We start from the raw sequence: 72089 nt of genomic DNA, 5'->3' as shown, positions 1-72089 counted from the left end.
AGAAAGAAAGAGAAGAAAAAGACATAGCATTCTTCTTAGGATACATTCACCTGAGTGCACCAGAGGGCATGCTCTCTTAATGGAAGGCAAGGAGTTTCCCATTGTACATACAAGTTCAACATTGTAAGAACCTTCTCCATTGGCAATTTCCTTCTTGCAAGGCGCTCTGTGTTTTCCTGCTAAGTGTTGTAGAAAAATGAGCTGTACCTCTCCCACAATGTGACCCAAGGAAGCTAATGTGCAAAACAGGTCCATTTTTTTTAAAGCAACCGAGCTTCTAATGGCAGGCAATTTCATTCTTAGAGACTGAATGATTAAAAAAAGAAAAACAGGCACAGGTAAGTACTATTTCTACTTGATTCAATTACTGAATTTAGTGATGGATCACCTATTTTGTTTGCTGATAGGTTAGTAGAAAAATGCAAACCCCCAAAGCCTACCTTTACAGTCCTTTCTGTCACCACGATTTCTCCCTTTCTGCCCTTATTGTGACTCACTTTAGCACTCCCTGGAAGAGATCCTGGAAATGTCTATTGAACATTTCATCGTGGAAGCTCCGTGGTGGACGCGGCACATCATAAGGAGGGTGGGGAAGACAGATCCTAGATAAACACAAACCTGAACAAATTGAGTAGATGTTAGGGAAGGGAAGTTTATGAACAAATAACCACTGGGCATAATGTAAAGAGACTCAAAGTTAGAAATAAGCTACCTTTGAATTATATCCTTTCATGTGCTGCTTTCTGGTGCCTCTTGAGTGAAATGCTTTGCCTCCATAGAAACCAGGCCACTGGTGGTACACAGTCCACTGCTGGCTATGGAAAGCAAATAATTAACCTAATATCCAGTGTTGTTTCTTTGCTATGGCTCAGAGCCATGTTTAGTGTGGTTTTGAATAGTCACATTTCTTTTTAAAAATATTTATTTTGGTTTTTAAAGCATGTATGAGTGTGTGTGTGTGTGTGTGTGTGTGTGTGTGTGTGTGTGTGTGTGTGTGTGTGTGTGTGGTGTCTGTGGAGGCCAGCAGAGGGTTTCAGATGCCCTGGAGTGGGAGTTACAGGCTGTTGTCAGCTGCATGACTTGGATACTGAGAACCAAATTTGGATCTTCTGTAAGAGCAGCATGTGTTCTTACTGCTGAAACACCTCTCCTCAGGTCTAGGCACATTCTTAAAGTGGGTTCATGCTTCCAGCAACAGCCACAGGGATGCTTCCAAAATGTCATATTCAGCATTCATTTTGGCTTACTACCAAACTATTGCATTAAAATTCAGGCTCTTCACTACCCATGGAAGTAACACTGAAGAAGGATTAAAAAAAGTTTGGTTCCTGCAACATTTGTACAGGGATCATGGAAATTGTTCCCAATGATGGTGGAGCTAAATGTTTTCTACTGCATCCACATTGACAACATCATCTTGTTGGTGTAGGTATCTAGAAGGACATTTCATAGAATCCAAGGTGAAAAGGATACTGCTATCCATCACCCTGTTTCCTCCACTTACGCTGTCAATATAGACATGTGATGAGAAATGATGGCAATGATTGTAGAGAAGTATAATCAATTTTGGTAAACTCTACCTTTCTTCACTCTGGATTTAACCAACAGGTCCTTCCACTTCATCACTCATTCCTATCCTCCTTGAGTCATTGGCAACACTGAGGTGCAGTATGGCTATAACTAGCCCCAGATTCCACTGAACACCAATTATAGAAGAGATAGTGGGTCTCCAATGAGAGAACTTGCTCTACATGTTATCCAAATGGCCATGCTTATCTATTTCTTCTCTGATTGGCCTTGTTATCAGGTTCTCCATCTGTTATCTGCCTTTTATCCATAAAAGGAAGCCTTGTGGCCCACTTCATTCATTCTTCCTGTACCTCCTCACAGTCAAATTTCATTTCTAATTGTTGTTCACAGAACATCCTAATACCAAATACATGCCATAGGTTAGAAATGAACTGTGTGTTCTATATCTCTCTTTTCAGAAGTCTTTCCTTTTCACTAAGTAAGTGGACCTTGACAAGGAATATAGTTACTGGATTTCCTCACATGACCAATAAAATTCTGGGAAAGAAAATGATCAGTGATGGAAAGATAAACTGCTACTTATGATGGGCAGTATAGAAACAAATTACTCATATGCTGAGATTTTCGGAGACTCAGAGTGTGGACATGGACGTATGAGGTGACTGGCTGCATGGAGTACTCAGCTAGTAAAACCATAAACCCTAAAACAACAAGGGATTTCTGTGGGCCTCTCTAGCACTTTGCTTCTTCCTATTCTCATGTGGTCTTCATTTACCATGGTCTCCTATTCCTTGTTCTCCCTCTCTGTTGTTGATCCAGCTGGGATCTCCCGCTCCCCCAAGCTCTCTTTCCCTCGACCCTCGCCTTTCACTACCCCCACTCATGTCCAGGCTGTTCATGTAGATCTCATTCCATTTCTCTGATCCCCGTGTCTTTCTTGGGGTCTCAACCACACCATAAGAGCACTTGTTCAGCTATGTTCATATCAGCATTGTTTGTAATAGCCAGAACATGGAAACAACCTAGATGCCCTTCAACTGAAGAATGGATAAACAAAATGTGGTACATATACACAGTGGAATACTACTCAGCAGAGAAAAACAATGACATCATGAGGTTTGCAGACAAATGGATGGATCTAGAAAAAATCATCCTGAGTGAGGTAACCCAGACTCAGAAAGACAAACATGGTATGTACTCACTCATAGCAGGATACTAGACATGAAACAAGGATGACTTCTCTGCTACTCACATCACCAGGGAGGCTACCTGGAAAACAGGACCCCAAGAAAGACACAGAAATCCACAAAGATACCCACACAACAGACTGCTGGCAATGGTCGAGAGACAGCCCGAACTGACCTACTCTGGTAATGGGATGGCCAAACACCCTAATTGTTGTGCTAGAAACCTCATCCAACTACTGAGGGATCTGGATGCAGAGATCCATGACTAGGCCCTGGGTGGAGCTCTGGGAGTCCAATTAGCGAGAATGAGGAGGGTTTATATGAGCGAGAATTGTTGAGACCAAGGTTGGATAAAGCACAGGGACAAATAGCCAAACGAATGGAAACACATGAACTATGAACCAATGGCTGAGGGGTCACCAACTGGATCAGGCCCTCTGAATGGGTGAGACAGTTGATTGGCTTGATCTGTTTGGGAGGCATCCAGGCAGTGGGACCGGGTCCTGTGCTCATTGCATGAGTTGGCTGTTTGAAACCTGGGGCCTATGCAGGATTGTTTGGCTCGGCCTGGGAGGAGGGGACTAGACCTACCTGGACCGAGTCTACCAGGTTGACCTCAGTCTGTGGGGAAGGTTTTGCCCTGGAGGAGATGTGAATGGGGGGGGGTTGGGGGGAAGGTGAGAGGGATGGGAGCGGGGAGAACAAGGGAATCCGTGGCTGATATGTAGAACTGAATTGTATTGCAAAATAAATTAAATAAAAAAAATAACAAGGGAAATTTGAAGTGTAATTACTATTTTATTGACCTTATGTAAAATGTCCTGAGGCCCTTGTCACTGTAATAGACTAACTACATTCTACTGAATGCACGGTAATATTTTCAAACACTTAAACAGTACCTTCTGAATCTTCCTATTGGAAGGGAAACTTTAATCCTGATTACAACACTGATTCTTCTCTGCTGATTTATCACAGTCAGATGTGGAAATATATTAACTGTGTGTCTCACAGTGAACATTTGGATAGGACCACTGGATTTCTTAACTCACTGGCCAAGCTCATAACTCCTTTGGGAGACGCAGTTAGGTATAAAGTAGAAGTAACTAAACATAAAAAATTAGCATGTTTTCCCTCATATGCACACACATAAATGAAAGCAAAAGGACTATTTGGAGGGTGTAAAGGGAAAAACAGGAGGAAGAAAGGAAGATGAGGAAGAGTAATGAAAATGAGCAAAGCATCAACAATGCAAATGTCACAGTGGAACCCATTGTTTGGCACACAATACAAAAATAACTAGCCATGCTGCTGCCAGGGGACAGATTGATGTGAGTGGCCTGTATAGCCACCTGAGGCCATGCTGATGTCTGTGGTCTGTGCTACCGCCAAGGGCCATGTCTGGGTCCATGACTCTTCCTCAGCAAGGGGCTGTGATGATGTCTGTGACCCTTGTTACCACTGAAGGCCGTGCACCTGCCCATGGTCTGTGCTGCCGTCTGAATCTGTGTTGAGGTTCATGGGCTGAGCTGCTGCCGGGGACCGCATTGGAGTTTGAGGCCTGTGTTGACCCAGAGGCCTTGTTGATGTCCTTGGCCTATGCTGCCACCGGGTTCATGGCTTGTGCTGTGGCAGAGGGTTGTGTTAATGTCTATGATCTGTACTGCCACTGGAGACCATGCTGAGGTCTATGACACATGCTGATGCTGGAGACCATGTGGATATTTGTGGTTCATGCTCCTGCTGACTGCAAAGAGTAAGGGAGCTACTTTTGCAGTGGTATTGATGACTCCAGACTCACAGTTGAGAAAGAAGGACATAGAAGGCTTCTGGGACACTCCCTACCCCCCCCCCAAAAAAAAAAAAACAGCCTAGAAAGTCATCAAAGAGAACTCCTAAAAATTGTGATAAGGGTGCTGAACTGTAGCTCTCCATAATTGATGGCTTCCGGCAGGGGTGCTGTGGGGAAGGACTCAATTTTCTTTAAGGGGCTGGTCACTGGGAGTTTGACCATACTCCAGTGAGTATATGAGCCACACAAATTGGACTTTTTTATTTCTTCTTTTTTTTTTTAGGGAAGAGGTCATAAAGGTGAGGGGCAGACCTGGGAGGACTGAGATGTGAGTGTGACCAGGGTGCGTGATGTGAAATTTCCAAATAATCAATAAAAATATTATGTTAGGGGAAAAAAAGAAAAGAAAATATTAGATACAGTCATGAAAATAGCTTATAGACCAGTGGTTCTCAACCTATGGGTTGTGGCCACGTTTGGGGGGGCTTCGAATTACCCTTTCACAGGGGTCATCTAAGAGCATGGGAAAACACAAATATTTACATTATGATTCATAAAAGCAAAATTATAATTATGAAGTAGCAATGAAAATAATTTTATGGTTGGGGGTCACCACAACATGAGGAACTGTATTAAAGGGTCACAGCATTAGGAAGGTTGAGAATCACTGATAGGCACACTATTCCTTTACCTGTAGGGAAAAGTGAATACCTTAAAATACCATTTCATTTTTTTGTTTGTTTTGTTTTTCAAGAGAGAGTTTCTCTGTGTAGTCCTGAGTGTCCCAGAACTTGCTGTGTAGACCAGACCTTAAACTCACAAAGATCCTCCTGTCTCTGCCTCCTAAGTGCTGAGATTAAAAGCATGCACTACTATTACCCAGCTAAAATTTTCTTTAAAATGTCTTTATTTTTCTTAGAAAATATTTACAGTATGTTTGGAACAGAAGATTTATCTATTATCTTTTTAAATAGTGTTCAAGAGATATGTTTTTATTTCTTACACACAAATTATTCATATCACAGATGGATATAATAAAGTTTTTGTTATGCAATCCTATAATCACAATGTTTGCCTGTGTTTTTTTTAAAAAAATCCACTGATAATTGTATTTGAAAGTACTTAAATATTTATGATGAAATAAATCTTACATGACATACAGCAGAAATAGTATATAGTTATGATTTAAAGTATACAGAAGAATGTGCATGGATTATATTCAAACTCATTTTACATAAGGGTTTTCAACATAGGGAATTTTATTCTGGAGGAAGTTAGGTGCACAAGTCCGCAATAGAAGACAAGCAGTGACTGCAATTGCTGGTCACCACTCCTTAGGATGCCTCCAGGTTCCTTAGACCAGGCAACTAGGCTCCAGACTGGGGGCCTTTCCCATCCATTAATGTAGTCAGCATCTCAGCTAGCCAGCCCTCCAAGAACCATATTAAGACCAAGTAGAAGGAATAGGGGGCCAGTCCTTGTAATTCGCAGAGTTGAAAGGTATTTGTCTTGCCTTCAAGTGATACCCAGGCCTCAGGGATTTAAAGAAATCTGTCCACTTCCCATCCCTAGGGACTAACAAGGATATGTTATCTTCTCACTCTGTGTGCCAACGTCTATTATGATTCAGGATAGCCACTTTTGAAGATGCTAGCAAACTAAAGAATTCCTTAGTTATGCCTTCAATTCTGGAGAAAAAGGAACTGGGGAGACACTTACAGGTGCAAAGACTAGAAAGACTAGGCTTTCCTCTACAGAATTTTATATTAAAGGGCCCCTTTTTTAAAAAAATAAGACTTAATAAATAGTGAAGAATATTTTAAGAAGTAATATGATACTAAAACACAAATTAGTTGAAAACTATTAAAAGGTTTCACTGGGGTCCCTCAATCTTCCCATGAAGAAAACACTGTCCAGCAGTTTGAGATACAGAATGGCCAGTTTTGACTTCTTGTTGACCCCACTAGCCCAGTCTTGTTTATTGGACGTTCACGAGGTCTCTTTCACCCCTGGTCCAGAAAGTCGGCTTCTTAAGAGCATGCGCAAAAGTTGCCTCTTGAAGGTAGGCTTCGCCTGAGGGGTCCCTCTCAGCTACAAAAGGCAAGAAAAGCTGAAGAAGCCACCTGGAATCCCGGCCAGCGCAGCTGTGACAGTCAGTCACCTACAAGTGAGTACAAGGTAGAGAGATAGGGGTGGTGGAAAGAGGGACTCGGTATCCCTGAGGTGCTGGATCACTATCTGAGGAGGCTGAAGTGATAGTCTCTGCTGTACTCCGACCCTCAGCAGGCTCAGACCTGTGTAAAAGAAAGAACCGTAAGTCTGTGTGACTTGCCAAAGGCGGCAAACGGCCAGAGCTTTCTTAGCTCTGGAACTCGGACCTTTTTACCAGTGGGAAGGGGAGATGTTTCTTTCTTAGAGGAGTTTTAAAAACCTAGCTACGTTGCCTCAGGGTTAGCTGAGTCCAGGTTGTGCATGCCCGGTGTGAAGAGCTGTGGTGCTCCAGGGCGAAGGTGACGTAAGAGGACCAGTCAGATCCAGGGACAATTAAGAGTAGCGGTAGCGCCCCCCTGGTTCTCTCAGTTCCTGAGGTGCCTGAGGAGATAGGCGTGAGGAGCGCGCCACACCAGTCCCTGTCCGAGCCTAGGAAGAGGAAGAAGGCTGTGGAGGGTGGCTGCTCGCACGCTGAGGACTGTGTATGGTAGGTACAGTTGATCCTGGGGATCGGAACAAGGACACAGAGCAGGGAAGCGTTCTTTGGGGTGGCACTGAGAGTATGGTCTTGTTTTTGGTCAATGACTGAGCTTTGAAGCTGGCGGGTGGTGTGGCGTTAAAGTAAAAGCAGACTGTGACTCAAACCAAGTGTGTGACTTACGGACATTAGGATTCATACTCCGAGGTCTTGGTAGGATGAGGTAGTCTGGTAGCCCAAAGGTGTCCTAGAGGGTAAAGGCAGCTGCTAGGAGGGCCTGACATGATGGGTTCTGTCTCCGGAACACACGGCAGGAGGAAAGACTCAACTGACTTTTGCAAGTTGTCCTCGGATCTCCACAGGCACAAGGCTCGCCATGGCCAAGTGTGGACACACATAACAGGAAACAAAAATAAAATACACGAGTAGATCGGTAACATAAGGGGATGGAAAATAAGATCTGGGTACGAGATAACCAAGCTGACCGAATAAGAGTAAGGACTTGCCAATTAATGTGAGACTGTAATTTAAGGAAGAAGGAAGGAAGGATCTGGATTTATGTCTCTTAACATGAGGATCTCACCAGGCGGTGGTGGTACACGCCTATTAATCCCAGCACTCGGGAGGCAGAGCCAGGCCGATCTCTGTGAGTTCGAGGTCAGCCTGGGCTACAGAGGGAGATCCAGGAAAGGCGCAAAGCTACACAGAGAAACCCTGTCTCAAAAAACCAAAACCAAACAAACGAACAAAAAACCCAAAAAACGAAAAACAATAAAACATGAGGATCTCTGGTTCCATCTAGTTTACTAAAAACTTTATTTTATTTTTTATTTTTCATTCCACTGTGTGTGTATATATATCACCCTTTCTTTATCCATTCATCTGTACATGGGCATTTACTATGATTTCATATTTTGTTTATTGAGAACAGTGCTGGAATAAATAAGAACAAGAGAACATTTCTGTTGGTAGACTGCCTTATGCTCCTTGTGAAATACATATAAATAATGAAGAAAATTTATATATAAATCCACTGGTATACCTGTTCCACATGGTAGTTCTACAGTTTTATCTTTTATTATTATTAACTTTTGGTTTCCATTTTTTAAAAAGTTTAGCCTCCAAAAGAGCAATTTCTGTAGTGGCCATATAGTTCTTTCTTGCTTTCTTTTTAAATTTTATTTATTTTTGTTTTTTTTGGGGACAGACTTTCTCCATGTAGCTCGTAGAGCAGTCTGGCCTCAGCTTAAACTCACAGAGATCTGCCTCTCGAGTGCTGGGATTAAAGTCGTGTGCCACCACAGCCTGACAACTAGTTTAGCTTTCCCGATCATCCACACTGGTATCTGTTGTTATTTGTTTAATCTTAACCGTTCGGACTGACTGGGTTAGACAGAATCTCAGTGTAGCTTCAATATTCTCCCCCCTGATGGCTAAGGATGTTGAACCTTTTTCATGTATTTGTTGGTGATTTGTATGCCTTATTTTGGGTATTATCTATTCAATTCATTAATCCATTCATTGACTGCATCATTGTCCTTATGTTTTGGGATTCTTTATAGAGTCTACATATTAATATCTTGTCATAAATGCAGTTGGCAAAGTTTTTTATTTATATTTCTTTTTCTGTTACACAGGCTGTCTTTTCATGCTACCCTGCCACTCATTTCCTTTGGTGTGAAGAAGCCTTTTAATATACATTTGTACAGTATTTTCTGAACTATTTGTGACTGTAATTCAAGTTCCCTCAGACTGGAGACAGTAAGGAATTGCACTTATTTCTCTGAACACTATGACCTCCAGTTCCATCTGGTTTACTGAATTTTTTATTCTTTATAGCTGAATAAAAATAAAATAGGATGCTATTTGGGGTCCTTTTCAGCAATTCCTTGCTTGTGCTTATATTGGGATATTTCAATTTCATTTTCCACTACAGTTTGAGGTTCAAGTGTCATCCATTTTGAATTGAATTTTGGGCAGAGTGAGAGACACAATTCTAGTTTTGTTCTTCTAAATATAAACACCCATCCTCACCCCCACCCCTGCACCATTTATTTTTCCATTTTGATTTGTTTGTTTACTTTTCTGTTTTCAGTTTTGTTTTATTTTGGGACAGGCTATGTAGCCAAGGATAACCTTGAACCCCTGATTCTCCTCCTTCCACCTCCCAAAGTACTGGGATTACATGCATCAACTTTCCCAGTTTTATTTTCATATCTTGAAGAGCTTGTCTTTTTCTCCAATGTGTATTTTTTACTGCTTCGTCAAAACTCGGCTGGCTGTAGCTGTGTGGGTTCATCTCTGTATCCTCTATTCTGTTCCATAGGTTCTGTGTGTGTGTGTGTGTGTGTGTGTGTGTGTGTGTGTGTGTGTGTGCTAGCACCATGCTACATTGTTTACTGAAGCTCTTCAGTGGAATTTTTTTCCCCTGGAACAGGGTTGTGTAACAGCCCTGGCTGTCCTGGAACTCACTCTGTAGAGCAGGCTAGCTTTGAACCCACAGAGATCTGCCTGTGTGCACCGCCACCACCTGGCTGTTTAGTGGAATTTTAAATTGTATATTGCTTTTCTGTTTAGGACTGCTTTGGCAAGTCAGAGATCTTTTGTATTTACATATGAATTTTATTTAGCCTTGGCTGGCCTAGAATTCACAAGATATCCAGGCTAGTCTCCAACTCATCAAGTTCTGCCTGTCTCTGCCTCCTGAGTGCTGAGATTATTCTATCTTAATACCATATTAAGATAGAATAACCTTATATTAATAATAATAATAACCATATTACTGGTTCAATCTCCAGTCTTTGTGCTTCCTACATCATATTCAAATACAAAGGAAGCCATCTGCACTCCGTGCAGTATTGTGTGGGTGACCTGGCCTTCTTGACCTCACTACCCCTGACCTGATCATGAGACATAGACTAGGATCTCTCCATTCTGACCCTTAAAAGTCTGCTTCTCAAGCTGTGTGTGCCAAAGGTACCTCCTAAAGGTGAGATTTGCTTGCTTGGAGCTTCAAAAGGTTAGTGTGACTAGGTGATGGTGGCACAAGCCTTTAATCCCAGCACTTGGGAGGCAGAGGCAGGCAGATCTCTGTGAGTTCATGGCCAGCGTGGTCTACAGAGCGAGTTCCACGGCTACACAGGGAACATTGTCCTGAAAAACCAGGAAAGAGGGGCAGATGTGGCTGAGGAATGTGAAGCCTGCATTGGAGACTGAGTGAGGAAAAGTGGAAAGCAACTCCTCTGTGAGTCAACAGGAGAACACTGAAGAGTGAGTCCCAGACTCTCAAGTGGAGACAGGGATTCCAGAGAGAGAGAGAGAAATCTGACTACTTTCATAGTTACCCAAAGAGAGCACAAAGTGGAGAAGCAGATGTAGTGTGTGTGTGTGTGTGAGGGGGGTTTCTCCTCTTTATCTCCATGGTGCTAGACACTCACCTGACTCTTGCAGGCTAAGGTGATATTTGTTGGCCAGCCTGGGCCCTGAATAGGCTTTCTTGTGGAAAACAACTGTTAGTCTGTGGGACTTGCCAAAGGCAACATTCTGGCAGAGTCTATGCAGCCCTGGGTATACACTGAGCTTTTGCTAGTGGGGAAAGAGGAGGCTCCTTTCTGAAAAGGGCCTATGAACCTAGCTTCTTTGTCGGTGGTCTAGAAGGCCAGCACCATGGGGCAGTGGTGGGTGGAGAGATGTGACAGATGGAGACAGCTGATCAGTCAGATCTAGGAGCCAGTGAGGGAAGGTAGTAACCCTTGGTGGTCCCAGTTCATGAAGTGCCCAAGTACAAGATGAGGAGAATGATTCACAAGAGCTCCCCGACAGTCCCTAGGAAGGAGGGAAGGAGCAGGAAGGACCTGCAGCAGAGAGTACCAGTTGGTATCACTGAAGCGTGGCTATCCACCAGAAAGTTGGAGGCCAGGTGGATGATACACTTAGCCCTGGGAGCTGGAGACAGGATGGAACAGGGACTGGGAAGCCATTGTTTGTTGTGGGGTTAGGGTGGGAGGGTTAATTTTAGTCAGTCAATAAGACTTGAAGTCAGACAGTGTCCTGGTTCAAACAATTGATGTGAATTAAAATGAACATTAGGTCATGGTAAGACTAGATGGCTCAAGAGGAAAAAGCACTGGCTGTGCAAGCCTGATGTGCCTTGTTCCATTCCTAGAACCCACAGTAAAGGGGCATAATCTTAAAGACTCTTGGAAGTCCTCCTCTGGCCTCCCCATGCAACACACCCACATGTCACTCATACTTCACATATACATCACACACAATTAAAAATAATAATAATATCAATAACAATAAGTGAGTATATTGGGAACACTAGAGATGAGAAGTAAGGTTTTTCAGTTTGGTATGGGATGGTCATGTTGACCAGAGAAGGGGAAAGATAGCACCGATTAACGTGTGACTATGATTGCTCAAGTTACCTTGGACGGAGGATCACAGGGAGCTGGGCTTATTCCTGTTGGCCACTGCAGAGCTAGGGGCGGGGCTTCCTTACAGCATTCTCTGCTCAGTGTCTAAGGGATCTGGAGTTTTTTCTAGCATCTCTCTTATATAGAGTAATAAAATGTGTTTTAAAACACAACACAACCCACTAGTCTGTTTCCCCTGGCTGTTGGAGCACTTCACCCCAGTCTCTGTCTGCAAAGCTTTGCTTAGCCTTACTAAGTAAACTATTGATGTGCTAAATAAGCTTGTAGATTTAGGGGCTCCAGACCCATCCATTTTCCTGATTTCATTTTCTTTATAGTTGAATAAAATTCCAACGGGTATTTTGGGTGACCCAAGCCCAAAGGGTTCCATTCTGAAGCCTAGATGCCTAGGTCAAGGAAACTAGAAGCTTCTTAGGGTTCCATGGAGGATTTTTCTTATCCATGCTCTGGGATACTGTAATTCTTTCAGACTAAATCAATACCCTCAGGTAAAATGACCTAGAGTTTGAATACAAGTTATACACATCATCATATTTCCTTTAAATTATGTCTAGATTTTCATTACTCATCTATTTGTTGATAGGCATCTAGTCTGGTTCTATTTCCTTGCTTTAGTGACTAAAGAAGCAATATGAAAATGTGGTACATATACATGATGGAATTTTGTTCAACTGTAAGGAAAATGAAATCATGAAAATTTCAGGAAAATGGATGGATCTGGAAAGTGATATTAATTGAGGTAACCAGACTTAGACAGAAACTGCATTTTTTTCCTCAAATGGGGATTATAGTGTATTTATATATATACACTATATTTATATACATAATATACTATATATAAACAGATTCAAATGTAGGAAAAGCCCAAAAATCTATGAAGGAGACCAAGAGAGGTTAATAATAGATGATGAGGAAAGATGCACAGGACATGAAAGAGGACTGTAAAGGGAGAGGCTATAAGGGGAGAGACTATTAGGGGGAGCAGTGAGGTGGGGATTTGGGGGTAAAGAGAATCACTAAAACAGACTTTGTCTGAAAATGACATAATATCTAATATCTTGTATGCTATTTTTAAAAACTAAAAATAGTAAATAGTGTCTAGATGACTTATAATCTTTAATACAAGGTAAATGCAGTAGAAATGCTCATTATAACTTATACTGGCAATCTATGATGATTTGGAAAATACTCTGTCCAAGTTCAATAGACATGCAATTTTCTCTGCAATAGATTCAGTCTGAGGTTGGTGTGGTCCACAATGGCAGAAGCTCAAGGTGACCGGTGGCCTCATTGTTAATTTGTGAGAACCTTTCACTGGACAGTCACATTGCTGTTTATGAGTCACCTACACAAGGGCTGGGTGTCTCTTCACCTTTGTACAGAGGTGTTGTGAGAAGATGGAGTGGAGGTAATGGTTTGGGGGTGGGGAGAGAGGCCTGAGCATTTTTGGATGAGCAGCCTTCTGGAGAAGAGGTCAGGGACAGAAACTGTTTCAGTAAGAGGAAGGGAAGCAGTAGGGAAGAAGGGAGGAAGGGAGGAACAGAGGGCCTGAGGGCCAGAGGGCAATTGGGAGGGGAGAGCTTGAAATCCAGCCAGAGAAAGAAGTTCTACATCATAATAGTAGGTCCAGTTCCTGGGAGCTAGGTAGACTGTCTGTGAGCACTTCTGTGAGCCCACAGATCACCAGAAGACTGTTTCCATGCAGCCCAGGGTAATTATATGCAGGTATGCAGAAGACTGGGCGGGCCTTCTTCAGCCCTCATCACCATTGCCCTCTGGCAATTTCCTTGTGGCCTGGGACAGTTTAATTCAGTGGCTTTAAGATTCACACTTCACTCTCCACCACCACAAAGGAAAAAATATTATTGTCTGGCTCCTAAGTTCTAATGGGGATTAACCACACTTTGAAGGATGTTTAGACAGTACCTGGTACAGGAAGTGGTGTGAACTCAGTCTATATCCCTCAATAGGAAGTCCCGAGATATTCTTTATGGGATCACTTTTCACAGTGTGATTTTTTTTCCTCTAGAAAAGCCACTAGAAAGGCTACTGCAGAGAAAACTTGCTAGAGGAGGGCATGAGGTCATTAATGCAATTACACTTAGTCTGTGATGACAAGATCAAGGGAGTGAAGATCGGCTACTCTGGTATAGCCCAGCTCCAGCACAGGTTACTGTTTGAAGGTTCCTAAAGGGGGACCTAAAGCCAGAGGGATTTTTCATGGAAATTGTAGGTGTCCTCTCATTCTTTTGGCGACATCCTTGTATTCAGAAACACATGATTACCATTATCATGTGAGGAATGGAGCTACAGACCTGTACCTTTTTAAAAGTGTTGTTATTAATATCTTACTTTATGCATACAGATTTTTTCTATATGTATGTTTACATACCACATGTATGCCTGTTGTTTGCAGAGGCTAGAAGAGTATGCCACACTCCCTAGAACCACATTCTGGATGACTGTGAGCACTGGGTGGGTACTAAGCCTCCAACCCAGGCCCTCTGCAAGAGCAGACAGTACTCTTAGCGCATGAGCCATTTCTCTAGTCCTGAACCTCTTCAGGAGGCTTGTTAGGAGTAGATGTTCCCGGCCAGTGGTCCAGGGGAACACTCCAGCTGAGCTGTCCAATAGCTTTTCACTGATGCCCATGGGAGAATGTGGCTAGGAACAGAGCCTCCAACTTCCACTAATGCCCACTTCAGTAGCCACATGGGGCCAGTGCCTGACCTATGGAAAGGACAGGCCCAGGGAGTCTGTGGAGGGCGGCACTCTGTAACGCTTTTGGCAGCTGGGTGCAGAGCTGGACGTGGACGTTTATGTTTCTGAGAAGAGTGCGCACCTTTGGTTAGATTCTGAAAAGCTGAAGGGCAGCGATGACACCCTCTTGTCACCAGTGCTGTCTCCTTTCTCATGGAGTCCTCTCCTCGCTGCAGGTGGCTTCCCTGTTGAAGGCCCAGCCAAACAGCGGAGACCTGAGACCTCAGGCCCAAGAGCAGCTGTGAGCAGCCAGCCAAGGGGCACAATGGCTGCACCCAGGAAATCTGCCATGGAGGCCCCCTCCTTGTGCCCCCAGGACCCTCAGCCGCAAGAGTACAACACACGGTGGAAAGCCTCCCACCAGCGCTTCATGCAGTTCCAGTACGAAGAAGCAGCTGGGCCTCGAGAAGCCTTCTGCCAACTCTGGGAGCTTTGCTCTCAATGGCTGAGGCCACAGACACGGTCTGTGGAACAGATCCTGGCGGTGTTCGTGTTGGAGAAATTCCTGAAAATTCTCCCCGCAGACACAGAGACCGGCAGGAGCATGCTCAGCCTGGAGACTAAAGAACGACTTTTCACCCTGGTAGAAAACCTGCCAAAAGACAACGGGGAACCAGAGAACAAGGTGAGAACCGTGCTGGGGTTCGTTGTTCTCAGCCCGGAAGAAGTGCCCAGGCAGCTGGGTCAAGATGAGACATTCTGTCCCTGCGTCGATCCACAGCCCCTAGCCTTTCCCAGCGTCCTTTTCAACATTCTTCTTTTGTGGGAGTCAGCTGGAGTCGGCATAGGGGTCATAGGTTAGGGGTCATAGGCTCCCCGCTGTCCCTGACCCCGTGCCCTCTCTCTAACACACAAATGACAACGCCTAGTTTATTATCAGTAAACGAAATTCCCTGGCAGCGTGAGTTACCAAAAGCATCTCTATGGTGTTGCATGGCCTATGTATTGTGAGGGTCTTTATAGAATAGTTTGAAAACCCAAAGTCAAGTAGAGTCTAGAAAGGATAGAAAAACGGGCACATAGTTTATTATGAAGCATTACTAACTTTTGCATACATGTGCTTGGGCTTTCCTTTATCGCTAAGTGGTTCCATGCCTGTGTCTCTGCTTACTATCACTGTGGTAGGACAGTCAGGAATTAACATCAAATTTCCAATGCTGAGACCATTTTGCCTTTGGTCATGTGATATCCCTAAGTGGATAGCTGCTTTTACCTCACTGCAAACCACACCAATGCCATGCAAGGAGCTTTGGTTTGGGTAAATAGGAACAATAAATACTATGCTACCCCTATGATTATGCATCTCTAGAACATCTAAGTTACAGAGAAATGTGTAACAATATACGGATTCTTGCTAGGGTTTCTCATCTATACGAATGTTTGAGGGAGGAAGTTCTGAATTTGAGAAAGCCTAGGAAGAGCTCTGCCTTGTGAGTGATTTGCCCATCTCTGGCCCATTAAATTCCAGTAGCAGCTCCTGCCAGCATATCCAAAAGACCAATATTGCCTTCTGTGTGGAGCCACTTCTTGAAGCCTCTGTTCAGGGAAGGCATGGCTGAGCACAGGGCAGTGTCCGTGGGAGGAAGCAGCAGGAGCAGCCAGCTGAGATTCATGATCTCGGCTTGGGACAGGGGCTGCTTTGCAGAAGCTTCAGCTCCAGGGCAGTTGGCTGCAGGGACAGGGCTCTGCCAAAGGTTTCTGGCTCCTGAAGGCAGCACAAGTGAGTGGTTTTGCTTTCTTTCTCTGTCTTCGTGATTTTCTTGACAAGGTAAGGTATTATCTTCAAGGGTCTATACATGCCCTGCTCAGCACAGGAGCCATGTGCCTCTCCTGGCTTTTGAGTAACTGAAATGTGGCCAGTTAGGCTATAAATCAGTTGTGTGAATGTATTTGACCCCACCTCTTCCTTTAAATGTGTTGTTTCCAGTGGTTGCTGGAAATCTTTTTTTTTCCTGGTTTTCCAAGATGACACGGTTTCTTGTGTAGACCAGGGTGGCCTGGAACTCACAGAGATCCACCCGTCTCTGCCTCCTGAGTCCTGGGATTAAAGGCATGTGCCATCACTGCCCAGTGAGTGGTTACTGGAAATCTTAAAACTCCTTGCATTGCTGGTGGTAATGATACATTTCCAGTGAGGTAAAAGTAGCTGTATTTCCAGTGGGATGATGGGTTCTAATATTTCCTCAGATCAACATCCGTGATATGCTCTTAGAAGAACTGGGGCCGATGGGTACATTACTCACACAGTCAAACATGAATGTGAGGCCACCTGCACTCCAGCTAATGGAACCTGCCCAGGAGCTCCATGAAATGCCACCAGCAGAGCCACAGGAAATGAACATTGATGATGAGGAGGAGGAGGAGGAAAAATGTGGGCCCTTTCTGAATATTGGTAAGGCAAAGGAACCCCTACCCCCTGCTCTTGGTTTTTTTTTGAGAGTTCGAGTTCTCTCATGGCTTTGGGTCAGGTTTGAGTTATTAGTTCCCTTAACATAATAGACACGGTCAAGTGCCCTCCCGAATTACCTTACTGTTGTACCTTCCAACCATAACTTATGCTGGCACTAGCTAACGCTCACTCCACCATCTACCTTGGTTCTCCACAAACAGTTTGATCTCAGCCTTATGACAAGAGATCTGGATGTCCTCACTACCTTGGTAGGCAGGCAGAAGGAAGCAGTGTGGAGATCCATGAAAATACCCTCACTAAGTATCAAGTTCATTTAGCATCAGTTGATGGTGTTTTATTCAATGTGCAGGAATAGAGGGTGAGAACTGAGGATGGGGATAGGATTGGCCAATGGCTTAAGCTAGCATGGGCTATGAGCAGAGAAGCTGAAGAGAAGATCGGGTGAGAACCTAGGAACAGGGCTTTGGTTGCCCAGGATGTGGAGGGTATGTGCATCTGGGTCACATGCTGCTGAACCACTGGGGATGACATTAGAATGGACAAGGTTGTTTAGGGTATACATTGGATTAAAATCCATTGCAACTCATGTCATGTGGAGCAGTACTTAAGAAAGAGAGGTGAATACAGGCTGTCTGCTGAGGCATTAGGACTGATGGAGGGGGCAGGGAGCAAGTGAGGGCTGGGATACTTTACCTTGTGGTCCTTAGGTTGACAGGAAAAAGAAATGGCTGGTAGTTAATTGTGTTGTTTACAACAAAATGTACTTCTAAACTTCAGTAAAAAATCAAAACGTACAGATAATCTGGGCTGCCTGTAAAACCAATGCAATCAATGCAACACACACACACACACACACACACACACACACACACACACACACACACACACACTTTGGCAGTCAGTAGGAGAGTTCCTTGGTTTCCATTGGAAACCACTAGAAAGATTTTCTTGGTGATTTGCTTTCCAGTTACATATTTCCCTCTAAGGTCCAGGTGGAACTCTTTCATTCAGTTCGTTAACTTTAAGCCTGGATGGAGTCTCACCACTTCTGGAGATGCCGGGAGGCTAGTACTTCACTAAGCATAGTAGGCTCCTGCCAGCATTCATCTTGTATTCTGGAAATTATAAAGCCAAAGCAGACAGCATTGGTCAGGGGCTCCTGGTGAAGTCACCCCAACCAAGGGGGAAATTGATGGAGAGACTTCTTGTGTCCAAAACAGCAGGCTGAGTGAACTCTGAGACAGTTTGTGGTGAAGTTTCCAAGTGCCCTCCCGTTTCCCTCTAGCATGCAATAGCAGAGCCCTGCTGGACCTTGTTCTCTGACCTGGTAAGATAGACATAAGTGGAGGGACTGCTGCGTTCTACACTCGTAGGGCAATTACCAGACTCCAGCAGGAAGAAAGGGATTCAGTAGAAGCCAGGGAAGAAAGGGAGAGAAAGGTAGACTTCATCAAGGAGGTCAGTGGTGTACTTGAGAGTTTCCACCCAGCCTCTGAGAATTTATTTTCCATGTAACACAGTAACAGCGACCATTTCCATTCCTTCTCTCAGCTTTTGATGTTGGAAGGGGAAAATGATGGACATATGTCAGCACAGATCAAAGTGATGAGTCCATTTTCTGCTTCGTTCCCAGAGTTCCATTTAGCCAAAGAGTATGAAGATCTGGAACCTCCTGGTGAAGAACCCCCAGAACAGCTGCTGGCTGACACCAGGGAGCCTGAGGAAAACCAGAACCAACAGGAGATGCCAGGGACCTCCAGTGAAGTGCAGGAGCCTCTCAGCTCTGGAGCCCATACACAGGCTCCTCCCGATGAGAAGCCTTTCTCTAGTGAGCAGTTAGGGCTATGCTCTGCTCACCGGCAGCAATGTAATATTCACCTGGAAATTCAAACAGGAAAGGTAACACAAGAGGGTCCTAGAGATGGGCCAGGGCCCTCCCGTGGGCCAGACCGCTATGGGCCAGGGCCCTCCCGTAGGTCAGACCGCTATGGGCCAGGGCCCTCCCGTGGGCCAGACCTCTATGGGCCAGGACCCTCCCGTGGGTCAGACCGCTATGGGCCAGGGCCCTCCCGTGGGCCAGACCGCTATGGGCCAGGGCCCTCCCGTGGGCCAGACCGCTATGGGCCAGGGCCCTCCCGTGGGCCAGACCGCTATGGGCCAGGGCCCTCCCGTGGGCCAGACTGCTATGGGCCAGGGCCCTCCCGTGGGCCAGACCGCTATGGGCAGCAGTTCGTTTCCCAGGAGGAGAATGCTCATGTGCATGCTCTGTCCAGCAATTCATTTACTCAGGCGGCAACTGTCAGTGAGCCAGAGGCAGACTATTTTGACCAAGAAAGACAGCAATGTAGGCTGTGTAAGAGGGAGTTTATGCATACCTTGGGCCTGATAGAACATGTGAGACCTCAGGTAGTTTCCAGATCTCACCAGTGCCCCTTCTGTGGGAAAACCTTTAGAGGGCAGTCACATGTTGTTGCACACCAAGTGAAACACACACAAGAGAGACCATTTCCATGCAATCACTGTGTGAAAAGCTATAAACACAAATCCAGCCTGCTGAGACACTTAAAATTCCACACAAGGGAGAACCAACCCAAGGCGAGCCAGGGTTCTAAGAGCATCCCCCACAACGCAAGCCAGTAGATCACCCACCTGCAAGCTTTTCAGCACAACTTCCCAAGAATCTGTTCATGGAAACAGGACCAAAGTAAAGATGCTGCCTCCTAAGAGCCTTCCCCTACACTGGGTTGTCTCAGAAGGACGGTGGTGTTTGAGCTTATTTCAGAGAGGAGCTTTGCTTTTAGCGAGATGCAAAGCCACCTTCCAAGGCTTACCAATACTAGGATAGTGGCCTACTCCCCACGGTCCTGCATGTGGTTTTCTGGGCCTGGTAAGATCCTGTTTTGCCTTTAATACGAATATTGTTTATTCCCAAGCATACCCATTTCACAAATGCTGTGATAATGGCATACAGATTATATACATTCTTCATACCTTAAATGGAAAAATACTGACGTGCAAGCCTGTACTGAAGTAAGTTGTTAATAGCTGTGAATGTCAAATTTTCCTTCCTAGTGGAAATGACGGTCTCAGTTAGTTTTGTTTTGCTTTGGCTAGTAGTGAACTCCAGGCCTTGCACATGCAAAGCAAACACTCTTACCACTGAGCTCCATCTCTAGCTCAGGTAAGGTTTTAGTTTTCTTTACCAGTGATGGGGAGTGAATTTAGGGCCTTGAGCTTGCAAATCACACACTACCACTGAGCTCCATCTCTAGCTCAGGTAGTTTATTTTTGGTTTTTTCTTTCCTGGTGCTGGGGAGTGAATTTAGGGCCTTGAGCTTGCAAATCACACACTACCACTGAGCTCCATTCTAGGTTAGTCAGGGTTTTGAATTCAACTCTAATTGTGGTCATTCTCCATTAATTTGAGGTTATAGTTTGCCCTGTATTCATGGTCTGTGACTAAACTTTTTGTTGTATTTCCTCCTCTTTGGTCTAGGAGCTGACCAATGCTAAACCTCTGCTGATAAGATTTTGTTAATACTGCAATTTGATTAATAAACAAGTTTCTCTTGCTGCTTTGTGTCGTTTTTGTTTTCTTGAAGACTTGTATCCTGTGGGTCAGAACAAAACCATGTGATGTGCACTTGAGGAGGGTGGTCTGGGGACTCTGAGAGGATTTTCAATTGTTAAATGCATGCCTGGTCCCTGGTGCCCTAGCAGGATAGTGGTGTTCCTTAGGTAAAATGCTCAAGGTTTTGTTCTCCTATACATCTGAGAACTAATATTTTTTTTTCAATATCACAGAGCAGATTTTTAACATGTGATTAGCTTTTAAGCTAGCAGTAAACACCAAAGGCTCAATTTTGGACCTAGGAGGAGCTAGGTCCTCTAAAGCTAGTCAAATAATGCCCAGCCTCAGGAGCCCATCCTTGCCTTTCATCCCGAATGTGGAGGGGAACTGTGGTATTTCCTAAGGGGTTTGCAGTCGGAGCTTCTAGAGTTAGCAGGGCTTGTTGCCCAGCTTACCAAGGTTCTTCATCTGGAACAAGGGAAAGGTGGGAAAATCAGGGCCCTGATGGCTCAAAAGAAGTCTAGAACATTGTTGCACTCTGCCCCCTGGCGTCCGCAGTCCCTGCCGCTTTCTGAAGGGAAAGGAGTTCATTCCTCAGGAAGCTCCAGGCAGTTGAGCTGCATTTCTCTGTTAGCTGTCAGACCTAACCCCCAGGCCCGGCTGGCTCTTCTTAAGTAGAAGCAGACTCACACTCCAGGCCCCACTTCCTGCTTCCTTCTAAGTTCTCTGCAACAATAAGACTATCTTTAGCTTTGATGCTGAGAGGCGTCAGCCCCACTTCTTGCATGCTATCCTGTCCAACAGGCAGTCAGAAGAATTTCCTTCTCGCATCTGGTTGTTTACCAATTGTGTGGTCAGAGAGAACACCTCAGATGTCTAGCCTGGGCTAGGTTCACATGGATAAGGACAGGGAACGTTAAGATACGGCAAACGTATCAAGATGTGTTCAATGTCTGTCTTTAATTGACGTCTCGAATGCTGAACACAAGAACCGTGATTGGTGAGGTGACTTCAAACAGTAAAATACGAGGCCCGTCAAGAAAGCCAAGGGCTGCCTGCTGGCCCTGAGAACAACCTGAATCTAAGCAGGACTGGTCTTGATAGAAGGTGTTCCTCCATGTCTTTCCCACCATGACCCCATCCTAAGAAGTGAGGGGTGGCGACAGGAGGCAAAGAAAGACAGGAGGTTCTCCTGTGTGACGGGATGAGAGCTGGTCAGTGGCCATGTTTTGGGATGCTTGTCTACCCTGTGACTTCAGGATCTTAGCGTCACCTGTGAAGCAAAGAAGCCTTCGCAGTACACAAGGCAGGAAGAGGGAAGGATAGCTGTGGCTCCTTCTTCAGGGTTTACATTGTAAAGCTGGAACACGCTGTAACAACCCATGTCTTCCTGACATTTATCAATCTGTCAGTTTCTTTCTTGGGATAGTTTTAGACATAGGTGGAAATACTTCTCTGTCAGCCTGTGTGTGCTGGTAAGTTTTGCCAACATGACACAAAGCTAGAGTCTCCTGGGAAGAGGGACCCTCATATGAGGAACTGCCTCTACCAGACAGGGCTGTAAGCATGTCTGTTGGGAATTTTCTTTTTTCAAATTTATTGTCTTTAAATTTTTTCATACAATATAGTTTGAACATATTTTCCCCCTCAACTGCCCAACCTGCCCAACTCACGTTCTTTGTCTCTAAATAAAAAAGAACCAAAATCAAAACAATAAACATAAACCCAAAACGACAAAAAATACCAAAACAAAACAAAAGCACACAAAAAGACATGGAGTCCTTTTTGAATTGCCCAATTACTTCTGAGTGGGGGACCTGCCCTTGAGTGGGGTTGATGCATTCAGTGCCATTCTACTGGAGAAAACTGATTTTCCCTTCCCTATCATGTGTCAGTTGTAAAGAGCTTCTTGGTTAGAAGTGGGACTTTGTGTCTCTTTTCCCCCTCCATGCTGGGGCTTGTTTGGTATAAACTTGTGCGTGTCTTCTGCACGATGTCACAGTCTCTGTGAGTCTATATGTGTTAGCTTTGTTGTGTCTGGAAGATGCTGTTTTCTTGGAGTCATCCATCCCCTCCGGTCTTTATAGTCTTTCTGTCTCATCTTTTGCACAGATCCCTCAACCTTGTTTGTTAAAGACATCTGATTTAAGGCTGAATGCTCCAAGCTCTCTCTGTCTCTTCCCATTGTCCAGTTCTGGCTCTCTGTGTTAATTATCACCTACTGCAAGAAGAAGCATCTCTGATGAAGGTTGAGCAATGCACTATGGGTAGAGCAATTAGGAGTCACTAGAAGTCATTTTGTTGCCATGTTCATTTAGCAGAATTACAATAGTAGAGTTTCTCCCAGGATTCATGTCTTATCTGGCCTCAGATGCTTGGCCTGAGATCCCTCTCCATTAAATCCTTCTATTACTAGTTTCTAATTTACTCCTTTATAGCATTATGTTCTATTTCCTCTTCCTTGAAAGATCTCCTCCTCCCCTAATCTCTGTGGTTATTCTAAATGAAACACACATATATTAAGCTTAAAAGCTAACTCCATGTATGAGAGAAAGCATGCAATGTTTGTCTTTCCGGGTCTGGTTTACCTGCTGGACATTTTCCTGATTAATAGTTAATGGGAGAGGGCCCAGTACACTGTGAGTGGTGCTGTCCCTGAGCAGGTGGTCCTAGGGTATATAAGAAAGCAAGTTGAGGGTTGGGCTGGAGAGATGGCTCAGTGGTTAAGAGCAGAAGACCAGCCTTTGAATCCCAGAAGTCAGGTGGCAGCGCAGAACCACATGTGGCTCCAGGATCAGGGAATCAAATGCCCTCTTCTGGCCTCTGCAGACACTGTGCGAACATGGTGCACAGACATACATGCACATATGTATATACGTGTGTGTGTGTGTGTGTGTGTGTGTATATATATATATATATATATATATATATATATATATGTTAAAATAAGTTTTTTAAATTTTTAAGAAAAAAGGCTGAGAAAGCAGTGGAGACCAAGCCAGTAAGCAGCCTTTCTCCACGGTTCCAGTCTCTGCTCTTGCTTGAGACCTTGCCCTGATAAAATGAGCCTTCTGCACCCTAAGTTGCTTTTGGTCACGGTGCTCATCACAGCAGTAGAAAGCAAACCAGGTCACAATGGCATGCAGAAAAGTATCCTCCCCAAAGACAGAACCTGTCCTCAGATAGGGGCATCTGACTGGATTATCTGGGCTAACCCCATGTGACCACAGGAGACAAGAGGAAGCAAGATCAGAGTCAGAGACTGATCTTGGCTGATGCCAAGGCCAGGCTGGGAGCCACACAACACAGGTGGCCCTGGAAGCTGAAAAGAACAACAAAAATGGGTTCCCACTTAAAGTTCCAGAACAGTGGTTCTCAGCTTTGCCTAAAGCTGTGACCCTTTAGTAATTCCTCATGCCATGGTGATCCCCCAAACATAAAATTCTTTTCATTCTCCTTCCGAGCTGCAATTTTCTACTGCTACGAACCGTGATGTACATGTATCCTTGTTTTCCGGTGCTCTCAGGTGACTCCTGCAAAAGGGTCACTCGATGGGAACCACTGGTCCAGAAGGTGGCAAACCTAGCCAGCACCTGGATTTTATACTGCTGCCTTCCAGAACTGTACTCAAGTAGATGTGCCCTACTTTAGGTGCCTAAGCATGTGATCCTCTGTAACATCAGTAACTGGAAACTGAGGGACCCAAGGGGAGGTGGGTGTAGCTAGAATTTTCCTGCCTGGCCCACAGTCAGGACAAATCTCTCTCACCTGCCAGTCCCACAGCCACTCAGACCCGACCAAGTAAACACAGAGACTGATATTGCTTACAAACTGTATGGCCGTGGCAGGCTTCTTGCTAACTGTTCTTACAGCTTAAATTAATCCATTTCTATTAATCTATACCTTGCCACGTGGCTCATGGCTTACCAGCATCTTCACATGCTGTTTGTCATCATGGCGGCTGGCAGTGTCTCCCTGACTCAGCCTTCCACTTCCCAGCTTTATTCTCCTCCTTGTCACGCCTATACTTCCTGCCTAGCCAATGGCCAATCAGTGTTTTATTTATTGACCAATCAGCAACACATTTGCCATACAGAACATCCCACAGCAGGTGGGAGCCCATTTTTCCTGTCCTGGAATCTTGGCAGGCTTGAGTCAGCTGCTAATTAACTAGATCAGAAAGGATGCTGGGTGAATTCCTACCTGAAGTCTTTGAAGACAACAGGGATTCCAATTTGCATGAAGAATGGGGGATGATCTGTACTCCATTGAAAGAGTCTGTATCTTTATTAATTTGATGCCTGCCTGTCTGTCTGAGTGTGCTTTTTTTTTTTTTTTTTTTTGGTTTTTTTCGAGACAGGGTTTCTCTGTGTAGCTTTGCGCCTTTCCTGGAACTCGCTTTGGAGACCAGGCTGGCCTCGAACTCACAGAGATCCGCCTGGCTCTGCCTCCCGAGTGCTGGGATTAAAGGCGTGCGCCACCACTGCCCGGCCTGAGTGTGCTTTTTGATTCAGTCTGTCCTGTGTTTCTTAATTACTGGCTCTAGAGTTCTTACCTGACTTGCAAAATGAAACTCATCTCAGTTTGAAAACCTTTCACATTTGGTTTTTTATGTGCATGCATAATCGAATTTAAAAAAAATCACTTTCTGAATCCTTTGTACCCGCAATAAGACCAACATTTCTGGGATGAGATTTTTTTAATTGAAAATAGATTTTTAAATACAATATATTCTAGTTACAGTTCCCCCTAACTCCTCCCAGATCCTCCCTACTTCTCCACCCACCCAAATCCACATCTTTTCTTTCTCCCTCTTATTAGAATATAAATAGCCATTGAAATAATAATAACAACAATAATGATAAAATCAAAACAAATGACCCAGAATAGGACAAAACAAACAGAAGAAAAAGAGCCGAAGAAAGAGCAAAGAAACACACAGACACAGAGACACATATGTTCACACACACAGGAGTCCATCGGTCCTGATGGACTGTCTCAGGGAGCAGCTCTTAGTCCAATTGGTGCTGATGAGCTCTGTCTCAGGGAGCAGCTGCTGTCTTGGAGGGTTGGTGGGTTTAGGAGGGGTGGGGCTTGTAGGTTACAGGGTCTGGTGGGGGAGGGTGGTAGTCTGACCTGTCTGCAGGACATCTGCCTGCTGGTCTGAAACTGGGACTGCAATGGGTGGTGATGTGGGGGGCAAAGCCCAGAGGATGGGGTGTTTGGCTATGAGAACAAAGACTCACCTCTTGGTCCAATTGGCGCTGGCAGGCTCTGTCTCAGTGAGCAGCTGCAGGCTGGAAGGGTGGGTGGGTTTTGGGGGAGGTGGGGCTTGTGTATATGGTTTTAAAAGTGTTTGTTCAAATTTGAATATAGTATGAAGTGTGTCATTTTTAATGAAAAACAACACTTAAAATATATGACAACCTTGCCCAATATCATAAATTAGACCTTGATGTACCTTTCAATTCATGTATGCTATTTATCTTTTAAGAGATACTTGCACAAATGGAGAAGAGATTTAAAAAAAAAACCATCATAAATCATTTTCCATCTGGCCTAGTTCTGATGGGGCCAACAAGTATAAGGCACATGTTTTTCTTTGCCTGGATGTTTTTGGATGTCTCCTTCTAGTATCAGATGTGTATCCTGTCCAAGGGGCTACATAAGGCCGTCCTTGCCATTATCAGTAGGTTAAATGCTCAGCTCTTTCTACAGAGAAATTAGCCATACTCGTTTAGGACTAAGAAATCACAAAAGTGGAACTCCCTTTAGGGACAGGAGTGGTATGCACACATGTGAAAGCCTTCAGTGTGCATAATGAAAGGCAAAATAATCAAGTCATTTTACCACTGTCCTGACTTCCACTGAGACAGATAACTAGATGTGGGCATGTAGTGCCTCGCTGATCATTTCACTTTATAAGTGCATACAGAGAGAACTGTGCACACAGAGAACTATGCACACACAGAGAACTGTGCACACAGAGAGAACTGTGCACACAGAGAGAACTGTGCACACAGAGAACTGTGCACACAGAGAGAAATATGCACACAGAGAACTGTGCACACAGAGAGAACTGTGCACACAGAGAGAACCCTGCACACAGAGAACTGTGCACACACAGAGGACTGTGCACACAGAGAGAACTGTGAACACACAGAGAACTGTGCACACACAGAGAACTGTGCATACAGAGAACTGTGCACACACAGAACTGTGCACACAGAGAGAACTGTACACACAGAGAGAACTGTACACACACAGAGAGAACTGTGCACACAAGAGAACTTTGCACACACAGAGAGGACTGTGCACACACAGAGGACTGTGCACACAGAGAACTGTGCACACACAGAGAACTGTGCACACACAGAGAACTGTGCACACAGAGAACTGTAAACACAGAGAGAACTATGCACACACAGAGAACTGTGCACACAGAAAACTGTGCACACAGAGAGAAAAGTGCACACACAGAGAACTGTGCACACAGAGAGAACTGTGCACACACAGAGAACTGTGCACACAGAGAACTATGCACACACAGAGAACTGTGCACACAGAAAACTGTGCACACAGAGAGAAAAGTGCACACACAGAGAACTGTGCACACAGAGAACTGTGTACACACAGAGAACTGTGCACAAACAGAGAACTGTGCACACAGAGAACTGTACACACACAGAGAGAACAGTGCACACAGAGAACTGTGCACACACAGAGAACTGTGCACACAGAGAACTGTACACACAGAGAAAACTGTGCACACAGAGGACTGTGCACACACAGAGAACTGTGCACACACAGAGAACTGTGCCACAGAGAAAACTGTGCCACAGAGAGAATTGTGCTCACACAGAGAACTGTGCACACAGAGAACTGTGCACATAGAGAACTGTGCACACACAGAGAACTATGCATACACAGAGAACTGTGCACACACAGAGATATGTGCACACAGAGGACTGTGTACACACAGAGAACTGTGCACACACAGAGAACTGTGCACACAGAGAACTATGCACACACAGAGAACTGTGCACACAGAGAGAACTGTGTACACAGAGAGAACTGTGCACACACAGAGAACTGTGCACACAGAGAACTGTACACACACAGAGAGAACAGTGCACACAGAGAACTGTGCACACACAGAGAACTGTGCACACAGAGAACTGTACACAGAGAGAAAACTGTGCACACCGAGGACTGTGCACACACAGAGAACTGTGCACACACAGAGAACTGTGCCACAGAGAGAACTGTGCCACAGAGAGAACTGTGCACACACAGGGAACTGTGCACACAGAGAACTGTGCACATAGAGAACTGTGCACACACAGAGAACTATGCATACACAGAGAACTGTGCACACTCAGAGATCTGTGCACACAGAGGACTGTGTACACACAGAGAACTGTGCACACAGAGAGAACTGTGCACACAGAGGACTGTGCACACAGAGAGCTCTGAGCACACACAGAGAACTGTGCACACAGAGAGAACTCTGCACACAGAGGACTGTGCACACAGAGAGAACTGTGCACACAGAGAGAAATGTACACACAAAGAACTGTGCAGACAGAGAACTGTGCACACACAGAGAACTGTACACACACAGAGAACTGTGTACACACAGAGAACTGTGCACATAGAGAGAACTGTGCACACACAGAGAACTGTGCACAAAGAGAACTGTGCAGAGGACTGTGCACACACAAAGAACTGTGTATACACAGAGAACTGTACATACACAGAGAACTGAGCACACAGAGAGAACTGTGCACACATAGAACTGAGCACAGAGAGAACTGTGCACACAGAGAACTGTGCACACACAGAGAGAACTGTGCACACGCAGAGAGGACTGTGCACACACAGAGGACTGTGCACACAGAGAACTGTACACACAGAGAACTGTGCACACACAGAGAGAACTGTGCACACACAGAGAGGACTGTGCACACACAGAGGACTGTGCACACAGAGAACTGTGTACACATAGAGAACTGTGCATACACAGAGAACTGTTCCACACACAGATAATTGTGCACCCAGAAAGAACTGTGCACACAGAGAACTGTGCACACAGAGAACTGTGCACACAGAGGACTGTACACACACAGAGAACTGTACACACACAGAGAACTGTGCACACAGAGAACTGTGAACACAGAGAGAACTATGCACACACAGAGAACTGTGAACACAGAAAACTGTGCACACAGAGAGAAAAGTGCACACACAGAGAACTGTGCACACAGAGAGAAAAGTGCACACACAGAGAACTGTGCACACAGAGAGAACTGTGTACACAGAGAGAACTGTGCACACACAGAGAACTGTGCACACAGAGAACTGGACACACACAGAGAGTACAGTGCATACAGAGAACTGTGCACAGAGAACTGTACACACACAGAGAACTGTGTACACACAGAGAACTGTGCACACACAGAGAACTGTGCACATAGAGAGAACTGTGCACACACAGAGAACTGTGCACACAGAGAGAACTGTGCAGAGGACTGTGCACACACAAAGAACTGTGTATACACAGAGAACTGTACACACACAGAGAACTGAGCACACAGAGAGAACTGTGCACACATAGAACTGAGCACAGAGAGAACTGTGCACACAGAGAACTGTGCACACACAGAGAGAACTGTGCACACACAGAGAGGACTGTGCACACACAGAGGACTGTGCACACAGAGAACTGTACACACACAGAGAACTGTGCACACAGAGTACTGTGCACACAGAGGACTGTACACACAGAGAGAACTGTGCACACACAGAGAACTGTGCACACAGAGAACTGTGAACACAGAGAGAACTATGCACACACAGAGAACTGTGCACACAGAGAACTGTACAAACACAGAGAGTACAGTGCACACAGAGAACTGTGCACACACACAGAACTGTGCACACAGAGAACTGTACACAGAGAGAAAGCTGTGCACACAGAGGACTGTGCACACACAGAGAACTGTGCACACACAGAGAACTGTGCCACAGAGAGAACTGTGCACACACAGAGAACTGTGCGCACAGAGAACTGTGCACATAGAGAACTGTGCACACAGAGAAAACTGTGCACACAGAGAGAACTGTGTACACACAGAAAACTGTGCACACAGAGGACTGTGCACACACAGAGAACTGTGCACACAGAGAGAAATGTACAGAGAACTGTGCACACAGAGAACTGTGCACACAGAGAACTCTGCACAGAGAACTGTACACACACAGAGAACTGTGTACACACAGAGAACTGTGTACAGAGAGAACTGTGCACACACAGAGAACTGTGCACACACAGAGAACAGTGCACACACAGAGAACTGTGCACACAGAGAGAACTGTGCACACAGAGAGAAATGTACACACAGAGAACTGTGCACACAGAGAACTGTGCACACACAGAGAACTGTACATACACAGAGAACTGTGTACACACAGAGAACTGTGCACATAGAGAGAACTGTGCACACACAGAGAACTGTGCACACAGAGAGAACTGTGCAGAGGACTGTGCACACACAAAAAACTGTGTATACACAGAGAACTGTACACACACAGAGAACTGAGCACACAGAGAGAACTGTGCACACATAGAACTGAGCACAGAGAGAACTGTGCACACAGAGAACTGTGCACACACAGAGAGAACTGTCCACACGCAGAGAGGACTGTGCACACACGGAGGACTGTACACACAGAGAACTGTACACACAGAGAGAGTTGTGCACACAGAGAACTGTACACACACAGAGAACTGTGTACACATAGAGAACTGTGCATACACAGAGAACTGTTGCACACACAGATAATTGTGCACCCAGAAAGAACTGTGCACACAGAGAACTGTGCACACAGAGAGAACTGTGCAAACAGAGGACTGTGCACACACAGAGAACTGTACACACACAGAGAACTGTGCATACAGAGAGAACTGTGCACACAGAGAGAACTGTGCACACAGAGAGAACTGTGCACACAGAGGACTGTGCACACAGAGAGAACTGTGCACACAGAGAGAACTGTGCACACACAGAGAGAACTGTGCACACACAGAGAGAACTGTGCACACAGAGAACTGTGCACACGGAGAACTGCACACAGAGAACTGTGCACACGGAGAACTGCACACAGAGAACTGTGCACACAGAGAGAACTGTGCACAGAGAGGACTCTGCAAACACAGAGAACTGTGCACACAGAGAACTGTGTACACACAGAGAACTGTGCACACAGAGAGAACTGTGCACACACAGAGTGAACTCTGCACACACAGAGAACTGTGCACACGGAGAACTGCACACAGAGAATTGCAAGAAGAGTGCAAATACTTATAAGATTCTTAGGTTTGTGTTGGCTCTCGGGTCTTCTCTTGCTCCCCAAACTTCTTAAAAGGAGACAATAGAAGTAAGAACTCGGGAGGACAACGACATTGGGAACACTTACGCTAGGGAAAACACTAACCCTCACTTCCTGTTCATAAGTCCCTGATTCTCGAGCTTGGGTGTCTATGGAGACTAAAGTCAGAGGTGCTGAGGATGTCTCTCACATAGCAATTCTCTGTGAACTCACTTCACAGGGGCTGCAATGGCGTTTTATGTCTCCTCTGAGGAAGTTCGAAGAATGAGTGCAGGGTTCATGGTACCTGACACCCGAGGATAGAGTTAGAGAAAACATAACTACAGACACGGTGACAACCAAGTTTGCATTCTTTATTCACAACGTATCGAGTAATGGCAATTTTGTGGCAAACACTGAAAACTAAGTGCTGGGAGTGGGGAGCAATGTAGACTCCTTTCTGTGCTACGAAACATAGCTCTCCCAAATTTCCTTTTCACAACAGATGCTTACTGGGAAACTCCTAATCTTCTCTACAGTCTGTCACTGCTCTGTGCCGATTTCCCTCTGACTGGCAGCTCTAGCTGTTTACCTGACCATGTATGTTCTGGTGTCTGAGAAGGCTTGACTTCCTGTTAAACTTTCTCTCACACAGGCTACATGCATAGGGCTGCTCAGCAGTGTGGACTACCTGGTGGTTGAGGAGATGAGATTTCTGAGTGAATGCTTTCCCACATTCCAGACACTTAAAGGGTTTCTCTCCTGTATGAATTCTTCGGTGTGTATGTAAGTTTGTGTTATGAGTAAAGCTTTTCTGGCACCAGGAGCACTTATATAGCTTTATTCCTTGGTGTGACAGGATATGGATTTTGAGATCTGACTTCCACCTGAAGCTATGGTCACACTGCTGACATGAAAAAGGCTTCTCTCTGGTGTGAACTCTATGGTGCCTAGCAAGCAAAGAAGGAACTCTGAAGCCTCTCCCACACTCCTGACATTTATAAAGTTTTTGTTGCCGTTGTTTACAAACTGAAGCTGACGTTCTTTTCCTCCCTGGAAGAGCCTGATCATGTTCCTGCACCCTGCGTGTCTCTGCATGGCTTTTCCTGTTGGTTTTTTTCTGGGCAGCTTTCTTTCTGGCCTTTGATACCTTTGATGGTCTTGCTTCTATTTCTGATGTAGAGGCAGATACAGGCTGATCATTTCCCATGTCATCTCCAGGCTTTAACCCTGTTCATATAAAGAAAAACATCAGTCAGGTGTTTCATAGAAAAGAAAATGTAGGGGCTGGAGAGATGGCTCAGAGCTTAAGAACACTGGCTGTTCTTCCAGAGGTCTTGAGTTCAATTCCCAGCAACCACATGGTGGCTCACAACCATCTACAATAAGATCTGGTGCCCTCTTCTGGCCTGCAGACATAACACTCACTGTATACATAATAAATAAATAAATTAAAAAAAAAAGAAAGAAAAGAAAATGTAAAGGACTAGAGAGGATGGTCGATAACAATAACTTTAAAGAAATACATAAACTAGTGTTTGTGGCCCAGGCTGGAAAAATGGTATAGATCCATAGTCCCTTGATCCACTCTGCTAGGTACAGCAAAAAGCCCACTCAATGGTGCCGGACGTTACAAAAGGAAATTAAAAAAAGTGGAAAGATGGCAAAAAGGTCTAGGACTCAAGAATTTCAGAAAGAGATAACAAACAAACAAAACACAGCAAGTGATAACACACCCAAACTCCCAGAAGAAAGCAGAATCTCAAACCCAGTATTTTCCAACCCCAAAACTATCTGCAGAAGACTGCCTAGACAGACTCACCCCTTTCTCAGACTGAGTGTGAAACCGTTTAAAGACAGATATCATGCAAACCAGACACAACTCAGAAAAGGACCCTCCTGGTACCTGTCACAATAAGCAGACTGGGGAGTGTACTTGCATTCCACCCCAGCATGGAAACTTCCCATAAGAAGCTGAGAGATAATAACATAAATATAAAATAAACAACTTCATCTAGAGAGCTGGTGTTGCAAAAAGGCCAATGAACAAGAAGTATCATTAACATTGCAGGCATGGGATATTTTCTTTCCACAAGAGCCCTGAAAGTGAAGAAGCAGAACCAGCAGGAGAGACTCAGCTCTAACCAGTGACCTGGCTTAGGAAGCCTTTTCCTCCCTATGTGGAGATTGCCCTTCCACGGTGAGATATCTGGCCCAGGGAAACGCGGGCCCTCCGACAGCATCATCCAGAACCCATGGTAGATCTAGCAGTATTGGAGGAACCAAAAGATACAAAATTAGTGCCACAAAGCCTCTGAAAACAAATTCATTGTAAGAAAGCCACATAAACGTAACTAACACCCTACATGTTAAACTTAGGCAGGGTGGGTGTCTGCTAAAATAGCATACATAAATAGGACCGGAGCTCTCTCTCTTATCGTAATAGATAAAACTATCAGAATGTAATGAAAAGTCACTTATCTGACTAAGAACTAAGAAAATTGTAACATGGGTGAAGGGCAAATCTGACAAAGGTGTAAACAAACTAGAAAGCAAAACCAGAAACGGTAAAACTTAGAGACACAGAAGCAGTATGCTTACAAAGAATGTGTGGTTTAAAGAAGCCCCTCAAAAGAAACTGTAATATACTGAGATCTGAAGGAAAATGAAGTCAAACTCCATCCAAATACAGAGTACAGTTAAGGAAGCGGCCAAGGAATACATCTAGCCTTAAGTGCTTACACTAGAAAAGGAAGTTCACAAGGTAATAATCTTTAAGTTCCCTCCTCAAGAAACTTGCAAAAAGCAAATTAGGCCTTAACCAATGTGAGCAGATGAAAGTCTAACAAGGAAATGGACATCATAATCAAATAAAATGCTACTTTTCAAAACACATTAACAGGAGTAGTAAGTCACTACTAAGACCGACAAGACAAACTACAAGACCCAAAGGACTAACAAGAAGCACAAAATCCACGCAGGCTTTGTTGTACAAGACTGTAATCTCAGCACCAGGGAGACACTCGGAGGGAGACTCATGAGCATAATGGGCCACACTGCACAACTCTGTCTCAAATTGCCCTCCCGGAAGAAAGGAATAGAGGGCATGCAGTGGTCTGAATGAGAATCTCCCCCACAGGCTCATATATTAGACTGCTTTGACACCAGGGAGCAAAACTGTTTAAGAACGATTAGGAAGGAGAAGTGTTACTGGAGGTGGGCTTTGAGGTTTCAAAATCCAAGTCAGGCAGGCTCTCTTTCTGTCTCTGTCTCTGTCTCTGTCTCTGTCTCTCTCTCTCTCTCTCTCTGTGTGTGTGTGTGTGTGTGTGTGTGTGTGTGCTGCAAAACTAAGACACTACAGAAAGATAAGTGTGGCGTGACTGCATATACTCGGAACACCAGAACTCTGGAGATGAAAAGAAGAGAATCACGAGTTCAAGCCCAGCCTGAGACACACAGTGAGACTCTGTCTTAAATGATGAAAAGAAATGAAATTCAAATGCTCCTATTAATTCACAAAAAAGTATATGACAAAAATCACACATCCATTCAGGATAAAAAAAAAAAAACCACTCATAAACGTAGAAAATTTGATCAACTTTGTAAAAAAGCAACAAAACCCCCATACTAAATACAGGAAGTTGAAGTTAATGCAATAAGTCAAGACAAAAAAATAAAAGGCATTGTGGATGGTTGCTTACAAGGAAAATCCTGAGGTTGCCCAAGAAATCTAAAACTAGCCGGGCGGTGGTGGCGCACGCCTTTAATCCCAGCACTTGGGAGGCAGAGCCAGGTGGATCTCTGTGAGTTCGAGGCCAGCCTGGGCTACCAAGTGAGTCCCAGGAAAGGCGCAAAGCTACACAGAGAAACCCTGTCTCAAAAAACCAAAAAAAAAAAAAAAAAAAAAAAAAAAAAAGAAATCTAAAACTACAAGTACTTGTAGGGAGTTCACTCTGATTACAAGATACAAGATCCAAAAATAAAAGTCCACGCATTCATTTATAAAGTGATGTAATGAGGAAATCGAAATTAAAACTGGCATCCTTGCTGTTGTTGCAATGGGAAAAGCTGAGGCACATATTTCACAAAATATGAAGAGTATCTACACACTGAAAATGATTAAAAGTTGATGACAGAAATCAATGAACACCTACACTGAGATACATCACATTCAGGGATCAGAGGAGACATCACACTGAAGGTATCAATGCTCTTCAAACAAATTTATATGTTTAATGAAATTTTTAGTGAAATCTCAATCAAATGTCTTAGAGGCCTAACTAAACTTACTGTAGAATTTACACTTGCCCCTCCCACCTTATTAGGGAGCAGTCTTCAGAGACAAGGGAGCAACCCCCCTGGCATAACTGTCACAGCAGGGGAGTTTAGTGAGTAAGCCTGTCCTCTAGGACAGCCATGGTGGGAGCAGTGGCCACTGCTGCAGCTGTATGGGAGGCTGAATCTGGTGAGACCACCAGAAACAGAATGAGAGTGGCACCACTACCACATCACTATGCTGGCTGTGTAGTAGTTCTTGTCAGGTAGAGCTTGTCTTTTCATCCTCAAAGCAGAAGCAGAAATTCAGAACAGCCCAATTCATATGCACAACAGGAAATATTTAAAGATCAAGTTATTACCATAAAAAGTAAAGGCAGTACTTTGCTTTGGTGTGTGTGTGTGTGTGTGTGTGTGTGTGTGTGTGTGTGTGTGTGTGTGTGTGTGTGCCAGATAAAAGGTAACCCTTCGTGGTCATCCCCCTTGTGGATTTTAAGACAGGATCCTTTGCTGACTCTGGAGCTCACCAAGAAAATGAGGTTGGCTGGTCAGTGAGCCCTGGAGATCCTCTCATCTCCACCTCCCTGGTGCTGTTAATACAAATTCATGCCATCATACCTGACTTTTTTATGTGTGGGGATCTAACTCAGGTCCTCATCCTGGTGTGTCAAACACTTTATCAACTGAGCATCTCTCAGACACAAAAAGGACTTGAGAACTAAGCACAGTATGGAATCCTAGAAAACAAATTGATGAACAGCAGGAAAACGGGACGCATAGTTCTAACAGGAAGTGGATAAAACACACAGCAATGTGCAGAAACTTTAACATCAGATAAATGATGGACACCTACACCACATTTTATTGCAAAGCTCAGAAAACCTAAACAAGTAATTATAAATGTAAAAAACATTTTTAAAAAAGCACAATGGTTGATATATAAATAGCTTGCTAAAGGTAAAAAGACAACAACAATAACTAATAAAGACTTGAACACTGTCCTGGTTGGGTTTTTATCAACTTGACACAGGCTAGAGTTATCTGGGAGGAGAAAAATCAATTGAGAAAACGCCTCCATCAGGTTGCCAATAGGCAAATCTCTATGGAATTTTCTTGATTAGTGGTTTATGTGGGAGGGTCCAGCCCACTATGGGCAATGCCACCCCTGGTCACATGAACTTAAGGTACATAAGATAGCAAGCAGAGCAAGCCTGTGAGCAGCACTCCTCCATGGTCTCTGCTTCAGCTCCTGCCTCCAGGTTCCTGCCCTGCTTGAGCTCCTGCCCTGACTTCACTGAAATGTAAGATGAGGTAAGCCCTTTCCTCCCTAAGTGCCATTTGGTTATGATGCTTACCATAAGCAATAGAAATCCTAAGTAAGGCAAGTGCCAAACCAAGAAAAATTGGCCCATGAGTTCTAAATAATTTAGAACAGAGAAAGATTTCAGGGAGACCTCCAGCAAAGGCACACCCAGTAGTCTTCTGGAAGAAGTGTCAATTTTGAAAAATTTTTTTTAGGCAATGGGTGGAGCACACGGGCTTGGGATTATTATGACTGCTATTACTTTGTGAAGGTAAAGGGAAAAAACTATCAAGGGAAGCCAGAATTCATGGGAGAAGTTCTAGGGTACCACCCTGGAAAAACAGAGGATGATAAATGCTGCCTACAGTTTCTGTCTAGAGAAGAAAGGAAAAAGTCCATTCAGAATTGGAAAACCAAACTGCAGCAAAAACACAAAAACACCTTAAAGAAAAGATACAATGTATTTTTACCAATAACTTGGAAGATGATCAAAAGCAAAATGAACAAAGAAAGCAACAGAAAGATACAGTTGAAGCTTGGATAAAACTCAGCAGAAATTTCTACAAAATGTGTCCCAGTTAAAGTAAGAAAAGAAAGCAACAGAAAGTGTTCAGTGCATTTTATTCTAGAAAGTTACATCTTGCTAAAGAAATGAACAGGAAGAATTGCTGAGAATTGACAAGGAGCTTAAGGAAAGAGAAATGGAAACTACTGCAGCTGCTGAAAGTTCCAGGTTTCCAGAAAGATTTACATGTATCTGAACTGAAAATTGTACAAAAGGAGGCAAAGTGTCTTAGTCACTCTTCTATTGTTGTGAAGAGACACCATGGTCACAGTGACTCTTACAAAAGAAAGCAGTTAATCTAGGACTTGCTTACAGTTTCAGAGGGTTAGTCCATTCTCACCATGGTGGGGAGCAAAAAGGCATGGTGCTGGAGAAGCAGCTGAGAGCTTAACATCCTGAGGGAGAGAGAGAGGAAGAGACGGGAAAGAAGGGAGTGAGGGAGGGAAGGAGACAGTGATGGAGGGTGACTGACAGACAGAGACAAAGAGAGACACAGACAGATGCAGACAGAGAGAGACAGAGACAGAAAGAGACAGGGAGGGAGAGACTGGACCTAGTATGGGCATTTGAAACCTCAAAGCTCACCCCCAGTGACTCACCTCCTCCAACAAGGCTGCACCTACTCCTACAAGGCCACACCTTCTAAACCTTCTCAAACAGTTGCACTGCCTGGGGCTAAATATTTAAACATATGAGCCTATGGGGACCATTCTCTTTCAAAGTACCACAGAAAGGAAGATGGAAAGGCAGAAAAAAAAAAGACTGGTAAAATTAAAAACAAAAAAAACCCATAAAACAAACAAAACAAAACAAAGAAACAAAAAAGTTTAAAAAAAACAAACTAGAACAGAATGTTAGTAAAGATCCCTTAAAGCTTTACAAACAAGGTTGGGAGCAAATAATCAGAAAGATGGGACCAGGGATGGTGAGATAGCTCCTATGTTAAGAGCACTTGCTGCTCAATCATGAGACCTCAGTCCCAGTCCTGCACACAGATGCCTCTAGTTCCAAGGAGTCCAATGCCTTGTTTTGCCTCTATGGGCATTCTCAAAAACATTCACACAGACAAGCACATACATATAAAAAATTATCTCCTCTTATTCTTTCTTTCTTTCTTTCTCTCTCTCTCTCTCTTCCTTCCTTCCTTTCTTTCTTTCTTACTTTATTTATTTATTTATTTATTTATTTTGAGACAGGGTTTCTCTGTGTAGCTCTCGCTGTCCTGGAACTCACTCTGTAGGCCAGGCTGTCTTTGAACTCGTAGAGATCCACCTGCCTCCGCCTCCCAAGTGCTGAGATTAAAAGCATGTGTAACCACCACCCAGCCTAGATCTCTTTATAAAAGAGAAAAGCACCAACAGCCTCCAGGCCACCAGTACATATCCACACAGGGCTATTCCACCTGGAAAGGAGGAATAAAGAAAAGAATGAAAGACAATGGAAATTCTAAAATGTGATGAGAATGTGAGTGTATATCATCACCAGGAGAAACTGACTAGCCCTGTCCTTTAAACATTACCAGCATATTCAGAGTGTTTATTGTTTTATATGTGAATCAAAGAGTAAGCTTCTTATAGAGTGTCAGCATTTCTTGTATCTTCTAAGAGGGTATGTATTTCAGGTATACATTGGCTTAGTATTTATGTAAAAGTTATTTAAATAAGTTTAAGCCACTAACATTCTATTAAAAGAGTCGAAACATATCAAAGATTTTTGTTATAGCATAGAAAAATCAGACTTTGAAATTTTTTTCCCACCTAGAAGCAAGTAAACTCAATTATAAAAATGTGGAGATTTTTAGAGCTATACTGAAATAATTTAGTACATTCCTTAAGTTTAACAGATTGGTAGTTTGTCAGCTATTGCATTTTTGTGCAATCAAGACTTTGTATTTGCTGGAAGAATTCTCCATTTTCCATAGAGAATTTTAAAGTAATGTTAGCAAACCCTATTGATTTCAACAGTGACATCATTGCTTGGGTCCCTTCAGCTACTCCAAACTTACCTTCAGTCTTTTGGAATTCACATATTTATAAAATGTTTGTGTCTCTGAGTTACTAAAATTAAAATAAAACTTATATACAAAGCCCAGGCTACACAGTAGCTAGAAAGCACTTTTCTTTTTAAAAGATTTTATTTATTTATTCATTCATTTATTTATTTTGTGTGTGTGTTTGTGTGTGTGTGTTTGTGTGTGTATTTGTGTTTGTGTGTGTTCACGTATGTGTGAGTGCCACATGTGTGTAGTGTCCAAGGAGACCAGAAAAGGTGGAGTTACAGGCAGTTTGTGAGCAACCTTGGGTGCTGTGAACTGAACTCTGGTCCTTCGGAAGAGCCAAGTACTGTTGACCATTGAGCCATCTCTCCCATCACAGCTAGAAGAATGGTGACAAAGGAGAACGACATGGGGACAATTCTGCACAATAGATAAGAAGGCTTGTTATACAGCTACAGTAAGAGAGTTCAGTAGTCACAGACAGACAAACAAACAACTCAGGCTGGACAGATGTACACAAATTGCCAACTACTTTTTCACACAAAACACACAAGAAATTCAATGGAGGAAGGGCAGAACTTTCAATAAATGATGCTGAGGCAATTGGACACCGTAATGGCTATTCTTAGTTTTCAACCTGATTACAACTGGAATTAGCAAAAACCCACATGGCACACCTGTGAGGGACTGTTTTTCTTAATTAAATCATTTGAAATGGAATGACCACTTTTAACCCAGATCTTTCAGTGTGAAGATCCATCTCTAATCCGGGCCACACCTTCTGCTGGCATCCTATATAAAGGGCATGGAAGAAGGAAGCTTGCCCTCTTTGCCTGTTTGCTATCATTCTTGTTGGCAAGTCCATTCCTTCACCAGCATTAGCGCTCCCTTCTTTGGAATTCCAGTGTATACTGAAGACCCGCTGAGACATCCAGTACCATGGATGTATACAAATTGGACCGAACAACTGTTGGATTCTTAGACTATCCATTGGCAGACAGCCATTCTTGAATGAGCAGGACCACAGCCTGTAAGCCATTCTAATAAAAGTAAGTCATATATGTATATATAACACAATACATATATATATATATATATATATGTGTATGTATGTATGCATCCTTCTACTCTATAAGTTCTATTCCTCTAGAGAACCATGAATAATGCTAATGCCTATAAGTAAAAAAATCAGCCTTAAACTCAACTTCATATTGCCTATAAAATTAATTCAAAAAAATGTGGACTTGTATGAAAAAACAAAATAAAGGATTTAGGAAAACTTATAGGTATCTAGAGGTAAAGGAGTTAAGAGTTCTAGCCTTCATGGCAAAACCATATACTCCCAACAGGAGAAATTGATCTTCACTAAAATTAAAAACTTTTGTTCTGTAGAAGCCCATGGGAAGAGGACAAAACAATATTTTAACAGAGATAAGTAACTGGAAGCCGAACATCTGGCAAACCATCAGAATCCAGAAGATAGAAAGATCTCCCAGATTCAACAGATAAGAAGCGATCTAACTCAATTATAGTCCAAAAGGGGCTTTCTCATAGCGTGCATTTTTTATAAATACAGGCCACATTATACAACCTATACACAAAGGGGAGGCGGTGGTATCTTTACCTAGAGAGGTGGCCATCTTGTAGATGGTCAGCATTACATCACTGTAGAGTGTCTTCTGAGAAGGATCCAGTGAGCACCATTCCTCCTTAGAAAAATGCATCTCTATATCTTCAAATGTCAACAAGCCCTGAAGAAGAGAATGGGTTTGAGTTTAGTACTAGCACTGCAAAAGCTGTGTGGTCACCTGCCTCTGAAGAAATTAGCATTGTAGAATTTAGGTGGAGAAACGGAAATGACAGGAAGGAGCCAGGTGGATCAGTAAATAGCCTGAGAAATATCCAATTCCCATTCTCATGGTTCCAAATCTAGTTGCCTGGAAAGCATTAAGGTCTAACAAACCGCAGAATAAATACCTAGTGGGCACTATGGGTCTTAGTGGAAGGAAAAAGCAGAAATGAGGCTGCCTGCAAAAAGATGAGAGTTAGGATAAAATGAAAGAGTAACAAAAAGCAAGCTGACTTCTTCCAGCCCTTCTACCCAGCAGCTTCCATGCCTACGTGCACAGCCACAGCTCAAGACATGACCAGTATTGTGTTGAGTACACTGGTGGTTGCTCTCAAGCTGCCTTCATCATTTGCTTTTTTTTTAGTTTGTCAAGACAGGGATTCTCTGTGTAACCCCTCTGGCTGTCCTGAATGTGCTTTGTAGACCAGGCTGGCCTCGAACTCACAGAGATCACCTGCCTCTGCCTCCCCAGTGCTGGGATTAAAGGTGTGCACTGCCACAGCCTGGCATCATTTGCTTTTTTGACTCTGACCCTCATGAAGTGATTTTTCTCCTTTTCTTTTATGTAAAAGATAAGACACAGAACATAAAAGGTTTTTCTGTCAGCTCAATTTTTAAATCTCCCTGTAAGTAAGAAAGGAAAGCTTTGGTAGGTGAAAGGGAATGAAACAAAGAGAAAAATGAAGACAGGGATGAGTTCCAACCTCTGTCTACATGATTTGGTTACAAGAAGACACCAAAAATGAACTCTGCCCTGTATTCTTAGGTTTTGGGAGGCCAGTTGGGAGACAGGCACCCACATTTTACGCCAGGGTACTCTTGAGGAGTGAGGGATAAGAGACTGAGATAGAAATATAAAGGGGAGAGAAACAGATAGAAACACAGGATAGCCTCGGGAGGGCTTGAAATCCTATCCACTGGCTCCTCCTGTCTCTCGTAAAGGGCTATTATAGGAATGCCAAGGGGTGGAGCTAAAGACCTCCCCCTAGCTCAGCCAAGGGTAGACACTCCAATCACCTAGTAACTACACACATGGTCAAGCAATCCTCTAATGCAGCCCTGCTGGGTAAAGCAAGCTCAGATCTCACTGGGAAACCTTTGTGGGCCTCCACCTTAGGTTAGCTCCTGTAGAGAGGTGATGAGCTCCTGTCTCCTGGGGGTGTGTCTTGGTTCCCCACTCACTAGCAGCACCAAGAACATGCCACTAGGAGAGAAGAGTGGAGGTCCTTTCCTCTCAGCTCAGGGGTGTGTTTTCATTAGAGGATACTACTACCCTCAGCATCTAGATTCCCTCTACCTCTCTGTGGGCATTTTTCTTCAGCGTCTTTGTTTCGATTTGCTTTCCACGTTTCTTCTTGTGTAGTCTCCTCAAAGTTGTCTAATTCGTGCGTCTGCTCTCTAGCCTCTATTTTAGTCTCTGTACCGTACTATGTTTTAGATCTGCCTTCCCATACCTTTCTTGCCTTTTATTTCTCTGTTTCTAACATCTCAAGACTTGTATTCCTAGATGTGCTAGAGCAGGCTCACCACCTCTATTCCTGGCCTTAAAAAGAGGAAAACACACCTTTTCCCTTTGAGGCCATGAAAGACTCTGCCAGGGACTCTGGACCTTATGGAGTCACTGTCAGCACGTGATTTTGGATCCTGGCTAGCCATTCTAAAGGAAGGAGGAAATGTGACTAAATTTGTCTCACTCCTTGGTAGCTCCCAACCAAGACACATCTACTTTCATCCTGTGTCATTATGCATTACAAGGAATCTTTATTCTTACCTCGTTGGGCACTGCATCAGGCTCTGTCTGCAAGCTTTCGACCAGAGCCACGGCCTGGTTGATATCCTGTGGAAGATGCTTTTGCACCCAGTTCTTCATTGCCTGGGGCAGAATGCTCAGGAACTGCTCTAACACCAGAGCTTCCAGGATCTGCTCTTTTGAGTTGGTCTCTGGCATCAGCCACTGAAAGCATAACTCGTGAAGCTTGCTGGCAGCCTCTAGTGGTCCAGGTACTTGATTGTAGCAGAAGTTCCGGAACTGCTGCTGAGCACTTTCCGGAGGATGACTTTCGGGTTGTGAGCTATCATTCCTATTCTGGTTTGAGCTGTCTTGCATAGATAGATTACTATTCTGTACACCCCCGACGTGAGCACTAAAGCACCCATCTTCCTTCACCTCACTCATCATCACTTGCTAGAAGAACAGTTTTACTTTTCTGGGAGACACTGATACACCTTTCACAATTGAGGCACCATCAGGTTTGACACAAAACCAGTAAGTGAATTAATCTTCTTCCTAAGGGCAGATACGGGGGAGAGAGAGGAAAGGTGGGGAGAGAAGAAAAATTACATGATATATTCACTTGGCATTTATTACCAAAGAAAAATGAAAGTTCCTGCCCCTTTAAATTCAGCTGTCAAGTACTGTGGTATGCACTACCTCTGAAGGTATGGTCTCTCCTCTGGTTTCCACATTAGATCACAGCACAGCTAGGTAAAGACAAATGCCAAACAATGCCCTCTTTTTGTTCAACAGTTTAGGAAACGTTGGTGAATGACAAAACTAGCGCCCGATGGCGAAAAGGAGTCCCGAGACTCTCCAATACTTTACTTGTGCACGTCTGTTCAATTTTCACAAATAGGGCATATTTCTGGTTTGGTTTTCTTTTTTCACATATAACAGATAATCCTAGACTTTCAGCTTCACTCAATGGAAAACTAACTTCTATGGCCTTTGACTCTTTCACAGTAAGTGAAGATTTTGGCACATGGACCATTTAACATTTTTCCATTTCCACTGTATTAACAACCCTGAGAGAATCCCCGAGACAGGACTATCAGAGACATGATTAGAGGAGAGGTAACCGAACGCATCCCAGTCAACATCCTCCCACAATGGAAAGAGACCACTGATATTCGGGGGATGGCCATCTCTGAACAGTTTACAAAGGGCCCTGTACCGATTTGTTCCTTTGTACTCAACTGTGTATTTAACTTGAAAAACTTGCAGCTGCCCTTTGCTTACAAGATATTCAAGTGCTAGGCTATTTTAAAAACAGAGATTAAGATTCTTATAGACAGAAAGGGTTCAAATAAGAGTAAACCCTTCTCCAGAATTCACGCTTCCTCAGAATATGACTCTGTATTCCCCAGGCTAAGGATACCCTTGATGGCCTGACTTCCTAGAGGCAGGGGATCCAGCAGAAACCACAACAAAATTCTCAGGATGCAGCAAGAAAAGACACATTCCGTGTCATGTTTTTCCAAACACTGTGGCACTTCTGAGATTTTTGTGGCAGCAGAAGCCAAATGGCTCTTTCTCCGGTATAATGATCATGAGCTAGTGGAAACTGGCAAGCTTTATGAGCACAATGGTGGACATCACCACCCGCATCCACATCATCAGTTCATCTCACTTTTACACAGACCACTGTGACATCCAGAGACACTTTGCATGTCAGCAGCCTGTGGCTGTGTTTTACCCAGCTTTCTGTGGGTTGCATAAGCACATAGCAAGAAGCGTTGCTTCTGGACGTTAGAAGTGGCTGATGGAGTCTGCATTGGATCCTTGCTGAGGACAGGCTCTGAGGAAGGCTAGGGAGAGAGAAAACAGAAGAGGGACAAGAGAGAAAAAGCTACCCTTCGTTCTCCCGCTTCTGATTCCCGTCTCTGGGTAACACCCAGGGATTTTGCCAGAAATAATCAAGCCATGTGTTAAGGAACTGTAGTCCCCTGTTTGGAAAACATCATAAATGAGATGGTTAAATTTGGCTTATGAAGCCCAGGCATGGTGGCACACAGCACCTGGGATGCAGAAGCACACAAATCTCTGTGAGTTCAGAGCTAACCTGGGCTATACAGTGAGTTCCAGGATAGCCAGGGCTACATAGTGAGACCCTGCCTCAAAAAGGAAAAGCTTAGGGGAGGCTGTTAAGACAGTTGTGCTGTTAGGAGTGATTATTGCTCTTACAGAGAATACTAGTTCAGTTCCCAGCACCCTTGCAGCTCAGAACAGCCTTATAAGATCCAAGAATCCAATCACCTCCCTGGACTGTGCTGACAATGCACCCCCACCCCCACAATGCACACACAGAGGCACATGCATGTGAATCTGCCAAAAAAGATCTTTAGAAATGGCTTATGAGGGACTGACTCAGTGGGTAAAGGGCTTTCCACTAAACCTGACAATTTGAGTTAGATCTCTGGGACTCACATGGTAGGAGAGAATACTGTTGCAGAGATGGCTCAGCACCTAAGAGCATTTACTGTTCTCTCCAAGGACCCAGGTTCGATTCCCAAAACCCACAGACACCAGACAAACAACTGTCTAAAACTCCACTTTAAGGGATCCTCTTCTGGTCTCCACAGAAGAAACAAGTGATGCAGGGAAAACACTCCTACACCTCAAAAGAGAGAGAGACAGAGACAGAGAGACAGAGAGAGAGACAGACAGAGAGAGACAGAGAGAGAGACAGAGAGACAGACAGAGAGAGACAGAGAGAGAGAGACAGAGAGACAGAGAGAGAGACAGAGAGACAGAGAGAGAGAGACAGAGAGACAGACAGAGAGAGACAGAGAGAGAGAGAGAGAGAGACAGAGAGAGAGAGAGAGAGAGAGAGAGAGAGAGAGAGAGAGAGAGAGAGAGAGAGAGAGAGAGAGAGAGAGGCGGTGGTGGTGCACGCCTTTAATCCCAGCACTCGGGAGACAGAGGCAGGGAGATCTCTGTGAGTTCGAGGCCAGCCTGGTCTACAGAGAGAGATCCAGAACAGGCACCAAAACTACACAGAGAAACCCTGTCTCAAAAAAGAAACCAAACAAACAAACAAGAAAAAAGAAAAGAAACACAAACAAAAAAGCCCAGAGAACTGCCTTCCGAAAGTTGTTCAACCTCTGCGTGATTAGCAGCAATCATGAGAAGGAGCAAACGAATTACGGAGCACAAGATGGCGGAGCAAGCGCTCCATGGCGGGATTGGGCGCCAAATCGAGGAGCGAGCCCGCCTATGCGCGCCCACGCCGCCGCCCCCCAAAGAATCACTTCCTGGTTCTTCGGTTTTTGTTTTAAATGATTTATTGCGGCTGCAGAGATGGGTCAACCGTTATGAGCTCTTGCTGCTCTTCCAGAGCACCCGAGTTCCACTTCCAGCAACGACATAGGCGACTTAAGCCTCTTCGTTACTCAAACACCAGAGGGATTCGACGCCTCTGATCTCCCTGGACGTACTCAACGCGCACATACCCCCACACAGAATTAAAAATGAAATAAATCTTTCAATATGGTCTTAGGAACCATGCCGTAGGCACAATCCCCTGGTGCTCTCAGTGTACGGTTAACGCTGGTTAATGTCTGATATGTACTATTTTCTCTGCATTGCTGTTTTCTACCCAGCAGAACCTGTCCTAAGCAAGGATCACATGCAGACTCCATCAGCCACCTAGCTTCCAGAAGGAACCTTCTAGCTTTGTGCCTACGCAAGTCAGAATGCTGGTTAAAGCAGTCACACCCCCTTCTCCACCAGGACACTGCACAGAGTACCTGAAAGTTTCTCTTCAAGGACAAAATTATGTGGAGAAGGAAAAGGAGCAAAGCACCCCGTACTCGCCCTAATGTTTGAATTTAGAGGCAGATTAAGGAGTTTTGAAGTCCTCCCCAAAAAACCCATTTCGACAATCCAATTTTTCCCAAAACCCAAACTTGCTCCAACTCTGTGGAAAAATACGGTGTCCCAGTTGACCCCCACTCACCACCAGCTAGCAGGTCCCCCGAATGCTCTCTCAAATGGAGGCGAAATGAAATCTGATGGCAAACTCAGCTTGTCTGCTACCCTCAGGTCGAGGCAACTTCGGCTTCACGAAGGCTGCTTTTTCCGGATGTGATGCCGGATGTGATGTCTCTGCTCGTGCTCCTTCGCTGTGCCCGCCAAGCGAAAGTTCCCCGTGAGGGGGCAGTGGTGTGGGTGGGTGGGGAGTGAGCTGTGTTTCCGGGATATTTCGTGAGGCCACACCCAGTATCTCTCTTCTGTGGTCTATGGTTTCCAGAACAACTGGGACTCGTGCTCTACCTTTTTCTCCGTTTTTTCTTTTCTTTTCTTTTAAGGTATGAGTTTGTGCATGCTTGTTTGTGCATGCCTGTTTGTATGCACATTGCGTGTGTGCAGTAACTGTGGAGCCCAGAAGAGGGCTGAGGATTCACTGGAGCTGGAGCTGCAGGCAGTGAGAGCTTCAGTGTAGGTGCTGGGAACCGAACTCACATTCTCCTTAAATGCAGTAAGCCTTTTAAACTGCTAAGCTGTCTTTCCAGCTGCTGCCTCCAGTTTTGCAGTCTGTTCAAGAAAGAATTGATGCTATGAAATCTTGAGGCCTTACGGAAGCATAGGAGCCCTGAAAATGGTTCGTGGTCTAGGGCATGTGTAGCTTACCAATTCCTGGTTCTAAGATATCCCATCTCCAGCCCCTGAAGTGGTGCACATCCCAATTGTTCCTGTTGGGTATCTTGTAAAGGGTGGCCCTTTCTGCCAAGAAGTCACAAAAGAATAAGGCGCATAAGGTTTGAGCCTTCTCAGCACTAGCACATGCTGGATACTCTTGACTTTCCTGAGTCCCAGACAGAGAGTTGTAGCTGCCTTCATTATACTTATCACTAGCTTCCTTTAGTAAGATAGTTTAGTCTTGGTCAGAACTCACCATAAATCAAAAACAACATTTCTTTAAAAGTTTTCTGGTTTGCTCACAGTCCTTTCTAACCATTAATTTATTCTTACATAAATTTGGACCTTTTGAGGTAGGTTCCATTTATATTTCTGTCTTGTCATATAAAAAATTGTGGCTGGAGATATGTATGGCTCAGAGGTTAAGAGCACTGACCGCTCTTGTAGAGGACCCAGATTTGATTTCCTATACAATGGCTCACAGCCACCTGTGATTCCTGTTCCAGGGGATCTGATGCCCTCTTCTGACCTCCACAGGGATCAGACGCATGCCTGGGAAACAGACATACATGCATGCTGAGAGATGCTGGTACCAATGGCCTTACCAGAGGCCGTGGGAGTATACAACAGGTGACAACTAGTGTTCAAGAGGTCGACCCACCAGACAAATAACTTTCTGATGGGGAGCCCCACCTGGCAAAGCTGTGGGGTCACTGACTGTAAATGACCAGTTGCTCATGTCTGTAATTTTTCATGTGCCACCCCATATTTCTTCCCTAAGAACTGCTATGGGTGTTTTCCCACTGTTTGTGTGTTTATCTCATGAAGATATTCCATCTTTTAGGCACATATATAGGTGTGAGTGGTCAGGAAGATGATGTCCGCTTAAGCTGTATAATTCTGATGAATTGAAATAATACTAGGATCTTTTTCATAACTGACATAGGAAAGTAACAGTATTCTCAGTCACAAAGGCAGCTAATGTTAGACCTCAAAACAAATTCAAAACAGACTAGCTGTCCCTGCAGAGAATACACAAGAACAAATTCCCAGGTGGTTACTGCTGAATCAAGGTCAGACATGAAGCAACTTTGGTAGACATAACCCCCTGCAGTAATTGACTTCCTGCACGTATCCCTACCACTCAAGGTTCAGCCAACTAACTGCTTATTATTAAGTCCTGAATTTCAGTGTCATTTTCCGTCTGGGAACCCTGACCACTCAGGCTATGTGCACGGCCAAGCATTATTCACTGGACAGTCAATGTGACCTCCCTAGCCTAAGAGAAATTGTATGACTCATCACATGTAAGAATGTGTCAGACCCTGAAAATGTAGCATATAATTGTCCAGTTTTGGGCTGTTGAAGAGTGAGTATGTGTCAGGTGTGTGTGTGTGTGTGTGTGTGTGTGTGTGTGTGTGTGTGTGTGTGTGTGTGTGTGTGAGATGAGAGAGCAGGTTATGTGTGCAGAGAGAGCTGGGTAGAAGGTGAGTAGCTATGTAGAAGAGAGAGCCTGTAAAGCTATATGGAAAGATGTAGGGGAGAGATGTGAGAGTAAAGGAGAGTGAGTGTGTGAGAGACTGAGTAAAGAATGAGTGAATGGTGAGGTAGTGTGTGAAGGAATGCTGCAGTGTAGTGAGAAGAAATGTGTATAAAAGAGAGATGTGGTGCTATGTAAAAAAGAGGTAGAACTGTGTATAGAAATATATGGGTGTGCAGGAGATAGATGAATGTATTTAAAGGGGTGTGTGTGTGTGTGTGTGTGTGTGTGTGTGTGTGTGTGTGTGTGTAAAGAATGTAGCTGTGTGGAGATAGAGAATTTTCAGAAAGAGATTTCCTAAGTTGAAGTAAAAGAGAAAGTTATCATCAGAGAGAGTGCATTTCCTTATTTACCCCTCAGATAGAAAAAGTCTATCCCTTGCCTCATTTGTGGATTTCTTTTCATACCCTGGGCTGCTGGAGGCTGGCCCTCCAGTTAGCGATACATACAGGCAAAACATTCATAAAATAAAAGTAAAGATATAAATTTTTAAAAATTGCCACGTAGAACGTGATTCCCACAGATTTACATATGTTATCAGTGGCAGATTTCAAAACATGGATTTTTGTCTTCAGTTTTGATATTTTGTGCACTTTCTGTTAAATTCTGCTTTCCTGGGGGAGAGCAAGACAGTAAGCAGTGTTCCTTCATGGCCTCTGCTTCCGTTCCTGTCTCTGGGTTCCTGCTCTGCTTGAATTCCTGCCCTGATTTCCCTCAGTGATGGACTGTGCCCTGAGAGTTGTAAACTGAAATAAACCATTTTCTCCACGAGTTGCTTTTAGTCATGGTGTTTATCACAGCTGTAGTAAAGAAGACATGATTTTTATACAAATACACAAATGTTATCTGTTTGTGCTTACGTTTTTGGTTATAAAAGACTTTGTTTAGAAAATCGAGTGACTGGTGAACAATAGACAGCTGGATTTAAATTGTCTGCTCTATGAGTTTGGAGTACTTCTTTGATTTTATTGATGTTAAAAATGAAATTAAACTGGGCGGTGTTGGCACACGCCTTTAATTCCAGCACTCAGGAGACAGAGCCAGGAGGATCTCTGTGAGTTCGAGGCCAGCCTGGTCTACAGAGCGAGATCCAGGACAGGCACGAAAACTACATGGAGAAACCCTGTCTTAAAACAAACAAACAAAAAAAAAGAAAAGAAATTAATGGTAGAGACACAACATGCTAGAGACACAACAATTAGTAATATAAAAAAGAGTTCCAGAGTAGATACAGTTCTAAAACAGAAATAACCTGCATGGAATACCAGCACTAGTGGGGAGGCAGAGGCAGGGGCAGAGGCAGAGGCAGGGGCAGAGGCAGAGGCAGAGGCAGGGGCAGAGGCAGAGGTAGGGCAGGGGCAGAGGCAGAGGCAGATGCAGAGGCAGAGGTAGGGCAGGGGCAGAGGCAGAGGCAGGGGCAGGGGCAGAGGCAGAGGCAGAGGCAGGTGCAGGGGCAGAGGCAGGGGCAGAGGCAGGGACCTAAAGTTCCAGACCAGCCTGGATTGCAGAACTGAGGCCTTGTCTCCGCACCAACTGAAATATTCACTTCACCAGGGTATCCACACTCTTCATTGTAGCATTATTCACAAGCCAGTGTATAAGATTGGTAGCTTTTACACCTAGATCTCCATTTCAATTGTGATTTCAGATTGTTGTTTCAATTCCTGGTGTAACTAGTTTCTAAGACTAGATATATTTCTCTATACAGTTTACTCCCTTAAAATGTTATAAAAAGTCAGCCCAGCATAGTGGTGCATGCTTTTAACCCCTGCACTCAGGAGACAGAGGTAGGTGGATCTCTTTGAGTTTAAGGACAGCCTCGTGTACAGAGCAAGTTCCAGGGCAGCTAGCCAGGGCTACATAGTGAGATCTTGGCTCAACAAAAGTTTCAATTTTTCCACCCTAGGCTACATGAAAGTAACACATGGGCACACACACACACACACACACACACACACACACACACACACACACACACTCACACACACACACTCACACACACACACACACACACACACACACACACACACACACACACACACATGCGCGCGCGCAGGTACAAATAAGCAAAGGCCCAGATATCACCATGACTCTGGGTAGCAATCATTCAAGCCACCCACCTCAGTACACTCCTCACCTCTTTTGCCTCTTCAGATCTGCCCCTGTCCACAGGACATGAGCCATTCTGTCTCTTTTACACTCCCATATCACACCATACATTTGTTCACCATAATAGTGCCCATCTGCCTGGTGGGGCAAGGTGCCAGGTGGGCCCAGGTCAGACCCCACCCCAGGCCTGCATGTGAGTATTCTTGTCCTGTTCAATTCCTCCTGGTGCTGCTCAGGACCATGATTCCTCATAATAGTGCCCAACTGCCCAGCTCCTGGTTGGTGTGGAGGTGTTGCTGGAGTCTTCTCACAAGCCAGGCCTCTAAATCTCAGGCTGCATTTGGTTGAGTCCTCACCTGCTCCAGCTGCATGGTGTGGGGTGGAGCTGTTGCTCAGGGTTTTAATTTTCTACATCCGTACTATCAATATTTATTTATTGTTTTTTATTATGTCATTATACTGAATATATAGTTATTGCATTGTGACTTTTAAAAATTCATTTAAATCAATACATAAAATCATACATATTAGTGGGATGCCATGCAATATTTTATACACGTGTATATTCTATAATATTTAAAATACGTTAAACATGTTTTTCTCCTCATGTTTGCTATTTCTTTATGATGAATATTTTCAAAATTTTTTCCAGCTTTTTGAGATATATGGTACATTTTGTCATTCATTAACATTTTTTCTAGTAATTTTATGTGTATGAATGTTTTGCCTGCATGAATATATATGCCTGGTGCCTGAGGAGGTCAGAAGAATGCATCAGAGCAAACCAATTAATATGGACTGAACCTGGTCCTCTGCAACTGAGCCATCTCTTCAGCACCTAATCTTTTTCTGTGCTTTATGAAACAGGGCTTTAAACTTTCTATGTAGCTAAAGTGGACTTTGAATTCCTGATCCTCCTGCTTCCACCACCCAAGTACTGATATTTCAGTTCTATGGCACCATGATCAGCTAAGTACTGATTATTATTAATATTTCTTACTATAATTTGGTTTGTACTTGCCTTATATAGATAAAACTATAGAGCATATTTTGTCATGTTTATGTCTTTGTATGTCTTTTTGGATAAATTCTTATTTGATCATGTGGTGGTATTGTGTTCCCCAAAATATTGTGCACCCTAATAAACTTATCTGGGGTCAGAGAACAGATAGCCACAATATTAAACATAGAGGTTAGGCAGTGGTAGCACATGCCTTTAATCCTAGCATTCCAGAGGCAGAGATCTACCTGGATCTCTGTGAGTTCAAAGCCATACTGGAAACAGTCAGGCATGGTGACACACGCCTTTAATCCCAGGAAGTGATGGCAGGAAGCAGAAAGGTATATAAGGCATGAAAACCAGGAACTAGCCTGGTTAAGCTTTTAAGCTTTTAGCAGCAGTTCATCTGAGATTCATTCTGGATGAGGACTCAGAGGCTTCCAGTCTGAGGAAACAGGATCAGCTGAGGAATTGGCAAGGTGAGGTGGCTGTGGCTTGTTCTGCTTCTCTGATCTTCCAGCATTCACCCCAATACCTGGCTTCAGGTTTGTTTTTATTAATAAGACTTTTTAAGATTCCTGCTACATGATCATTTACTCATTTAAAAATAATTTAATTTGTTTTGTGTGTATGGGTGTTTTGCTTGCTTGTACTTATGTACACCACATACAGCTGATGCCTATGGAGGTCAAAGCAGATATCATATGGAAATTATGGACAGTTGTGAATCACCATGTGGATGCTGGGAACTGAACCAAGGTCCTCAGAGAAATCAACAAGTGCTCTCAACTTCTGAGCCAACTCTTTGACTCCATCTTAATGATTCTTGTCATAGGGAGATGACATGGCCAAGACTTCTTGTCATCAGGGACAGGACTGTGACCATCTGTCAAGAGGAGTGAGGAAAATAACCTTGAGCTACAAGGAGACAGTGTGCAACACATTCTGTATTCAGGCAAAATCACACATTTCTTAGTTCAGGACTTTTCAGAAAAGGGTCATTCAGACTCAGTTTTTCCGCTTTCAAAATATTAAGAGAAGTCTGTGTGGGTAAGCTTATTGCTTTTCCCATCCTGAGTAGGGAAGCTTCTGACTACATCAGGCCAAACAAACATAAACTGGCATAATGCATCGCCAAGGATGTGTCCAGAGTAAGCAGCCAGAAGAAATATGTGCTCCCCATACTGGCTTGGAGACTCTGTCCAAGTGCGGATGACAGAAACCAATGTATATGAGCAGAATTGCAAGAAAGACCCAGACACACCAAGGGTAATGAGCTAGAAGCTTCTTTAATGTCACCACCATTATAATCTCTTCTTCTTCTTCTTCTTCTTCTTCTTCTTCTTCTTCTTCTTCTTCTTCTTCTTCTTCTTCTTCTTCTTCTTCCATAAGAGATCAGCGGGGGAAAGAGAAAGGACTTGAAAGAGGAAACCGTTACCACATGTTACCAGCCCTACGAAATCTCCTTATCCCCATGGATATGATATTCCTTCATTCCTAATGAGGGATACACTATGCTAGAGAATTATCTTCCATTCATTCAAATAGTACCAGCTAAGATCCAAAGGCAAACACCAGGATCAGAGAAACCAGAAACCAAATTAATATCAAAAGGGGCTAAGAATCATCTGTTTTACGTTGAAAGAATTTTCCATAAGAGAAACAAAGACCCTGCATGGTAAACTAAATCAGGGCAACTGTCTGATAAAATAAAATATTTACCTAAGTTTCTCACTGTCCCAATGTAAGAGAGTAGATGATTAATGTTCAATTAAAAAATTCAATGAACAAAAGGCAAGAAAGAACCTGAGGAAGGGGTTTTAAAGTAAAAGAAGAATCCAAACAAAGGAATAAAAAGCAAATAGGAAATTAAGGATCCACTTATAATCTATCAAATCAAAAACACGTCAAAGGAAGTTTTGCTATATTTAGTGTTGAAATTAAATTATGTCAAAACATATGGAATACAGTGAAAGAAGGGATCCAAGGAATGTGTAGCCCTAAGTGCTTACAATAGCACTTCAAATCAATAAACTCTCACCCAAAGAACTAAAAAAAAAAAAAAGAAAAAAAAGACCCAAAGTGTGCAAAGCAGAAATGCTGTATAGGTATTCACAATACCTGTACTAAGGGCCAACTTATGAATTTTCCAGAACCAATTTTCTATTGGTTCACTTGTGTGAGTGGGTGGGGCTAAATTTCCCTGCTCAGTGTCTCTCATTGGCTACAGCAGTGATGTAAACAAACAGTTGCGTCTCATTGGCTGAAAAGTAGCGACCTCCAGTGGTCTCCTTGAAACCCTACTGCAGGCTCTCCTCAGGTTGGTCTGTTAGCCATTCACTACCATCTCAGGGATGCCGAAGAATCAAACTTGACAGTCAGGAGACCTCAAGCTTCATCAGAAAGCCTCGGTGTTGTCCAGGCCAGTGGTAATTATGCAGAGAATTCTGCGCTGTATTTTAAATTTCTTTTGGAGGAGCACCGAATCTAAAGAAAATCTACAGATTCAAGATAATCCTCTCGGAAGCAGTCCCCATGATCAAGGTAATCTTCTGGGAGTCAGTCCCCATGTCCCCACTCAAGGAGACTCCTCAGAAAAGGTTCTCCACCATGAGGTGCAGTGGGGCATGGATAGCGGGGAGGGGCCTGCCGCCATCCTGAGTGGCTGTTGAGCATGAGAGTGTCCCTGAGTTCCCAAGAGTTAGGCCAACACTGAACTGTGCCCCAAGCTCCCTTGGTGGGCCAAAGCAGGAGGCTGTGTAGACCAACTCAAAGAACACGTGACACAAGTCTTTGTGGGCTGTACTGTCTCTGCCTTTCCCCTTGCAAGACGCCTTTGTGTATTCCCCAGAGAAGGGGAACATCTCACTTGGAGGCTGAATTTGGCCTTGTTCCCCATGCACACATGTATCTGAAGCCAGGAGGCAGAGTCAGTCATAAGGAGGGTACCAGGAAGGAAAGGTGGCCGGTTGTTCCAGCAGGATACTGGAGCCAGATTCCAAAACGTTACTTACCCATTATGTTCATGAAGAATAAAAGACAGTTTGGAAACATGTCCTTCCTTCTGCACATATCTTTAATGCTCGGTCTGAATTTAGAGCCATGGCTACGCATTTGCTGCTGCTGCTGAGGCAGGCATATACCAGCAATAATGGGAGTTTGAAGAGGCTTCCTGAGCAGAACTTGTACTCTTACTGGGACAGGCCACCCACAGATGCCATGGAGGTGCCATTCAGTAGTCACAATCTTAGGGCCCAGGAATGGTTGTTATGGTCAGAGAAGTGATGATATGTGCTCACATCTACACAGGTGCTCAGAGTAGGACTTCTGTGTAGAGACTGTTGGCATTTGATATGAACCATTGTGGCCTTTGTCTATCCGTGTCATAGATATCTCCAATTTGAAGTCTGTCAGAGGAATTGTGACCCATCTCTGTACCGACTATGGCTGGATTAATGAATCTATCTTCTTCAATCCGGACATGGTGTGTGGCAATGTCCCGGTGAATGTTGGAATGAGTGTCATTGCTCTCGTGGAAGAAGATGAAACAACTCATGCACTCAAAACAATCAAAGTAAGACTGAGTTAGCTGAGATTCTCTTATAGTAATAGGATTTTGATATTTCCTCTTGGATTAAAATGAGCATCATTCATGGTCTCGATATCTCTTGCTCATATAATCCCTCCTCTCTCTTACCGATTGGACTCCTTGAGCTCCACTTGGGGCTTGGCCGTGGATCTCTGCATCTGCTTCCATCAGTCACTGGATGAGAGTGCTATCATGACAGTTAGGGTGTTCGGCCATCTGATCACCAGAGTAGGTCAGCTCAGGCACTCTCTTGACCATTGCTAGTAGTCTATAGTAGAGGTATCTTTGTGGATTTCTGGGGACCTCTCTAGCACTCTGCTTCTACCTCTTCCCATGGGGTCTACATTTATCATGGTATCGCTTTCCTTGTTCTCCCACTCTGTTCCTTATCCAGCTGGGACCTCCCTCTCCCCTAAGCTCTCTTTCAAATAGCCAAACTAGCAGAAACACATGAACTGTGAACCAATAGTTGAGGAGCCCCAATGGAACTGGACTGGGCCCTCTGGATAAGTGAGACAGTTGATTAACTTGAACTGTTTAGGAGGCCCCCAGGCAGTGGAACCAGGACCTGTCCTTGGTGCATGAACTGGCGTTTGGAACCTAGGGACTATGCTGAGACACTTTGCTCAGCCTTGGTGTAGAGAGGAGGGGACTGGACCTGCCCCAACTGAATCTACCAGGCTGGGCTGACTCCCCAGGGGAGACCTTGCCTTGGAGGAGGTGGGATTGGGGGATGGGTTGGGGGGGAGAGCTGGGGGGTGGGAGGAGGGAGGACAGGGGAATCCGTGGCTGATATGTAAAATTAAATTATTATAAAATAAAAGTATTTTAAAAAATTAAAAAAAAAAAGATGAGCATCATTGTGGATACAGGGTGAAAGTTGACATTCTCCTTTGAGTTAAGCAGATTCAATGTTCTAGTAACCAATTGCAGTGATGTTTTTCTGTTCCTAAAGCTTTTGTGTCTGATCTACTAGTATTTGAACAGCATGGTGAATGATGTTATCTCTGTCCAACTCTGTCCAACCCTGCAACTTTCACTTCTTAGTGAAAAGACACTTTCTGTCCTCTGCATTCCAATGAGTAGAATTAGCGTGAACACCCCTGTGTGCATCATACTCTTCAATATACCAATTAAGATATACTTAATACACAAGTACTAGATTCTACTATAAAATTTCGGAAGATAGACTTCTGTAAACACCACAACTGTCCAGGTATTTACATATCAGTGGATGATATTAAATTATTTTTAGCTATAATATCTAAATTGATTTTCTCATCAACAGGCTACAAAACAGCCTTTTGCCAGTATTGGTAAACATAGATTATTATTAATTACTATTATTATAAAATAATTTTTGCTGTGGGATGGTCTGTATGTCAAATGTGTTGCTGATTGGTCAATGAATAAACCACTGATTGGCCAGTGGCCAGGCAGGAAGTATAGGCGGGACTAACAGAGAGGAGAATGGAGAGAACAGGAAGCTGGGTGGGAGAGACACTGCCAGCCGCCATGATGAGAAACAGCATGTAAAGATGCCTGGTAAGCCACGAGCCATGTGGCAAGGTATAGATTAATGGAAATGGATTAATTTAAGCTGTAAGAACAGTTAACAAGAAGCCTGCCATGGCCATACAGTTTGTAACCAATATAAGTCTCTGTGTTTACTTGGTTGGATCTGAGCGGCTGTGGGACTGGTGGGTGACAAAGATTTGTCCTGACTGTGGGCAAGGCAGGAAAACTCTAGCTACAAATTTTATATTATATTATTATAAAATGAGAACTAAAATGGCTTCATAATATTATTTTCAAACTATAAAACTCTCTTTTTGTTGTTGCTTGTTTATGTGTGGTGTGTGCATGTGTGTGTGTGTGTGTGTGTGTGTGTGTGTGTGTGTGTGTGTGTGTGTGTTGTATGCATGTGGAGTCACCCATGCAGGCATGTATGGAGGTCATAGTTCAACATTGGCATGTTTCTCTCAGTTTCTTGCCCCCTTCTGTTTAGGGACAGTCTCTCACAGAACCTGGAGCTCACTGTTAGGGCTATTCTGCCTGTCCAGAAAGTCACAGAATCTGGTGGTCTCTGCCTCTCAGTACTGAGGTTACAGATGGATTCCACCACACCCTGCTTTTATGTAAGGGTGCTGGGAATCAACAGTCAGGTCCTATGGTTGCACAAGATGCACTTCATCCACTGAGACAATTCCCTAACCTCCCAATTTCTTTAAATCTTAGAGATAATGTAGCAATTTTCTCTTTTTACTCCTCTCATTAGTTAAATTCATAATAGCTCTTTCCATGTTAGTAAAAATACTGTCTTTGTTAGGAAAATTGTGCATGTTTCTTCCCATTATTTTACCTAATACTCTGTGTTCTCGATTTTATGTATAATTTTAACGCACTATAAGTATGCTCATTGTGTCTTTACCTTCTGATTTTTAGCAGGAATTGTAAAGCTAATGTCAATTCATGATTTATGTGGACATTAATTTCTTTTCCAATTTACTTATTCTTGTTTTAGGAGACAGAGTCTCAATCTGTACATCACATGCCTGGAATTCATTATGTATCCTCAGCTGGCCTCAAATTCATAGTCATCTTCCTAGTCTCTTCATTCCAAGTGCTGGGATTGCAAGCCCCATGTACTGTCTCGTTTTGGTTTTGTTTTTCTAAAAGCTGTATGTGTATAGAAATACAAACATTCAATCACCCTGATTTTGACATAGGGTCCTGGGACAAGGATCCACACCTTGCTTTATAACTGGCTATGTGTAGTGGTCCTGTACCATGTATTGGATCATCCACTCAGTGCCATTTGATTGGGAAGGGCAACAGTATATTAAAATCTTTTCTTAAGCCTTAGAATATATTCTAGAATGTATTCTTCTCTGTGTTCACAGTATTTCTACTTTTAAAGATTTACTTTATTTTTAAGCATGTATATATGTGTCTCTGTGAGTGCATGCCACCTGTGTATAGATGCTTGCAGAGAACAGTGGCGGTAGTGGGAGTGGTAACGGCATTAGGAGCTGCCTGACATGGGTGCTGGGAATCAAACTCAGGTCCTCTGGAAGAGCAATTTGTGCTATTAACTTCCTTGCCATCTCTTCAGCTCCATTAGTAGTATTTCTTAGGTGAAAAAAAAAAGAACTGGGAGAATGCAAGTTCTCTTTTTAAAATTTTTGGTTTTTCCAGGAAAATTCTGAAATTATTTAAGGTACAGTGTATCTGTGGTTTCCTGTAGAATCAGAGTGCAGATCAAGTCTAATTTCCGAACCTAAGGATATGTGTGCATTCAACATAGGTGGGCAATTTCTTTTTGGAATGCACTGACCAATCCACAGAACAAGCACAGATACAATTTATGCATCTTCTCATGTCCATGATGACAGTGTTGAGAGCTGTCATTGAAATGATTTCTGTTGAATGAAGGCTGTCTTGATGTGAAAAATAAAGCACTTTGTCTCTAACAGGTCCTTACAACTGTGACAAACCAACTCGTTAAACTGCTGTTGTTTTGTTTTGGTGGTGAGTCATTTGCATATACAAAGTCCTGTCTGTAACTCTTATTTTTAGCTGCAACCACTGTCTCCTTATCTTGTAGGTGAAAGCTGTGTCTGATCCCATTTATGGTATTGAACCATCCGAATTTGACAAGAGACTTTGCATTAAATGTGTGACTTATACAACACGAGACAACATCTATATCAGTGAGGAAACTTTCTTTCCCATGCAACTTCTTTCTGGAGGTATGGTTTAACATTTTATTTAGTTCTTTGAGAATTTTATATAATGAACTTTGACCATATTCATATCCCGTAAATCCGCCCCTCTTCCCTATCCACCCAACTTTGTGTCCTCTTTGTATTCACTGATCAAATTCGATTTGTACTGCCTATACATTCATGGCCGTGTGGCCTTCCACTGGAGCATGGTGGACGTAAAAGCACTGATTCACTGTGCTGGCTAATTGTTATGTCAGCTTGACACAGACTAGAGTCATTTGGGAAGAGAAAACACCAATTGAGAAAATGCCCTCTTGCAGACATGGAGGTACATGCCTTTAGTCCCAACACTTCTTGATACCTTGTCTCAAAAAGCAAACCAACAAAAAGTCTATGATCCCAGCACCCAGAAGCCAGAAGCTAGGGTTTCTTGAGTTCAGAACCACACCTTGGATACACAGTGAGCTTTAAAAGACCCTGAAGAAACATACCTGAAAAACCAAAAATTTTAAAAAGAAAAACTACAGAAATAAGTTGATAAATAAAAACCATATAGAGTCATCAGTGATTGCATTCACATTGTAAATGATATCAGGAAAGTTTTAAACAGTATTACCTCTTTCCCCTTTATTGTACCTTATTTCCGATTGTAAGAACACTTCCCACATTCTCAAGATCGTATAACCCAAGCCTAATAGACTATAACTATCTCTCTTGTTCAATGGCTTTAAAAGAAGCTTCATGCAAGCTCAACCCAGACCAAATCTCAGCATCAAGTGGGGAAGTGGACATGAAGTTCACTCCTAGAAAAGGAAGTATTGATAATTGATAGCTTCTGGGAGAGGGAGAGTGTCTTCATTAGTGTTTCAACTGCCGTGATGAACACTGTGACCAAAAGCAACTTGGAGAGGAAAGGGTTTATTTCACCTTGAAGATTGTAGTCCATAGTCAAGATAAATAAGGGCAGGAACTCAATACAGCTGCCTAAGACAGCAACTGAAACGGAGACCATGAAGGGGTGCTGCGTACTGGGTTACTCCTCATGGCTCACCCTGCCTTCTTAATATACCGTTAAGACAACCTATCCTGGATTTGTACCACCCACAATGTGCTCGGCCTCCCTACCAATCAAGAAAATGGCCCACACAGGCATTTTCTATTCTCTCTGTCTCTCTGTCTCTCTGTCTCTCTCTGTCTCTGTCTCTCTCTCTCTCTCTCTCTCTCTCTCTCTCTCTCTCTCTCTCTCTCCTTTCTTTTTCTTTTGTTTTATACAAGATCTCTCTAATTAGCACTGGTTGTTTAGAACTCACTATATAGACTAGGTGGGCCTGAAACTTATAGAGTTCCCCTTGCCTCTGACTTCCAAGTTCTGAGATCAAAGGTGTGTGCCCCTATGCCCAGCTCTATTCTTAAAAACAAAACAAAAACCATTTATTAATTTTTATTTATGCATATGAGTGTTTATATGCACATATGAGTACTATGTGTGCTTGGTACCTGAGGAGGCCAGAGGAGGGTCTTAGATCCTCTGAAACTAGAGTTACAGATGGTTCTGAGCCACTATGTGGTTTCTGGGAACCTAACCTGTGCCCTGTTGCTAGAGTTTTTCTGCCTGGCCCACAGTCAGGGCAAATCTCTCTCACCCGCCAGTCCCAAGCCGCTCAAACTGGATCAAGTAAACACAGAGACTACATCTTCCTTGTCCTGATGGCGGCTGGCAGTGTCTTTCCTCCCAGCTTCCTGTTCTCTCAATTTTCCTCTCTGTTAGTCCCGCCTATACTTCCTGCCTGGCCACTGCCAATCAGTGATTTATTCATTGACCAATCAGCAACACATTTGACATACAGACCATCCCACAGCAGTGCCCTCTACTACAGCCAGCAGCATGAGCTCTTAACTGCCTAGCCGTCCTTCCAGGACTGAGATAATAAACTTTGGCCAGCACATCCAACTACGTTCAAAGTCTATTCATTGAAAACATCCTACATGTAAGGGATTTATATTGAAAATCCGTCAATCATTGCAAATAGCCCTGGAGCCTTTGCTTTCTCTCCACCCCCTTCCCTGTGTCCTTATTCTAGAACACTGTCTCAAAAGTTAGGCCCTCAGATTTTGTCTTTAGCCTAGGTATACTGAAAGGCACACAGGCTCAACTAATGTGCCTGGCTGCCTCTCCCAAAGGAGATGTAACTGTTTGAGGAGGAATACCAGTGATCCTGCCGAAATGCTCACTCTGAGACACACAGTTGTTAGTTATCAACATCTGACCGTTAATCAGGGTAGAAGAACCAGTGTTTGCAGGACTATAAACTTCCCTTATTGTAGGAAGATATTCAAGGTATCTGTGATGGGGTTTTGTTTTTTGTTTTTGTTTTTGTTTTTTGAGACAAGGTCTCACTTTGTGGTCTGGGCTGTCCTGGAATTCTTTCTGCAGACCAGGCTGGCCTTAAACTCACAGAGATCCACCTGCCTCTGCATCTGGACTGCTGGCATTAAAGGCATGAACCACCATACCTGTCCAAAAGGTATCTAAGTATTTGGAAAAGTTACTTTACATTCAGGAAATGTTGTTTAGCCTATTTCAGTGACAAATGGCCTGAAGTAATGTGATATGATGTAAGTGCAATTGTATTTACATTTCTAATTTTCTTTGCTATTTTAGGGTTCTTGCCTTTTAAAGGAGACTTGTTGCTGGTTGAATATTCCTTGAAGCAAGGTACTCTAAACATCACTATCAACACTGTGAGGTTCCTAAATTGCCAGAATATGGATGAGGTAATTTACTTCCATGTTGCCTTTGTCCTGGGTAGGTAGCTGGCTATTCTTCCTTTCTGATCACTTTTTTCTTTTTTTACCCAGGATTTTGTTTGGTATGTTTGGCAATATATCCCCTGCCAAAGTGGACACATTCACTGATTGAAAAGGAAATAAGCAGAAAATAATGTAAAATATACACATTGTTAACTCCTTGCTTGTGTGCTTTACTTGATGTTAGGATGTTTGTGGACAACAGGTAGAAAGCGTCTTGGCTGTGAGGCAATTGTGGGGGAAAATTTGAGTGCACTGGGTTTGAGGTGTTCAGCCTGCTAATAAAGGTGGGTAAGACCTTGGTCAGTACAGCCTGAGAATGAGATGTAAAGTCAGGGAGGTAGAGTGTTTGGCCACATTGTGTAGCATGAAGATCATGTCTTCTCATAACGCAGGAGATAGAGTGTGAGGTCATATTGTGTAGCATGAAGGGCATGTCCTCTCATCACACAGGAGATAGAGTTTCGGGTCACATAAGGTAGCCTGAAGGGCGTGTCTTCTCATCACACAGGAGATAGTGTGGGTCCATATTGGGTAGCATGAAGGGCACATCCTCTCATAAGTCACCCAATGTTTGTCTTATTTCTCTGATTTAATAGGAGTGAGGTGGGATGGTGACTCATTGTGTTAACACAGTACCCAGGCATTCCCTGTGTGTCAAGGATGAGAATCAGTGATGGAGTGAAGGACCTGCTGAGTAGAGCCAAGGGGTTGTTGAGGGTCATCTGTGGTGGGTTATGCTTCTCCATACTCATTGCCTTCATTTCTCATCTTAGGTCTGTATTACCAGTACTGATGGAAAAACTGGTGTGGTGGAATCCTGCATCTTTTTTACTGTGGATTCTCTCCAGAAGCCTTCTGATTATACTCCGGGGTTGTATGACATCGTGAATGTGGTCGCTGTGGACAGCATTCAACCACACTGTTCTTGGAGAGCAGTATCAATGATCCCAGTGGAAATGTGTATTGACCAAGCCTTGTAATTCACGATTATTTCTAAGGCTCTGGTTTAATAAAACAAAATGAGCATGTAATCCAAAAGTGTATGAACTATGACTCTTCTTTTAAACATCCTGGTGATTTCGTTAGGAACATGAACTCACTTTAGGAAGGTACCTTGTTAATTCAAAACTATGCCCTATTGGAACATGATTTTAGCAAAGATATAGCCCTGCCCTTAGGGTAAATGCAGCATTTTCTATAAGCAAGAGCAGATTCTGTCCTGCCACTGGTCTCGTGGGCCATTAAGCAGCATAGAAAAGCAAAGCATTTAACTTTTCAAGATTCCAGGAGCGAGCAGGCAAATGTGACAAGGTATGATTTAACATTACAGCTTGCCTTCTAGCTGAGTCTCTTTATGCCTTTCCAATTTTTTTTCGTTGTCTACAATATCTTTCATTTCCTACCAGCTACTCCATTTGTTAAATTTATTTATCTGTGGATCCTCTTCCTATGCTAGCATTTCATCTTCATAAAAATAGGGTGTTAGGTGAATTGTTTTCCAGTTCCTGCCACTATAATAGTTCTTAGTAGATCCTAGGGGCAGACTGAAACCTGCAGACTAGTAAATCATTTCACTGGCCTGTAGTAGTGTTTTACTATAGTTTCAATTGCTTCAATTTAAATTGTTCCACATTCCATTAAGAACTCATTTAAACAAAACATTACTATATGTGCAAAATATCAATTCTGTGACCAATTTTATGGGATTAGAGTAGTTCATTTGCAGACATGGATCAGATAAAACCATAGAGCCCTTTTCAGGATCCTGACATTGTTGACCCAAGGGGGAAGTGTCTAAATAATATACACATAAATGCGTCTTAAGGCCAGTGACATTTCAGAGATCCAGTATCACTGGAAAGTGGTGGTATGTTTACCCCAGGCATATTATCCATGATTTGACCAGAAGCTCATGTCCATAAGTGACAAAATTTTCCACATATACCCTGGCTTTAATTTACCATCACAGTTCTCCCAATATTTCCTTCCTTGAAATTTCTTTGGATCACCAGATAGCTCTATGCCATCCCGTCTGTAACTGTAACAACTTCAAAATACTATTAGTACTATTTTATTTTTTGAGACAGAGTTTCACTGTGTAACAACCTTGGCTGTCCTGGAACTAGCTCTATAGACCAGGCTGGCTTCAAACTCACAGATATACACCTGCCTCTGCCTCTTGAGTACTGAGATTAAATGCATGCACCACCACTGCCATGCTAAGTTATTATTATTATTTATTAATTATTTTTAATTTGTGTACATTGGTGTATTGTCTGCATGTATGTGCGAGGGTATCGGATTCCCTGAAATTAGAGTTTACAAACAGTTGGGAGCTGCCCTGTGGGTGCTGGAATTTGAAGCCGGATCCTCTGGAAAAGCGGTCTGTGCTCTTAACCACTGAGTCATCTCTCCAGCCCCAAGATATTTTTAATATTTTCTTAATTGATTCTTTGGGAATTTCACATCATGCACCTCAGTCCTATTCATTTCCCAGTCCCTCCATATCCATCCTTCACCCTTGTCATGTCCTCCACCAAGGAAAACTAAAAAAGAAATAATAAAAAATAAGATAAAAACAAACAAACCAAAACCAAAACGAAAACAAAAGGGAAAAAACCCCACACTTCGATCCTCCATCTTTCCTGCCTCTCCATCTCTTCTTCATTCTTCTCAGAGGCATTGGGAGCTGCTGTGCATCATGCAGTATACCCTGTTGTCCACACAGCTTTACTTAGAAATGTGCATTGTGTAATGTGTTGCTGGGCAGGTTCAAGGCCTCTGGGTTCTGATACCCCAACAATACTGGACACTCACCAAAACTCCTCTTGATATAGATATGAAAAGATATCCTGCTATTACCACAAGTCATGGAGACGCTATGGCTATGGTTCTGCAGGACCAGTCTCTTCAAGTCCTCCAGCAGGTCACAGATGGGGTAGGTTTGAGGAGTGCCAACTCAAAGCCCTGGATGTGTGCCTGGGTGGTAGCTAAGCTGGTTTGCCCAGTGCTTGGACCACTGCTCCCAGGTGAGGGACAGAGCCAGCTCTCCCACAACGGTGGTGAGTGGTGGGTCCAGCTTTCCCAAGTATAGGTGGCGGCATCTCTCCTATTAGTTGAGAGGCCAGCTCTGCAGTGTAGGGTCATCAGAGTCCATTATCTCAGAGCCAGTGAGGGACAGGGTCAGCCCTCATGTGGGGGTGGAGGCAACTCTCTTCAGGCCAGGCTGGTGAGGGGCAGGACCAGCTCAGCACAGCCCTTGTACTTCAACACGTTTCAACCAATGGTTCACCACATGATTTGAATAGGCCCCTGTGGTAACATGGCAATGGACATCAGCACAGACCCTGCTGTGGCAGGAGCACAGATCCAGACATGGCCATCAGCAGCAGCTTGGGCCTAGATGTCACCATAGCCAAGGGTGGCAGTGCAGGCCTCTCGGGTTGGCATGGGCCCAGCAGCATTGTGATCACCGGACTATGATATAGCCCCAGGTGGTACGGCCTTCAGTGGTGACAGAGCCATGGACATCAATACAGACCCTGGCTGTGATAGGGCCATGGACCTAGACATCATTATGGCCCCTGGTAGCATTGTGAGCCACCCCACATGGATAAATAACACCTAAACAAACTGCAATGAGTCTACCCAACACAAAAACAAATCAGCCAGAGAAGATATGATGACCATAGAAAAAGGAACTCTAATATTTTAGGTCACCTATATGTCATCTAAGTTACTTTTCTCAGGATTAATGACTATGGACGTGCTAAGCATTGGGAGTCTTATTCATGTTTCTGTTTGTGCAACAAGACCTAGGAATCTGGAGTTAGGTTATTGGTAGTATTTATTGGTATTGTTTCTTGTCTCCCTTCTGTTGAGTAGATATTTCAGTCTGTTTCCTGTTACCTCACCTTGTCAGTTTGAAGAGCAGCTTGGTAGGGGTCAGTCTAGGAGAATTCAGTGTTGATGTTCAAATGGGGTAGCAGAAGTAGGACTGGTTCAGCTCAAACTAAGTGAAGTTTAGAAGTCCAGTAGTAGACCATTTTTAGAGTTAGAAGACTATCACGGCCACTACTCCCAAGTCTGGAGGAGGTGCTCAGCTTAGAACTTGTCCTCAGGAAGGTAGGCTGGGGAAGTTGTCAATACAAGTCTAGGATGCCTACCTGAAGAGAGGGGGCAGAGGGAGGACCAGAAGACAGGTACCAGAACATGTGTCCCCAAGCAGGTAAAGGGAACATGGGTCTAGAGCTCCTATGTGTAAAAAGACAGGCCCCGGGTTGCATATAGTTCACCTAAGAAGAAACAAACAGACCTCTTAACGCTGACAGAGGAGGTGTCTATAAAGTTCTAAATAAAAGTAGCTGTCAATCCAGAATTTTAAAATGTTTTTTAGTTGATGTATATGTGTATTTTGCCTGCGTGTATGTGTGTGTATGTATGTATGTGTGTATGTATGTATATGTATGTGTACCATATTTGTGTATTGCCAGCTGAGGCCAGAAGAGACGGTTAAATCCTCTGGAGCTGGAGTTACTAAGGGTTGATCACTACCATGTAGGTTCTGGGAACTGAACCCTAGTCCTATCTAAGAGCAGTAAGTTATTTTAATCTCTGAGCGATCTCCCTAGTCCTTCAATCCAGACTTTGTACCTTCTAAAATGAAGATAAAATAAGGACAATTTCTAAAAGCACAAAAGATTTTTTACTACTCAAAACTCCTCACAAAAGTCAATTCTAAGGTTGAAAGACAAGGATATGGGGCTGGAGAGATGGCTCAGCAGTTAAGAGCACTGGATGCTCTTCCAGAGGACCCAGGTTCAATTCCCAGCACCCACTGCCACAACTGTATTAACTCCAATTCCAGGGGATCTGACACCTTCACACCAATGCACATAAAATAAATTTTATGAAAAGAAAGAAAGAAAGAAAGAAAGAAAGAAAGGAAGGAGGGAAGGAAGGAAGGAAGGAAGGAAGGAAGACAAAGATAAAGATGGTCTAAGAATCAAGAAGGAATGATGAACTCTGAACATAGGTCCATAAGTAACTTCATGAAATTACATATTAATAACACTATCCAATCAGAGGAGTTAACATAGAAATAATTAATGGATACTAATAACACATCAGTAGAATGAAGGTGATTTGAATTAAAATGTTTCAAAGTATTTAGAAATTTTGGATGGGAAGTTGAAATATTAATTTGGGGCTTTTAAATATGTATTATTAAATATAACAATAACTACTGAAAGAATATGGCATATCCATTTCAAACCAATAAAAAGCTGTAAAAAATGTAATTAAATGAGACACAAAGACTTTACACAGAATATAAAAGGAGAATAAAGAAAGTACAAGGTGAAACTCATAAAGTATATTGGTGACAGTAAGTCCATACATATGAGTTGGGTACTGTGAATGCAAATGAACTATATGTATCAGGAAGCGGGAGATTATAACATTATAAAACATAATTAGATCTCATATGGGACAAGGGCACACTTGAAATAGAAGATTATATGGAAAGTTGTAGTGTGAACAGATTGGGAAGTATGTGATAAATATTAAAATAGGGATATTTTATTTTTTCTTTGCCCCTTTTATTGAACATAGATTCTTTTCTCATACAATATACTCTGATCATAATTTCCCCCTGTCTACTTTTCCCAATTCCTTCCCACCACCTCTCCCATCTGGATAAACTCCCTTTCTGTCTTTCATTAGAAAAGAATAGGTTTCTAAGAGATAACAACAAAACGTAACAAAATAAATATAGTAAGATAAAACAAAAGCAATAACATCCAAGTTGGACAAGGCAAACCAACAGAAGGAAAAGAGCCCCAAGAGCAGCACAAAATCAGAGACCCACTTGTTCACACACTCAGGAGTCCCATAAAAATACTAAACTGAAAGTCATGATATATACATAGAGGACCTGGTGCAGACCTGTGCAGGCCCTGTGCATGCTGCTTCAGTCTCTGTGAGTTCACATGACCTTTGCTCAGTTGATTTAGAGGACCTGGTTCTCCTGGTGTCCTCCATTCCTGTGGTGGTATAAATAAAGTTGCCTGGGGTCAGAGCTATTAGAGCCATAGCAAGTGCGTGGCAGTGGTGGCGTGTGCCTTTAAGGACCTGGAGGGTGGTACATACAGGCAGTGACAAGGCAGTCACATGATTGGGTTTACAACCAATCAGAAGCCAGAACAAGGAGACTAGAGAGACAAACACACAGGAAGTAGGGTTCTCTTTTTCGGAGAGCTCTCTTGGCTGAGGAGGATCCCTGAATCAGGAAGGGTGAGGCTCTTGGCTCTGACCTCTTGGCTTTCTTCTCTGCATTGGCTCTGTGTTTCTTGTTTAATAAGACCACTGAATTACATCTACATTTGGTGCCCAACATGACAAGAATCCGTTAAAAACCGTTTAACTGCTAAGCTGGATTCACACCTCGAACACTAGGTGGCTGTTTTGAAATTCCCTCGGATTTGTACTGTTCTACGAGGACTTGGTTATCCAATATTTTAAAGGACACTATTTAAAAGAGAAATTTTTTTCCACATTTAAAAAAAATGGGTTTTCTGTGTTCATTGGAAGAAAATTGGGCTTTGTTTGCAATTTTAGACAGTCTGACAATGGAACAGCTATATGAGAAGATTAATGTTGATAGAATTATGCATTTTATTACTATATTTATTCTTATTTTACTATTTAAAAAAATAGTCAATTTAAGTGCCAGGGTGACAGCTTTAGAAAAACTTGATACACCTGTAAAAACTCAGACAGAAGAAACTAACAGTGAAGTTGCTTCAAGATTGGATCATAGGGTTACAGAAAGAAAGCCTGTTTTCACACAGTCACCCTTGGTTTGTCCAGTAACCGTACAGCAGTTGCCTGATCAAATGACTACACAAAATATTTGGGCTCCAATCGAAATGTTGGATTTACGAAGGTTTAAGGAGGCAATAGTATCTTATGGCATGCATTCCCCATATGTAAAGCAAATGTTAAACTCTTGGTCAACATATAATAGGATTGTACCACAGGATTGGCGGGAGCTGGCACAAGCTGTTCTGGAACCCAGTCAAAGGCTTCAGTGGCTAACTTGGTTCAAGGATGAAGCTAAAAACATAGAAAAACAGTGGAGGGATAAAGGAATACAAGTCTGCCAGGATCAGCTTATTGGAGAAGGTCAATATGCTTCAGCACCAGCACAATGTTTATATAATGTCCAAACCCTAATTTTATGTCGAACAGCAGCCTTGAATGCATGGGACAGAGTTGAGGAACCAGGAAAAAAAACTGAGTCATTTACAAAGGTTGTACAAGGCCCAAAAGAATCTTTCACAGATTTTTTACAAAGACTGGCTTCAGCAGTAAAGAGAATGGTCCCGGATTCAGAAGCTCGTAAGATAATTGAAACTTTGGCCTTTGAGAATGCGAATGCAGCATGCAAAACAATAATCAGGCCGTTAAAGGCAAGATCTACACCTTTGGAAGATTGGATTAGAGACACGTTTAATGTTGAAACTCATGAGCATGATGATACGTGGGTAGGAGAAGCAATTTCAAAAGGTTTGAGGAATGTTAGATGTTTTGGATGTGGAAAGCAAGGACATTTGAGAAGGGACTGTAAACAGGTCATTCCTAGAAACTATGTTTCCTCAAGGAACAATGGCAACAGAATGCCCCTTCCCTCTGGAGTATGCAGAAGGTGTGGTAAGGGAAAACACTGGACCAACGAATGTAGATCAACAAGAGACAGACAGGGTAATCCTTTGCCTCAGTCTTCGGGAAACTCCCAGAGGGGCCTCATGCAGGCCCCAATAGCAAATCCAGTTCAAACCTTTCCTGCAGTCGTAGAGGAAACCCCTACTCAGAGCAATTAAATAACCAAATGCCTATTGGAATAAGTCATGCTGGTCAGGATGATGAAACAGAGAGAATAGAAAATTCAGGAGAAAACATAAAGAAAATTTTTTGGCAAACTTCTATTAATGAACAAAGACCAAAATTATCGATAAAAATAAATGGTGCTTTGTTGTCTGGTCTGGTAGACACAGGTGCAGACGTTACCATAATTGCACCAGAATTTTGGCATCCAACTTGGCCTCTTCAGGAGGTAAACATTCAACTGTTAGGTATTGGGACATTATCTCAGGTGAAACAGAGTGCAAGATGGCTCGAATGTATAGGTCCAGAAGGACAGAGAGGAAAATTGAAAATGAGACAACTGAAGAAAAGGGACAAATCATCTATCCCAGGAAACCGAGTGAAACGGCGTATGGTTTTCTGCAGAAAATCACGGCCAGGCCTAACATCAACTGAAGTCTCCAGGAAGAAGTTGGGGCCCCACAACAACAACAATTCCACGTGGACAATAATAATATCACTAAGTTGACAAACATCATCTACAGATCAGCTTTGAACTACAAGGTGCTCAGAGTAATTTTGAGATGACTAGCTGAGATGATCCAGTCTCAAAGACTACTTGAATAAGGACTTGAGATAAACCCTGAACTTTGGCATTATACACAGACTGGATAATGAAGGATATGGTTACCTTTCCTAGAATTTGACAATTAACCTAAAATTTTTCTTTCAGGATAAAGATAACTTCGCCCATACCCAGCAGGAAGCAATTTTAAGAATACGACGCCCACATTCCCAAAGAGGTGGTGTGGGGCAGGTGGTTTTTTGGTCTTTTTAATGGGTTTTGGGTCTGGGATAATTTTCATTGTTTAGGGGGTTGGTTACAAGTTGTTGTCAAGGGTTAGGAAAAAGGCTAAGCAAATGAGATTAGATTTAAGGTTCTTGTTAAAAAAAAAGAGAAAGAAAGAAAGAAGAAGAAAAAGACAATTACTAGTTTTAAGTATTTTACATTGGATTGGATTGTTTTATATTGTATACAAGTTATATATATTGGAATTGATATTGTTAGAAAATGCTATATGTATATTTCTAATTGTAATTATACCGTTCATTTAACAATGCAATTTTATGATCCTTGAATGTTATTATTACCAACTATTAGGATATAAAGAAATGAAAGTTAGTAGTTAGACATTACAATGGAACTTGTAGTCATATTAGATATGTTTTTAAAATTGAGCAGATATATTTTAGACAGGTCATCTTCAAACCCTTCAGAGATCTACAGAATATGGCATTTGACAGAGGGATGTGGAGAAGAACGGGATGCTGAGATGAAGCCATATATACATAGCCTAGAAGAATGGACTAGAAATTATTTAGACATTTATTACTTGTATATATTGTGTATAGTTATTGTACATTTGTATGTAGTTTTTCTTTTGTTAGTTATAACCTTTTTCTTTTTTTTCCTTTTTATTAAATTAGAAAAGGGGAAATGTGGTGGTATAAATAAAGTTGCCTGAGGTCAGAGCTATTAGAGCCATAGCAAGTGCGTGGCAGTGGTGGCGTACGCCTTTAAGGACCTGGAGGGTGGTACATACAGGCAGTGACAAGGCAGTCACATGATTGGGTTTACAACCAATCAGAAGCCAGAACAAGGAGACTAGAGAGACAGACACACAGGAAGTAGGGCTCTCTTTTTCGGAGAGCTCTCTTGGCTGAGGAGGATCCCTGAATCAGGAAGGGTGAGGCTCTTGGCTCTGACCTCTTGGCTTTCTTCTCTGAATCGGCTCTGTGTTTCTTGTTTAATAAGACCACTGAATTACATCTACACATTCCCTCTGGCTCTTACACTCTTTCTTCCTCCTCTTCTGCTTTTATAAATAACCAACTGCAGAAGGTAATGAAAGAAGCATTAGTATGGTCAAGATATTGTGGGTGGTATTTTCCTGTCCTGACTGCCTGCAACCAAATGACCACCCAGAGTCTTAATACAAATTACAAATGCTCAGCCAATATCTCAGGCTTATCAATAACTAGCTCTTACAACTCAAATTAACCCATATTTCTTGTCCAAGTTACACCATGTGTCTCATGGCTTGTTACCTCATTTTGTACATGTCTTGCTTCCTCTGTGTCTAGCGAAGAGTTCCTCTGACTCTGCCCTCCTTCTTCCCAGTTATCTTAGTTCGGTTGTCCCACCTATACTCTCTGCCTGACTACCAGTCAATCAGCTTTTTATTAAACCAGTCTGAGTGGTGAATCTTCACAGTGTACAAAAGTATCATTCC

General features: G+C 43.3%; 2 protein-coding genes across 2 annotated transcripts; one reads left to right on the top strand and one right to left on the bottom strand.

Annotated features, from left to right (window-relative positions):
* Window positions 1-31326: 31326 nt before the first annotated feature.
* On the bottom strand, window positions 31327-42910 carry Znf75d (zinc finger protein 75D). The gene is made up of 3 exons (XM_052749925.1): window positions 42506-42910; window positions 40510-40636; window positions 31327-31976 (listed from the first exon to the last, which is right to left on the bottom strand). The coding sequence occupies exons 1-3, from the start codon at window positions 42908-42910 to the stop codon at window positions 31327-31329; spliced, it is 1182 nt and encodes a 393-aa protein (XP_052605885.1).
* Window positions 42911-45635: 2725 nt separating this feature from the next.
* Window positions 45636-62909, top strand: LOC128117702 (cancer/testis antigen 55-like). The gene is made up of 6 exons (XM_052749910.1): window positions 45636-45776; window positions 46556-46661; window positions 55191-55375; window positions 58998-59142; window positions 61781-61893; window positions 62703-62909. Exons 1-6 carry the CDS (start codon window positions 45636-45638, stop codon window positions 62907-62909), a joined length of 897 nt encoding a protein of 298 aa, XP_052605870.1.
* The last annotated feature ends 9180 nt before the right edge of the window (window positions 62910-72089 follow it).

Source organism: Peromyscus californicus, unplaced genomic scaffold (assembly GCF_007827085.1).
Source record: "Peromyscus californicus insignis strain IS unplaced genomic scaffold, ASM782708v3 Scaffold_10__1_contigs__length_136768540, whole genome shotgun sequence".
Taxonomy (NCBI): domain Eukaryota; kingdom Metazoa; phylum Chordata; class Mammalia; order Rodentia; family Cricetidae; genus Peromyscus; species Peromyscus californicus.
This window is presented reverse-complemented; position numbering and strand designations above follow the sequence as displayed.

What these genes read in the sequence shown, in the direction of transcription:
- Znf75d (XM_052749925.1), bottom strand. Translation starts at nt 42,910, where the DNA reads ATGAGTGAGGTGAAGGAAGATGGGTGCTTTAGTGCTCACGTCGGGGGT. An exon ending in CTGATGCAGTGCCCAACGAG is followed by an intron (nt 40,637 to 42,505) that starts GTAAGAATAAAG and finishes TCTCTTCTTCAG; the next exon opens with GGCTTGTTGACATTTGAAGA. An exon ending in CAAGATGGCCACCTCTCTAG is followed by an intron (nt 31,977 to 40,509) that starts GTAAAGATACCA and finishes TTATATGAACAG; the next exon opens with GGTTAAAGCCTGGAGATGAC.
- LOC128117702 (XM_052749910.1), top strand. Translation starts at nt 45,636, where the DNA reads ATGAGAAGGAGCAAACGAATTACGGAGCACAAGATGGCGGAGCAAGCG. An exon ending in CCGCCAAGCGAAAGTTCCCC is followed by an intron (nt 46,662 to 55,190) that starts GTGAGGGGGCAG and finishes TCCGTGTCATAG; the next exon opens with ATATCTCCAATTTGAAGTCT. An exon ending in CATGCAACTTCTTTCTGGAG is followed by an intron (nt 59,143 to 61,780) that starts GTATGGTTTAAC and finishes TTGCTATTTTAG; the next exon opens with GGTTCTTGCCTTTTAAAGGA.